The 72,089-nt window shown below is 47.6% G+C and overlaps 1 protein-coding gene and 1 pseudogene across 1 annotated transcript; one reads left to right on the top strand and one right to left on the bottom strand.

Annotated features, from left to right (window-relative positions):
• Window positions 1-14,461: 14,461 nt before the first annotated feature.
• LOC114675847 (uncharacterized) lies at window positions 14,462-45,256 on the bottom strand (annotated as a pseudogene).
• Window positions 45,257-50,696: 5,440 nt separating this feature from the next.
• Window positions 50,697-56,822, top strand: LOC144334841 (SH3 domain and tetratricopeptide repeat-containing protein 1-like). Its single transcript, XM_077966599.1, has 3 exons — window positions 50,697-51,070; window positions 53,866-53,907; window positions 55,678-56,822. The coding sequence occupies exons 1-3, from the start codon at window positions 50,923-50,925 to the stop codon at window positions 56,379-56,381; spliced, it is 894 nt and encodes a 297-aa protein (XP_077822725.1). The 5' UTR covers window positions 50,697-50,922; the 3' UTR covers window positions 56,382-56,822.
• Window positions 56,823-72,089: the final 15,267 nt, after the last annotated feature.

Below are 72,089 nucleotides of genomic sequence, written 5' to 3'. Positions count from 1 at the left end.
ACCCATTCTCGGTTTCTTGGGGAAGTTCAGGCAAGCCTGAGTCGGAGTCTGGGCAGCTCTCTTGGCTCCTGGCCTGAAACTGAGATTGGAGCCGAGGCCCAAGCTGTGTGTGTCGGCTGGTGGGCAGGGCTGTGAGGTCACCGCAGCACGTTTGTCTTGTGCCTGGGGGCTGATGACCCGGATCAGGCCGTGGGGCTTGGAGGCAGCCTGGGGAACTTCTCGACTGCCACCCTGAGGCCTGCTGTGTGTCGGCTTCACCACGACGAGAGGCTCCGGGCCCTGCTGCCTGACTCCAGGCTGAGGGATGTCGGCCACAGCCCCTGTCTGTCGTTCCTTTGGTCGGAGACTTGACGAGGAGCTCGGACTGGCTTTTCTGAGGGGAGACAGTGAAGCCAAGACGGATACCGTGTCAGACATTTTCGTAGCTGAGCCATCAGTGAGGGCAGGGTCCACGCGTGGCCTCTTATTGGTTGTGTGGACCGGCATTGGCCTGCTTGCAACCTGAAAGAAAGGAGACCACACACGTTAGAAGTTCGTCAGCATGGAGCCAATATGGAAATCAACCACATCCAAAGACAAGGTGCACACAGCAGGAAATTCTTAATACGGTATGGACAGGCGGTCCTTGGAAGTAGGGACAGATCCTTAACGTGAGTGCTGATCGGGACAAGACCCATGAAAAATGCACTCTTGAGCTATGATCTAAGAATACCATTTTTCTAAAGACTGTGTCTTGGGCATTCACTGGATCAAAGTGCCTCCACTCAGCCTTCCATGAAGTGGGACGGACTAATGCCCTTCTGAAGGCAGGTTGGTGGCTCAAGGGTTCCCAGGACGCCTTTTCTGAAAACATGCATGTTCCTAGGGTGAGCCTCCTCCATGTTTGGGGCCCCTGAGGGACTAATTTCCTCACGCCGCTAGGAAGATGTTGTTGACAGGCTTGCCATCATTGCACAGAATGAAAGCAACAGGAAATATGGCATCTTCAGATGCCTTCACCTGGAATCAAATGGACCTGGAAGGATCGTGGAGTCCCTGACCCCAAGAAGGCAGGGAAGAAGGGTTCCCCGATCCCCTCACACACACGAGAACCTGAAAGAAAATCAACCAGAGTGACCTAGTGGAGCAAAGAACAGGGACCCATGGTGACACTCACCCTCAGATAAATCCAAGATTCCATGGATTCTTTTCGATTTGGCAGCGGCTTCTCCAAAGGTTTCCCAGAAAAGGTCTGGAAGGGAGCCTTCCTCTGCGGGTCTTGTTGCCTGCAGAAGAGAAAAAGTTCAGGCCATGTATCCGGTTTTCCCCAGGAGACAGGAAGAATTCAGTCTCTGGCCCAGTCCTGTTCTGTGTTTTGTGATAAATAAATGGAACTCTTATGCCCTTTACACCTCTGCACCTTCCCTCATGTGCCAACCTTCCCATCCTCCCAGTGGCCTTCTTGGCTTCCCAAGTAAGGACCAGTATTTGGATTCCGTTGCTTTCCCCCTTGTCATGGGGAACCTGCACGAAGCTTCCCCACCTGACATCGTCCTCCCGCAGCTCGATATCAGGAACAAGTCTGTTAATTATTATTATTATTAAATATAATAGAAATTAATAGGAATCACCAATAATAATCACAATAAAGATAGTAAAAATTAATACTGGTTAAAAATGTTAACGATTAGTATTAATAATTAATAGCAATATCACTGTTAGTAATTAAATAATGATATCAGCAATTAATGTTACTTAAGTCAATACTAAGTGATGTTGGTTATAAAATAATGATTAATTTTATGAACTACTAGCATTGCTAAGTGACATTAATATTAATAATTAATTTTAAGCATGCATAATCATATATTTAAAATAATTAGTAAGGGTATCCTATTAATTATTAGTATCATCAATAATTGTTAAAATCAGTCATTGATGTTTAATAATTAATCATATTATTACTCTTAATACTGCAGTGTGTATACAGCTACCTGTGATGTCTTTCCTAATATCAGAGAGGGAGAGCATGGTTTTAGTTTTAATATCGCAATAAGTGTACACTCACCCTGTGATGCTACACTAATATTCAGTGTAGTAGAGTATGACATGACTCCCAACATAGCAATGAATAGATAGCCACCCAGTGATATAGCTCCTAATATTCACGGAATATGCGTATGATATTACTCCCAGTATCGCAGGGAGGGTACAGCTCTTCTGGGTTATGATTCTTAATATCCGGAGGGGGAGAGGATGATAATAATTCCAGTGTTGCAGGCTGTGTTCATCGGCCCTGTGACATTGTTATTAATATCTTGGAAGGGAGAAGATATTACTCCCAATGTGGCAGGGGGTGTACATCCACCCTGTGATATTCTTCTTTATATTCCAAGGCCGAGAGGTTGATATTACTCCTAGTATCACAGACACTGTATACCCCCATGTTTTTAATCCCTGTGATATTGGGAGTAGTATCATCCTCTCCCTGGTGGAAATTAGGAACAGTATCACCAGGGGCGTGTACACTCCATGTGATATTGAAAGTAATATCATCCTCTCCCATCCTGGATCATAGGAACAACATCACTGGGGGGTGTACACTTTCTGTGATATTGGGAGTAACATCATCATCTGTGCCTTGGATTATTAAGGACAATATCACGGGTGGACATGTGTACATCTTCTGCAATATTGGGAATAATATTATCCTCTCTCCCCCTGCATACTAGGAAAGATATCACAGAGTGGGTGTTCACCTCCTGCGATATGGGCATTAAAACCATCTTCTCCTGTTCTGGATATCAGGAAGAGTATCACACGGAGGTGTACAGTGTCTGCGATACTGGGAGTAATATCAACCTCTCGGCCTTGGAATATTAAGAAGAATATCACAGGGTGGATGTACATCCTCTGCCATATTGGAAGTAATATCAGCCTCTCCTCTCCATGGATATTAGGAACAATATCCCAGGCTGGGTGTACACCTCCTGCTCTACGGGGAGTCATATCATCCTCTCCCTTCCAGGATATAAATAACAATATCACAGGGCGGGTGAACACAGCCTGCGATACTGGAATTATTATCATCCTCTCCCCTTCTGGATACTAGGAACCATATCACAGAAGAGCTGTACCCTCCCTGCGATATTGGGAGTAATATCATAGGCTTCTTCCGTGAATATTAAGAGCAATATCACTGGGTGGCTTTCCATTCATTGCTATGTTGGGAGTCATGTCATACTCTACCCCCTAGATATTAGCATCAGTGGCACAGGGTGAGTGCACACCTACTATGATATTAAAACTAAAATCATGCTCTCCGTCCCTGGATATTAGGAACAACATCACAGGTAGGTGTACACCCCCTGCAGTATTAAGAGTAATAATATGATTAATTATTAAACATCTATGTCGATTTTAATAATTATCAATGACACTATTAATAGGATGCCATTATTAATTATGGATAATTATTTTAAATATATGATTATGGATGCTTGAAAATAATTAGTAATATTAATGTCATTTAACAATATTATTAGTTCTTAATATTAATTATTATTTTATTACCTACATCACTTAGTATTGATTTAAGTGACATTAATTGCTGACATCATTTTATTGTTAATAGTGATATTATGATGGTTATACTAATCGTTAATATTTTTTACCAGTATTAATTTATACTATATTGTGATTATTAATATCGATGATTGCTATTAATTTTTACTATATTTATTAATATTAATAATTAATAGACTTGTTCCTGATATCCAGCTGGGAGAGGATGATATTATTCCCAATATTGAAGAAAGTGTCCACCCATCTATGATGTTATTCCTAATAGCCAGGGGATAGAGGATGACATTATTGAAACTATCACAGTGGGTGTCCATCCCTTCAGTATCTTGTTCCTTATATCCTGAGTGAGAGAGGATGATATGACTCCCAATATCACAAGAAGTGTACAACCGCCTGTAATATAGTTCCTAACATCTAGGTGGGGAGAGGATGATATTACTGACCATATCACAGGAGTGGTGAAACCCCTTCAATATTTTGCCTATGATCGTGAGGGGAGAGGATGATATTACTCCCAATATCGAAGAAGGCGTATGCCCCCCTGTGACACTACGCCCAATATCCACTTTGGGAGATGATGACATTACGCCCAATATCCCAGGGGATGTACACCAACCTTGGGATATTGTTCCTTATATCGAGAGGGGGAGAAGATGCTATTGCTCCCAATAAAGCAGGGGCTGGGGCTGTACACCCCTCCTGTGTTATTGTTCTTAATATCCGGAAGAGAGGATGATACTACACCCAATATTGCAGGGCGTGTACACCCACCCAGTGATGTTGTTCTTAATGTACTCCACATCCCACCACCAGGGATATCATTCCTAATATCCAGGGGAAGAGAGGATAACATTATGCCCAATATCGCAGGGGAGTATACACACCCTCTGTGATGTTGTTTCTAGTATCCAAAGGTAGATACGATGATGTTACTGGCCATATCGCAGGGGGTGTACACCCTTTTGTGATATTGTTTTTGACATTCAGTGGGGGAGGGATAACATTAATCCCAATATCGCAGAAGGCATACAGACCCCTGTTATGTAGTTCCTAACGTACAGGGGAAAGGGAAGAATATTACTCTCAACATTGCAGGACGTATAACCACCCTGCCCCCCGTATATTGTTCCTAATATGCAGCGAGGTGGAGGCTGAGAGTACTACCAATATCCCAGAAGGTGCACACACACCTGTGATATAGTTCCTAATATCTAGCGGGAAAGAGGCTGATTTTACTTTCAATATCGCAGAGGGTGTACACCGCCCCCAGCGCCGGGGTATCATTCCTAATATGCAGATGGGAAGAAGATGATATGGCTGACAATATCGAAGGGGGTGGACACCTCTTGTCTGATATGGTTCCTGATATCCAGGGGGTGAGTTGTTGATATTACTCCCAATAAAGTAGGAACCGTACAGCCACCCTGGGATTTTGTCCTCAATAACAACAGGGGAGAGGTGATATTACTACCAACATTGCAAGGGGTGTACACCCTCCTGTGATATTGTTTCTCATATCCAGGAAAGGAGAAGATGGTATTAGTACCAATATTGAAGGGATGGACACACCCCATGGAATATTGTTCTAAAGTTACAGGTTGAAAGAGGATGAGATTCCATCCAATATAACAAGGAGTGTACACCCCACCTGTGATATGAGTAGTAAAACCTAGAAGAAGAGAGAATGACATTGCTTCCAAAAACACACAGATTGTACACCCACCCTGTGATATTGTTCCTGTCATCTAAAGGAAGAGATGATGATACTACTCCCACTACCGGAGAAGGTACACACCCGCTGTGATATTGTTCCTCATGACTTGTGGGGGAGAGCATGATATTACTTCCAGTATGACAGTGGCTTGACACCCAGTCTGTGATACTGCTCCTAATTTCCAGTAGGTAAAGTATGATGTTCCAGCCAAGAAGTAGTGGCTATACTGCCACCCTGTGATATTTCTCCAAATATTCAGGGAAACACAGGACGACATTATCCCAAATCTCCCAAAAAGTGTACACTCATTGTGTGATATGGTTCCTAATATCCGGAGGTGCAGAGGATGGTATTCGTTCTCCTATCGCAGGCTGTTTACACACAACCTTTGAAATTGTTCGTAATATCCTGACAAAAAGAGACTGCTAAGAATGGACACACACTGCAGGGGGGAGTAATTGGCAATTACGATCCACATCGCAGGGAGTGAGGCACTCCCCACGATATGGGGAGTACTAGCATCCCCCTCTCCCCACTGGCTATTACGATCCACATCGCAGGGCAGTTCAGGACACCAGCCCTGCCCCAAACTTGACCCAGACATTGAGTGCCATATGACCACCTCAGGGTGGGTGGAAGCTCAGCTCTAAGGTATCCTTGCTGCCAAAGACCAACAGTTCCTACTAATTTCAATCTGGCCACAGGGTCTCTGTTGGTGAGACAGGTGACTATGAGGCAGATACCCTGAAATCTAGCACGACAGAGCTCAACGCCCCATGAGAGGCACCATAACACACAGACTTTGCAGACATACTAGTGAAGGCCACAGCAGGCCCTGAGTGAGGAACAAGCTGACCAAGATCCTGGGGTTCTGCCACACAACCCTTAAACCAGGGACTGGAAACTGTTTCCCTAAAGAGCTAGGAGTCAGTATTTTCATCTTTTCCAGCTGACCTTTGCCTCAAGGGTGCAACTCTGCCATGGCTGCACAACAGCAGCCTTCTGCAGGTGGCCTGTGAAGAGATGGGCATGACTGCACCCCCATCAAACTTTACTTATGGACATGGAAACTTCTCAGTGTCATGAAGTGTTATTTTTTATTTGTTCAACCAGTTGGAAATGTAAAATCCATTCTTGATTCACAGGCGACAAGAGCAGGCAGGGACAGGCTGCCCCTTGCCGACCTCTGGAATGAGCTTACAGAAGGAAATGACAGGCTGGGCCAGCGCGGCCTCCTCACAGCAGATTCGCTGCAGGAAGGTCCTTCGTAGCAACCACTTCTCATCCTTCGTCTTGGCTTCAAGTGCAGTTCAGGTGGAGAAAGAGAGAACAGAACCGGCCTCAGCAAGAAGAAGGGAGATGCAGGGTCAAGCAGCCGTGTGGATCCATCACACTCAACATTCACACCAAGTGGAGCACAGGCAGGGCCAGCCCGGTGGGGGGAGAAGTGAAGGCTCTCTGGGGTGGGGGACCTCTGGGTGGGCAAGATTCTCTACCTAAAACTCAAATAGAAGATCTACACAGCAGTAGTTACAGAAAACACACACTAACAAAAAGGCCAAAATAAAAATAGGACACCAAGTTTGGCCAACCGGGTCTCACAAGCCAGTAGGTAAGAAAGCCCAGAAGGGCCCACCAGAGGCGCTGGGGGTGGGTTCCTGCCTGCAGGGGGCCTGGGACACCCCATTCCCACAGATGAGGACCCAAGCTTTGGGGAGGAAGCTGTCAGAGTCACCCAATGAGCTGCTCAGAGCTGGAGCCACAGAGCAGGTGAGGAGCCCTGGCCACGTCCCCATGTGCACTGAGGAGCTGGGGTGGGGGCATACCCCCAGGGGCCGATGCAAACAGTGGACCGCGGGCCCTCCTCCTGCCCAGAGGATGCTCGGCTCCCAAGGGACCACCAAGGCCTGGAACCCAGGGACACACCACCTGACCATCATGCCCAGGCCTCCTGGACCAGGCAATGTCCAGTACAGGCAGGCAGTCTGGACTTGGGGCCAGTACAGGGGTGGATGGTCCTGCTAGGCAGGCAGGCCTCCTTCTCCCTACCAGCTGGGCTTATTGCACTGTAGTTTCGGTTCTGGCAACATATTGTTGCCCACCTTGGCCACACCAGTCCCTGGCTCCCTGGCTAGGCCCAGTGCTGTCCAACCTACCTACACAGGCCCCACACACTCAGGGCCCACCAGGCTCTGTCAGCCAGGAGGACCCATGCTCATCCCCTGAGGTATCCGTGGGAGCCTGCATCCCACAGGGACACACAGCTCAGGGCTAACCTCTATGGGGGCCTCTTGGTTGTGGTGGTAGGTGTTGGGCGTAATTGACCTCCAGCCCTCCCATCCTGTACACTGTGTTTTATGGGGATCATTCAGTCCTGGGAGCTTCCTGGGGACCCCAGAAGGAAGAGAACAGGGTGGCCATGGCAGCCTCAGCTCCAGGCTTTGGGCCAAAAGTTGATAACGACCAATTGAGAGCAACCACTGAATTCGATCCTCTTACACATACCCGAGAAGTTGGCGAAGAACTGAATGTCGACCATTGTATGGTTATCCAGCTTTCGAAGCCATTGGAAAGCTGAAAAATCTTGATAAGTGGGTGCCTCATGAGCTGACCAAATATTTTAAAAATCATCCTTTTGAAGTGTCATCTTCTCTTGTTCTATGAAACAACATTGAACCATTTCTTGATCAGATTGTGACATGCCACGAAAAGTGGATTTCATCCAACAGCCAGCTCACTGGTTGGACTGAGAAGAAGCTCCAAACCACTTCCCAAAGTCAAACTTGTACCAAAAAAAGGTCATGGTCACGGTTTGGTGGTCAGCTGCCAGTCTTCTGATCCACTACACTTTTTGAATCCTGGTGAAATCATTACATCTGAGAAGTATGCCAAGTTAATCGATGCGATGCATGGAAAACTGCAGCACCTGGAGCTGGCACTGGTCAATATGAAGGGACCGGTTCTCCACAACGCGTGACCACCTGTCATACAACCAGGACTTCAAAAGTTGAATAAACTGGGCTGTGAAGTTTTGTCTCATCTGCCATATTCATCTGACCTCTCGCCAACCAACTACCACTTCTTTAAGCATCTTGACAACTTTTTGCAGGGAAAACACTTACACAACCAGCAGGGTGCAGAAAATGCTTTCCAAGAGTTCATCGAACCCTGAAAGCATGGAATAAACAAGTTTATTTCTCTTTGGCAAAAATGTGTTCAATGTAATGGTTTCTTTTTGTTTTTGTTTTTGTTTTTTTTAAAGACCTAGTCTCACTCTGTTGCCCAGGCCAGAGTGCAAAGGTGCAATCTCAGCTCACTGTAACCTCTGCCTCCTGGGTTCAAGAGATTCTCCTGCCTCAGCCTCTTGAGTAGCTGGGATTACAGGCACATGCCACCGCGCCCGGCTACTTTTTGTATTTTTAGTAGAGAGGGGATTTCACCGTGTTGGTCAGGCTGGTCTCAAACTCCTGACCTCCTGATCCGCCCGCCTCAGCCTCCCAAAGTGCTGGGATTACAGGCGTGAGCCACTGTGCCCAGTCCATTGTAATGGGTTCTATTTTGATTAATAAAGATATGTTGCAGTCTAATTATAAAAATTTAAAATTCACGGTCCAAAACCACAATTACTTTGGCACCAATCTAATAATAGAAGAATTAAAAGAGGCCTTTATATTAGAAAGCCCATGGATGATAAAATAATAAAGAATATTACAATCTCCATAACCGCAAAGTTATAACTTAGACCAACTAAATGAATTAAAAGACACAACCTATTGATACTAAAACACAGGAGAAATAGGTCATCTAAATATATTGATATCTATTTTAAAAATGGAATCAGTACCTAATAACCTTACAAAAAACCTATATATTCCAAAAATCTGACATTCTGTCATGTTGTTCTAACTGGTGGGATTCGGGGATTTCCATTTTGATAAGAACATAGGTGAGTCGCACACACTTACTTTTACTGCTCATTGGTCAGGAAACCTATGTCCACTATAGGATACTGCAGAGCGATGCGTTTTGGAGAATTTAGGCAAGATAATATGATTTTCAGATTTAAGGGAAGACAATCTGTTTTATGTACAGTAATTCCTCATAATATCACAGTGGATACCATATTTAAACTTTGGGGTATCCCCAGGTATAATTCTTATTTGAGCCACATGTGAATTTCAGACACGGAGGCTGCCCGACTTTGGTGGCTTTCAACAGATGTGGAAGTTAATTCACAACCTACTTTGTGGAGGCATAAAATTCAATGAGCACTCATTTAGCATTTTATTTGAAATATTATTTTTGTAAACTTTGTATTTCCAATTAGTTGAAATTTTAAACCTGTTTCAGTTCTTATCCACTTTTTTTTTTCCCCCTGAGACGGAGTCTTGCCCTGTCACCCAGGCTGGAGTGCAGTGCATGGTCTTGACTCACTTCAACCTCCACCTCCCAAGTTCCAGCAATTCTCCTGCATCAGCCTCCCAAGTGACTGGGATTACAGGTGCCCACCACCATGCGTGGCTACTTTTTGTATTTTTAATAGAGATGTGGCTTCCCCATGTTGGTCAGGCTGGTCTTGAACCCCTGACCTTGTGATCTGCCCCCCTCAGCCTCCCAGAGTACTCGGATTACAGGCCTGAGCCACCGTGCTTGGCCTCTCCACTCTTTTTAGGCAGAGGGGAGCAAGGTTTGCTTTAAGTTAGGAGGGACTCCTGTGTACCCAATCCATTTGTGTAAATTTCTTCTTTCAGAGTTCTTCAAATCAGCATCACCATTGTTAAAGGCCTCCCACATGGTAATAATTGTGCTACAGGGTTTTTCGAACATGAAGTTTATGTTTGGCTGAATTAACCTCCTTGCTGTGGCACAAGGGGGCCGTAGGTGTTTTCACCAATTATGAAGCGGGTTCACTGTGCAATGGCTACCAACTTTTCTGAGTACAATGAGACCAAACACATTCATACATAAATTCCATAAAGTGAATTTATTACTTACAAATAGCAGACAAAAGACAACAGAAGTCCAGGATTCAATATGAACCGCTACCACAAGATCAGGAAGGCTATCTAGAGCAGATGGATGGAGTTTTGACTGTAAATGCTTCACTTGCACTACAACTGAGGGACCCCAGAAAGCAGCTCATCTTGGGTTTTCTCCTACGATGTGGTTTGCTGGACACAAGCGTTAAAGGCCGTTCTGTTTTGAGCAGGGACTCTAACAGAGTCTGGGCTGTTCTGACCAATGTCACCTGATTATCAGGATATTGCATTCCCAGCATATCATACAGTTATCTTGAGAACTACCAGTAGGAAAGGGAGGAAAATGGCCCTGCACCCTTCAAACTGAAGGATCAGGATATTTGTTGTGACAGAGGCACAGACAGTAGCGACAGAGTGTTCTTTTGAGCCATCTACTAGTTCTCTTGACCAGAGCGTGGCACCTGACTGCTTTTCTCTTTCCTTTCAATGAAAACTGTTTCAGAATATTTTGAATATTTTTAATTTCTACATCTACAGAGTTGAGGCACACGATCGCTGGCAGTGTAGACTCTCTGTATAGTTACAGGAAAGGGTTCAGGAGCCCATCAAGCCACATTGGAGGAGACCACCTAATCCTCCAGAGACTGTCACTCCATCTTCCTGGGGTTAGCTCCACATGCAGTAAGGCCATTATGTCTAAGGCCAGCAAGACTTGCAGTCCGAAGATTCAACTTTTGACATGCTGATAAGCAGCAGTGATAAGAAAAGCCCACACACTGGCTAGGAATTTTTCAATGCAAGCAACTGAGATGCTTCTTCATATGCTTCGATAGTGGCTAATATCAAACTCTTTCTTCCCATTTTCATTACTCATCAGTGACTGAACCATGAGGCACCATGGAGGTACACCTGATCAGGAGGGTGTAGGGGACAGCGGCAAGGGGAGCAGCAGCACAAGAAACAAACAAGGCCACTACTTCTGCCTACATAATAACTATTGATTGGAGTGTACAATAATTAATAATGTTCACATGGCTGCCCTCAGCATACAGAGATGGTGACCAGAGTAGATGCAGGGACTACAGAGATACAGCCGGATTCTTGCTAATTAGGACATAAGTGTCGGCTTATGTGCTGTGCTTCCGTGCATTAATAAGCCAGGGCCTCAAAACCGCCTGCTAAGCACAGGTCAAATGTCATGCTGGGGTGGAATTAAACATTCATGTCTAGGAGATGAGAGCGTTTTAGTGTGGGAGAAGATGACAACACCTGAAGAAAACAAAACACTGTGCAGACCAAAAGGAAGGCCCATCATCAGCTCACGGTTCTGACTCAGGTGACTGCTGATGTGTTACGGAACCATCAGCCGACAGCAGGTAGGTCAAGTTGAGCAGGTGTCCTTCATGAGGGCTGGTCCATTCCATTTGTGTTGTCAATTGTTTCAATACCGTCTCATGCACCCCACTGGTGAGGAAGGAATTCGCACCCTACTTTTACTGGCACCGTTACACACATAACATCTCCTACTAAACAGAAAAACCAGACATCAGTTATTAATTACATATAGGAGAATGGTGTAAGTTCCCACAGACCCAAAAAGGGATTAACTTGGGAGCAGAGAGTGGTATCACATTAAAAAAGTGAGGAATTTCCTTTTTTTTTTTTTTTTTGAGACAGAATCTCGCTCTGTCACCCTTGCTGGAGTGCAGTGGTGTGATCTCGGCTCGCTGCAAGCTCTGTCTCCCGGGTTCATGCCCTTCTCCTGCCTCAGCCTCCCTAGAAGCTGGGACTACAGGCACCCACCACCACGCGCGGCTAATTTTTTGTATTTTTAGTAGCGACAGGGTTTCACCGTGTTAGCCAGGATGGTCTCGATCTCCTGACCTCGTGATTCACCCTCCTTGGTCTCCCTAAGTGCTGGGATTACTGGCGTGAGCCACCGCGCCAGGCCGAGGATGTTCCTTTGTTCCTACAGGAGTATGTGATTGGTTTGTCTGTTGGCTGGTAGGGAACTGAATCATGATACACTGACTGGTAAGACTGTAATATTCTAAAATACAATATATAAACCATCATACCATAATGGTGTAATACGATCTACTACAATACCAAAGGCATCGATGAAAAGCCCAACGCTATCATATGTGACTGAGAGACTGAATGCTTCCTCCCTCAGATTGGTTACAACATATCCTCCTATCACAGTCCTCTCTCCTTCATTCAAAGTGAACGATCCAAATAACAGACAGAAATAATAAAGAATAAAGGGCAACAGATGCAAAGAACTCACGAGATGATACTCTATGGTAAACTTTATGTACTTAAGAATTAATACCAACTCAGTATTAGCAAAAAATAAACATCTTTACATCAAGAGTAGTTTTTCCTTTAACAAGGAAAGGTGGAATGTGTATGATGAACAAGGGATAATCAAAATTTTCCAAATGAGGCTAGTAAGACTATCCCAACAATTGACAATCATTATTCACTGGTCCATTAATCACAGGGCAATACATACAAATGAAACTTACCTGGCCAGGTGTGGTGGCTCATGCTTGTAATCTCAGCATGTTGGGCGGCCGAGGAGGGCAAATCATGAGGTCAGGAGTTCAAGACCAGCCTAGCCAACATGGCGAAACCCTGTCTCCACTAAAAATACAAAGAATTAGCTGGACGTAGTGGTGGGCGCTTGTAGTCCCAGGTACTCAGGAGGCTGAGACAGGAGAATCGCTTAAACCCAGGAGGTGGAGGTTGCAGTGAGCTGAGATCGCACCACTGCACTCCAACCTGGGCAACAGAGTGAGACTCCATCTCAAAAAAAAGATAATAATGAAATAAAAAAATTAAACTTACCTCCATGTTAGAAAAACATCAAAATTCAACCATGAATCCAGCACATTATCAAATGAATAGACAAAAATTCTACCAACAAACTTAATATCATTATCTATGAAACTCAAGTACTACTGCTTAAAGAGCATGTACAGAACTCTCACCTCAAGGTTTCCCTGCAAAACAAGGTGAAATGCATTCTCAAGACTCTTTAAGAATGAGTCACGGAAAAAACAATATACTTGTAACTTGTGTAACATTTCATACATTTTTTCAAGCACTACACGATAACTAATTTGCATTAGGCTTTCCAAATTAGAAAAGCTTCACTTATAGAACTTCTTTCCTGTGGGAGTTTTCACATGACGTTTCAAGTGAATGTGAAAACTGAAAATATTCTTGCAGTTTCTAAACTATTAGAGTTTTAATCCTGTGTACGTTCTTGTATTTACAAGGTCCAGCCAGCTATAGTGTGCATTTTCATTTATCCTTGAGTGGGGATGAGAGAAATGAAACATTCCCAGATTCTGGACATTCATAGGGTTTTCTCAGGAATGAGCTGATGTCTTCAAATGGAACTAACACAACTGAAGGCCTTACCACAAATTTAGATTCAAAAGGCTTTTCTCCACTCTGAGTCCTCCCAAATCTTCAAAAACAGGAAAATCTGAAGGCTTGGCCACATTTCCTACATTCTTAAGGTTTCTCTGCAGTGTTAGCCTTTTCATGTTTATGAGGGAATGGGAAAGAGTAAATGTTTTACCACATTTCTTACATTCATGGGGCTTTATTTATTTGTTTGTTTATTTTGAGATGGATTCTCACTCTGTCGCCAAGCTGGAGTGCAGTGGCACAGTCTCGGCTCACTGAAACCTCCGCCTCCTGAGTTCAAGTGATTCTCCTGCCTCAGCCTCCTGAGAAGCTGGGATTACAAACATATGCTACCACACCCAGCTACTTTTTGTATTTTTAGTAGAGACGAGGTTTCACCATGTTGGCCAGGATGGTTTCGATCTCCTGACCTCGTGATCCGCATGCACAGGGCTTTCCCCAACCCAACGTTGCTTTTTATGTCCTTGAAAAAGAACTAAGACAACTGAAATGTGCCACCATGCCCAGCTAATTATTTTTATTTATTTGTTTTGAGACGGAGTCTCGCTCTGTCGTCCAAGCTGGTGTGCACTGGTGCGATCTCGGCTCACTGCAAGCTCTGCCTCCTGGGTTCGTGCCATTCTCCTGCCTCAGTCTCCCGAGTAACTGGTGTTAGCCACCGTGCCTGGCATTATTTTATTTTTTCTAGAGACAGGGTTTCACCTTGATGCCCAGGTTGTTTCACGCTGTTTTAATCCGGGCTGGTTATGAACTCCTGGGCTCAAGCAATACACATTCCTTGGCCTCCCAAAGTGCTGGGATTATAGGCTGAGTCACTACACCCAGCCTCTATATCATGACTTCTTTCATGGCGAGTAAGATGACTGGAACGAATGTAGGCTTTACCGCATCTCTTACATTCATAGGATTTTTCTCCAGTATGAATTCTTTCGTGGAGGTGAAGGGAACTGAGACGACTGAAGGCTTGGTCACATGGTTTACATTCATAGGCTTTCTCTCCAGTATGAGTACTTCTATGGTTACAAAGGGAACTCAAATGACTAAAGACTTTGCCACATTGTTTACATTCATAGGGTCTCTCTCCAGTATGAATGCTTCCATGGTCAAGAAGGGAAGTGGAACAGCTGAAGGCTTTATCACATTTGCTACATGTATAGGGTCTTTCTCCAGTGTGAGTCCTTTCACGCGTCTTAAAAGAACAAGAAAATCTGAATGTTTTCCACATTCCTTACATTCGTAGGGTTTCTCTCTAGTGTGAGTTCGTTCATGTATTAGACAACAACCGGAAACAGTGAACGCTTTACCACATTGTTTACATTTATAGGGTTTTTCTCCTGTGTGAGTTCTCTGATGTCTTTCAAATGAATTGAGAAAATAAAAAGCTTTCCCACATATCGTACATTTATAACTGGATTTCCACTGTGCATTATCATGTGTCTTCTAACACCTGGAACAGAAACGAAGAGTTTCCCACACTGTTCACATTTATAGTGCTTCTCTCCATATGGTTTGTATCCTGAGTGAGCTAAGATGTGCCTATTAAGGAGAGAATGACGTACAAAGACTTTTCCACAAATACTTCATTCACATTGTTTTAATCCAGCAGAAATGTTCTCATTCAGATCAAGCATTGGAATTTGGCTGACAACAGTCCATACTGACTACCGTCTTTGCTTTCACACAGTCTCTGTATGATATGATTTCTGTAAAAACAAATGTAAAGCACATAATTATTGCTTGGTTTAATAACTTTCTACTTACTAATAGGTCTTGGACTTACACTGCTACCAATACCAAGGAAAATGCTTTTTTTTTTTTTTTTTCCATGACTGAATTATTTGAAAGTAAATGGGTTACTACTGAAAACACAGCTACCACTTGCATGGCTATGACCAAATTAGTAACATTCATGTACACAATTTTGTAGTACTATTTTCAAGTAAACTGTTTTCCAAACACTGACTGCTACACTGAAGTACATTGCATTTCGGGTGAAATTTTTCTAAAAAGAAATAAATTTCAAGTGACTCTCATTTGTTTTGATTGCTTGTTTTTAAGTTCATGACAAGCTAAGATTCCTTCAGAGGACTTTATTTCCTCTTCTCAGTGCAAGTTATCTTATATCTTTCCCAGGTTTTTCGAAGTGGTCTTCAATATTCTGGTCTTTCCATTTGTTTCCTAAAATACAGACCCACAAAATTATCATGAATTATTACAAACTATAGAAACATTACTAGATTTAATGTTCATTGTACACAGTGCCCATGCCTGATTTCTTCACCAAATCATTCCCTTGCCACATTCCAAATCACAAATAGCACTGATGATAGGGAAATACTTCTGTAATTAAGTGAAATGTGTTGTCATTCTCAGCTACAGAAACCGGGTTCCTGCAGGTTTCCTGCATCACTTCTCTGCAGAGAATCTTCTGAGAAGAATCTAGCAAAGCCCATTCCTCCTGGGTACAGTTCACAGCCACATCCTCAAAAGCCATGGAGTCCTAGAACATTCCACACATGGGGATAGAAGGATGGGTGAGACTGACAGCACTGGGAATCTGTACTCAATCCATAAGCTGTTTGCATGATTCTAAAATTTCCAAGCATTTATTTTGTGCCTTGATTGTCAGAACTCTTACTCTGTTCACACATACTCCCTCCCATACAGCAGTACTAATGCTAGAATCTAACTATTCAAAAAGGCAACAGCAAATTAGAAACACCCATCTTATTAGAGAATCCAGGGAGTAAGATGTGCTGCGAGGAGTTACCTTTTAACTTCACTTTGTACATTTCTAGTATCTGTCATAATAAAGTCCTACCTGATGTGCATAAGGGAGTTAATATTATCAGTCCTGAGACTACTTATTCTTAAAAACGTCTGCTCGCAAAGTTCCATCTTTATATTAGTAACTTACATTTTGAAAGGGATTCCACCAACCCTAATAAGAATGACTCACTGCATGTAAATGGCTTATGCAATGTATTTGCCAAAACTTTTTCTGCTGAAGGTCTATTATTTTGTGTCACTGCAGTGGTGCTTAGGGAACCAGACACCAAAACACTGTCTGAACACTAAGTGTTCAATGAGTTTCCCTGGTAGACAATATTTTACACGTGCTGTCACTTGTTAACTGGGGAGTTGAGCCCATTCCATGTAATTGCACCAAGACAGAGTAGGCTCGTTAAATTTAATTGAGTAGTAAATAAAACCAATAATTGATATTTGACAATACTAATAGAACAATTTTTAAAATTTCTATTGCACAATGTCAAGGCAGAAAAGAATAAGAGGAAATACGACACATGTTTTTTAAAATGACATTAATGTCATCACTTCCAGATGCTATTCCTATGAAATCACATAAATTCCCAAATCAGGTTGTTTTTAGGCAAGAAAAACTACTTTTTCACACGTAGTAAAAATGACAAATGTCTAATGATTTTTAGCCATCTAAAAAAAGAGTGATGGCTTGTCTAACATACTTCTAAGATTTTCAAACGAAAATATTCAGGACAGCACAGTATTAGCAGAGAGATGAGCAAGCAGACCAAGGGAAAAGAAAGTCTTAATGACCCAGCATTTATATGGAAAGTCAAGGAATGATAGAGTAGGCACTGTAGAATAGAAAAAGAAATCACATGCACTTTAAAATATGAGGCAAACCAGGCTGGCATCTAATTGGGAAAATGCATTGCATTCTTCTCTATTCCGTGAGCCATAATCAACTTATCATCCATTCAAATATGAAAGATAAAACCAGAACACTTTCAGAAGTTACAGGAAGATTTTTTTTTATGAAGGATTAGGCAGAATTTCTTTTATGTAAGAAAACAGTGATAAAGGAACAGACAAACTCAAACATATTAAAATTTAGGGAATAAAAAGAAAATACAATGGGCAGGGCATGGAGGCTCATGCCTGTAATCCCAGCAGCTTGGGAGGCTGAGGAGGGCGATCACCTGAGGTCAGGAGGTTGAGATCAGCCTGGCCAACATATCAAAACCCCGTCTTTCTGTTGTTTGTTTGTTTGTTTGTTTTTTGAGACGGAGTCTCACATTGTCGCTTGGGCTGGGGTGCAGTGGCAACATCTTGGCTCATTGCAACCTCCACCTCCCGGGTTCAAGCAATTCTCTTGCCTCAGCCTCCCGAGTAGCTGGGATTACAGATGCCTGCCACCAGGCTCAGCTAATTTTTTTGTATATTTTGTAGAGACAGGGTTTCACCATGTTGGTCAGGCTGCTCTGGAACTCCTGACCTCATGATCGGCCCACCTTGGCCTCCCAAAGTGCTGGGATTACAGACCTGAGCCACTGTGTCAGGCCTAAAACCCCCTCTTTACTAAAGATACAAAAATTAGCTGGGTGTGGTAGTGGGTGCCTATAATCCCAGTTACTCGGGAGGCTGACATAGGAGAATCACTTGAACCTGGGAGGCGGCGGTTGCAGTAAGCAGAGATGGCGCCACTGCACTTCAGCCGGGCTACAGAGCAAGACAGTGTCTCCAAAAACAAAACAAAACAAAACAAAACAAAACAAAACCCTCGAATATCCAGATAAGAGGATACAGATGTGTCCACTGTCATTAATTCTTCACCATGCTACAACTGACATTTTGGTGAATCTTTGTAAATCATCAATTTATCTATCACACTTTTATTTCACCAGTAACATTGATAAAGCTAAGTCCTACAATTCCATTTGAAATTACCCTTAAAAAGAACAGACCTTTAAAACTTACTACACTCACTCTGGGGAAGAAATAAATACGAATTTTTAGCAAATAAAATACACCATTTTACCTTGCCTCTTTGGAAATAGTATGTTTATCTTTCAAGCTGTACTGATAAAATGTATCTTACAGTCAATGAAAAACTGAAACACAAATAAGCGGACAAACCTTTTCAAGGTAACAAACTCAGGGAGAGGCAGTGCTGACTCCAACACAGAGCTTTCTAAGTGTCACGGCAGCCATTCTATCCCTCGGGACACCCATCCTGTTCAGTAAAGTGCTCAGTGACCACGTAGGAGGCACTGGCACTGCTCTTTGTCCTCCTGTGCGCCTTCAGTGCATTTTCATGTTCAGGTTATTGCACATCCTCTCTGGGGTGGGTTTTCCTTGTCCTTTGGGACAGTTTTTCTCTCTTCACAAGTCTGAGACAATCTAGAGAGCAGAAATCATTTCTGCCTTTTCCTCTCAATATCAGTATCCCATTGGCAGACCATCAATGTGTCTCCGAGGAATAAAAGCTCCGGCTGGAGGAACAGTTTTAATGACCTAATTTTAATGACATTACGTTGAATTGTCCATTCATTTTAATGTCCTAAAATTTTAATAATCCCAAGGGGTCACCATTTTAGATAAAACTATACCAAGAGATTCCTCCAAGGTCAAGAGCATCCAGCTGCTCCCCTGAGAGACTCTACCCCCTACCTCAGGCTGTCCTTGGCGATGAGATGACCCCGGGGCTGATAGTCACTAGACCCTCCAATAGACATGGCCACTGTGGGTATCCTGGGTCATCCCCAGACAGTTTTAAAATTCCAGGACTAGAGAAAGACAGGAGGGTGGCTGAGGACACAACACCCTGTAAAGTTTTCACGGAGGGACCAAAACCTAAAGACATTTAGGTAATATGTACACTTAGGAAAGATGAAAAGAAGAGAGGCACAAAGATTTATTTTACAGTAGAGTGTCAGATGATTTATTCTCCACTTTCCTCTCATGTAAAATGCTTGTAAACAGAAAAATATTTTGGCCAAGGTGGCCCACGCCTGTATTCCCAGCAATTTAGGAGGCCGAGGCGGGAGATCAATTAAGGTCAGGAGTTCAAAACCAACCTAGCCAACATGGCAAAACCCTGTCTCTACTAAAAATACAAAAATTAGTTGGACGTGGTAGTGGGTGCCTATAAGCCCAGCTACTTGGGAGGCTGAGGCAGGAGAATCGCTTGAACCCGGGAGTCAGAGGTTGCAGTGATCTGAGACTGCACCATTGTACTCCAGCTTGGCGACAGGGCGAGACTCCGTCTCAAAAAAAAATATATATATATATGTATATATATAATATACATTTATAATTATTACATGTAGATAGTATTTGAAGTCATGGGACTGACTGTAGGTAGAAACAAGAGAAGGGAAGGAAGTTTGTATATTTATATATAATTATATAAAATTAATATACATAATTATAATATATAAATATATCGTATAGACTGGGCACAGTGGCTTACACCTGTAGTTCCAGCAATTTTGGAGGCCGAGATGGGCAGATCACCTGAGGTCAGGAGTTTGAGACTAGCCTGAGAACATGGAGAAACCCCATCTCTACTAAAGATACAAAAATTAGCCAGGCGTGGTGGTGCGTGCCTGTAATCCCAGCTACTCAGGAGACTGAGGCAGAAAAATCACTTGAACCCCGGAGGTGGAGGTTACGGTGAGCCCAGATTGCGTCATTGCACTCCAGCCTGGGCGACAAGGGTTAAACTCCGTCTCAAAATAAATAAATAAATAAATAAAGCAAGAAATATGTATTTATGTCTAAATATATAATTACAATACATAAATGTGTATATAAATATACATTTATTATAAATTTATTAATATATGAAATATGTTTATTTCTGAGATAGGGTCTGGCTCTGTCACCCAGGCTGGAGTGCAGTGGCACTATCATAGCTCATTGGAGCCTTGAACAGATGGCTCAAGGGATCCTCCCACGTCAGCCTCCTGAGTGGCTAGGACTGGATGCACAAACCACCATGCGTAGCTAATTTTATAATTTTTTGTGGAGACAGGGTCTTCCTTTTTTGCCTAAGCTGGTCTTGAACTCCTGGTCTCAAGTGATCTTCCTGCCTCAGGCTTCCAATGTGTTAGACGTGGGCCACTGTATCTGGTCTAATGCATTTTTTAATTTGCGAGTTCATATTATTTGATATTTCTAAGTACTGAATGTGTTGAACAATCAACTTGCAGAATTCCTGAACAATGGATGGTCAGCTTTCATGTCCTGGTTCAAATCACCCCAGCACACCACGGCTAGAAACCTTTCAGCCAACTTCCAATTATGTCTCCCGGGGCAAGACAATGTCACTTGGCCGATCCCCACTAAGAGGGACTCTGGAAAGGCAAGAAACTATTCTGTTCTCTATAATGGAACAGACTAGGGAGAAGGCAGCTGGGAGGGCCAGCTGGGTCCTCCAACCAGCAGTGTCCACCATCGACCCACTTCCCTAGAACTACACCGTGCTGGGCATTTGGGACACTGTTATGAGCAAGAGTTTCCATTTTTGTTCTCATGGGACCTTCATGCTAGTGGCAAGAGACAATTTTTTTTTTTTTGAGACAGAGTTTTGTTGTCACTCAGGCTGGAGTGCAATGGTGTCATCTCGGCTCACTGCAACCTCTGCCTCCTGGATTCAAGCAATTCTCCTGCCTCAGCCTTCAGAATAGCTGGGATTACAGGATTGCACCACCACGTCTAGCTAATTTTTGTATTTTTAGTAGAGATGGGGTTTCACCATGTTGGCCAGGCTGGTCTGGAACTCCTGAGCCACTGCACCCAGTCAAGAGGGAGATTTTAAATCAATAAGTAGAATTGTGATGAATGCCAGAAAGAAGAATGTGTGATGGGGAGGGGACCTAAGTTATTGTCTCACATTTTAACACTTTTGTAGGCAGTAACTAAAAACTGAGAAGCTTAAAACAAAACACACCTTTAAGCCAATTTTGGCAAGCTAGTAGTTGAGCACATTTTAGCGCATCCTGTGTTTGGGATCTCACGCCAAGCAGCTGGGAGGCATCCTCATCTGAGGCTCCACCAGGGCAGAATCCATTTCCAGGTCCACTGAGGTTACTGACAGAATTCATTTCCTCAGACCCGCTTGGCAAGGGCCCAGCTTTTTGCTTCCTTGCCTACGGGGGCCCCTCCAAAGGTCCTTTCTCAGCACAGCATCTCCTTCCTGGAGCGCCTGCAGGCGGAACCTTCCTCTCTAGTGTGCGAAGGTGATGCACCGTGACATCGCATTGCTTTTGCCAGGCTCTATGGGTTAGAAGCCAGTCACCGGTTTTGCTCGTACCCAAGGTCAGGAAGACTATGCAAGGGCATAGGTTATTGGGAAGTCAGTCACTTTAGGGTGTGGCTGCCACCACTGAACTTGGTGAGAATTTAAGGGTTGGTAGGAGCTGGCCAGGTACAGGGGTGAGGGTGTGTCAGGCAGGGGTGAGGGCATGGAGGGGGATGCAGAGGTCTGCATCCTGGAATGTCCTTTCACTCCCTGAGGTTTTGTTCTCCTGATCCCTGAGTACATCCCAGAACACGGTGGGGCCCTAGCAGGGGAGAGGTAGGGAAGCATGTGTTGTTCATCTGGGGAGCTTGTTAGGCAAATCAGATTAGGGGCCAGGCTTTCAGAGTGTGGGAGTGATGAGTGTACAGGTGTCTGTGGGAAAAGCGATGGGGATGGGGTCAGCCCCAGCCACCATGAAGACCTTAACTGTGCATCCACCCATCCCAGCAGCCTCCCTAAGTGAGTGCCTTCAGGGTGCAGGTCCTGTTTTGCACATGGAAGTGAATCAGAGTGGGACACTGCCTTGCCTTAGAGAGGTCACACTTCTCCTTCTTCGTTTTTTGTTTTTTTGTTTTTTTGTGGTTTTTTGGTGTGTGTTTTTTTGGGTTTTTTTGTTTTTTGTTTTTTTTAACTTGCAACAGAGTCTCACTCTGTTGCCCAGCCTGGAATGCAGTGGTGTGATGTTGGCTCACTGCAACCACTGCCTCCCAGGTTCAAGCAATTTTCCTGCCTCAGCCTCCTGGGTAGGGTAGCTGGGACGATGGGCACGCATTACCATGCCTGGCTAATTGTTGTATTTTAGTTTCACTGTATTGACCAGGCTGGTCCCAGTCTCCTGGCCTCAACCGATCTGCCCGCCACAACCTCCCAAAGTGCTGTGACTACAGGCGTAAGCCACCACACCGGGCGAGAGGTCACACTTCATGCCAAGTGGGTGGCAGCGACTCAGACAGCACCCCAGCTGGTGCTGGGAGTGAGGGGTGCTCAGTGTCCTAGGAAGGCAGAGGGCTGCATGAGAGGTTCGGGGAGGAAGGACTGGAGGAGGATTTGAGATTTTCACCTGAGCAGCTGGGTGGATGGAGGGGCTGTTTACAGAGAATCACAAGAATGTGGATGAGCAGGTTAGGGCACTAATAAAGCACTCTGTTTTGGCCCGCGGAAAATTGGAGATGCTTCCCTGTGTCCAACTGGGGCTTTGGGAAAGGTCAGGGCTGGGCATCTGACTGGGATGGATGTCTCTGGCTGGCAGCAGAGCATGTGGATGGTTTGTGAAGCCCGGAAGGGCATGAGATTTCCTGTGGCAGTGCCCACTGCAAATGGAAGGGCATTTGGCCTGAGCCCAGACATATACAAGTTGGGCAGAGCAGCTATGGAGGTACAGAAAAACCAAGGGTGTGGGGGCACATGAAGCAGGAATCTCAAATAAGATGAGGAAAGAGGTTTTAAAGACGATCAGGGCTGGGGACAGTGGTGCATGCCTGTAATCCCAACACTTGGGGAGGCTGAGACGAGAGGATAGCTTGAGGCCAGGAGTTTGAGACCACCCTGGGCAACATAGGGAGACCCCATTTCTATAAATAAATACCATTGGTACTTGGCATTTCGGGTGGGGAACAGCAAACACATGAAAGCTCTGAGGCAGGAAAGGGAAGTGATTAGTGCTTGCTCCTGGTTCCTTTATCAGACCTTAAAGAGATGCAGAGACATTTCAGGTACTCCTTGGCCGAGCTCCTTCAGGGAAGGCCTAAGTTCGCTTCTACTTCCCATCTATTAATTTTTTTTTTTGGAGACAGAGTCTCACTCTGTCGCCCAGGCTGGAGCACATGCAGTGGCACGATCTAAGCTCACTGCAACCTCCACCTCCCGGGTTCAAACGATTCTCCTGCCTCAGCTTTCCCAGTAGCGGGACCACAGGTACACGCCACCACGATCGGCTAAGTTTTTGTATTTTTAGCAGAGATGGGGTTTCATCTTGTTGGCCAGGCTGGTTTCGAACTCCTGGCCTCAAGTGATCCACCTGCCTCGGCCCCACAAAGTACTGGGATTACAGGCGCGAGCCACCGCGCCCGGCCCTTCTTCAGTCCTAACGCCCACCATACGTGCTTCCAAATGTTTGCTGAATGACAAGGTGAACGAGTGAATGGGACTACGTGACTTCCGGTAGCAGGCAATCCTATTCCTTGGACCTCAGTTTCCTTTTTTGTAAAGCAAGCCTGTCTCTCGCTCTCTGCCCTAAAAGCCTGAGTTCTGGGCTTGAGATGAGCGCGTCCTGTAGACCAGACTGCAGGTGGACGTTGAGCTGGGTCTTCTAGAAGGCCAGGATCCGGTCAGCTCTTGGGTCCAGTCCTCCCGCGGGACACGGTACGCCCAATCCCAGCGCCGCCCCGCCCAGCCTCCATTTGTTCCCCCAGGCCCCGCCCTCTCCGTGCAGCTCGCTCTCCGTTGGCCGGGGGGCGGGCCCTGGGCGCCCGCCTCCGCTGGGGGCGGGGTGGCGGGCGGCGGGCGGGGCCGTGTGCACCTGCAGGGTGTGTGTCCCGGCCGCAGCCCCGCGCCAGCTGCAGCTCCTTGCTCCGAGCCGGATCCTGAGCGGGGAACACGCGCTGAAGCGGCGGCGGCGGCCCCGCCCCGGGACTCCATTGTTGAGGCTGCCTCCGCTCTGTAGGCTGCTCAGCTGCGCTCCAGTCGGCCCAGGCGCCGCGGCGAGGAGCGGGCCCTGTGAGCGGGCGGCCTGAGGTGAGACTGGGTGACGGGGTCTGCGGACCGGGCGGGGTTCTCTACGCCGGGCGTGGCGGCTCCGAGTTGGATTCCACAGGGTCCGAAGTCGGGATCCGAGGTCCTTGCGCCTGGGCTTTGTCTCGGCCTCGGGTGGCACCGGGGGCTTCGCGCCTGCTGCGATACCGCGTGGGCCTGCGCGGGGGTCCCTGTCGCCCTGCGGGTGGGGGCCGGTCCCCACTGCTCCCCGGCTCCCCGCGTCTGCCGCGGAGGGGACTGCATGGACCCGGGCGCTGGCTTCTGAGCCGAGATGACGTCACTGCACTCCAGCGTGGGCGACCGAGTGAAACCCCGTCTCGAAAAAAAAAACTTGGTAAAGTGTTTTACCCAGCCTAGGTACGTGTGGTAGAGCCGAATGAAAGCTTAGAAAAAGATGACTTGAGAACTAGCCCAGCAGAGGAATCAGGTGGGATGTGTTGTTACTGAGTAAGTGAAATTTGCACCTGCTTTCTCCCAGGCCTCGTTGAGTTGTGTACAACAGAGAGCTCAGGTGTTGGGGGCAGTTGACCGGTTGAAGAATGCATTGCTATTATGGGAGGAACATTGGGCTTTGAAAAAGCAGAACTGGATCCACGTTCTTGCCTGGTAACTCTAACTATCATCTAGTTTGTAAAGGGGAATGCAGTTCACTGAAAAATTCTTATGACAGTGGGGAAAGGATTGGGGCGTCTGCATTGGTTTGTGTAATATAGGTCATATGAATGAGCATTTAGGCTGGAGGCAGGCTTTTCATCTCTCTAACTTTACTTTCACAGGACAATTCCATCATGATATGAAGATTTTTGAGTCAAAACTACATTATTCTGCTATGTGTTTCGGGGCAAATTTATACATACAATTTGCTTAAATATTTCAGATGATACAAGAATATACGTGTGGGGTAAAAAGCTGAAATTTGCATTCCGCCTTCTCTAGAAGTAACCATTGTGAATAGTTAACTCAGTATTCCAGCTATTTTGTATACTATAAATACACTGTGAACATTTGAGTGTATATAGACATGTATGTTACACACAGTTTTAGAGATGGAATATTGCTGTGTTGCCCATGCTAGTCTCAAACTCCTGGGCTCAAGTGACCGTCTCGCCTCAACCTCGCAAAGTTTTGGAATTACAGGCATAAGCCACCGCGCCTGGCCTGCATGAGTATATTTACTAATTGCTAAGTTACTCTGTTCAATACGTGTCTATTGAACTCCCCCATGTACCAAGCATTGTTCTGAATACCTTATATGCACCAATTCACTTAATTTTTAGAGCAGCTCTATTATTGTGGCCCTTTTACAGTGAGAAAACTGAACCACAGAGAGGCTGGGGACGTCGTCTAACATCACACAGCCGGTGCTGTTGGAATTGAGGTTTGAACCCAGACAGCTGGCTTCAGATCTCTTAGCTGTTATCATAGATGGCACACCCAAACCTTAGGGCCGCCTCCCAAGCCTTGCCTCCGATACGGGCTCACCTGAGCTCTGCGAGAGCCGTGTATGTGAGGTTTCTTTCCTCTTTAAGAACACAAGTCTTGGAATTGTCGCAGACCCTGGTAGGACCTCTTGAGGACCAAAAACAGGGATTCTTCAAGCCTGCTCCAAGGGCCAGATCTCTGATTTAGCTACTTGGAAGGTAGACGTGGAAGACAGTAATTTTACCAGAACAAAAAGTCAGGATGGCTGGGCTGACTCGGCCAGATGCAGTGGCTCATGCCTGTAATCCCAGTACTTTGAGAGGCCGAGGCAGGTGGATCACCTGAGGTCGTGAGTTCGACAGCAGCCTGACCAACAAGTTGAAACTCCGTCTCTACTAAAAATACAACAATTAGCTGGGCGTGGTGGCAGGTGCCTGTAATCCCAGGTACTTGGGAGGCTGAGGCAGGAGAATTGCTTGAACACGGTTGGTAGAGGTGGCAGTGAGCTAAGATTACGCCACTGCACTCCAGCTTGGGTGACAGAGTGAGACTCCGTCTCAAAAAAAGAAAAAAAAAAAGAAGAAGAACAATGGCTAGGCTGACTCATAGGGAAGAGGCCCCACAGCAGCCGTAGGACCTTGGCCACTTGGGTGGAAAAGAAGGAAGGAAGAGCTTCACCCATGGCGGTGACCTGGACTGCAGAAACCACACTAAACAGTGCACATCCTGGAGCCTGGCCACCCCATTTGCTTCTCTTCTCCTTGGGTAGAGGGCGTGGGGAGCTTTCTAGCCCGGAGGCTGAGCAGCGCAGCTTCTAACCAGGGTAGGCGTTTGTCTGTCCCTGGGAATACAGACAGCATTCTCATAAGCAGCCCAAATCCTCCTGAACAGCTTTTTGTAGGGCGGGGCGGGGCAGAGGGTCATTTTGACTCGTAGGTACCTTTTCCACTTTCACTGCTGATAACTGTGTTACAGATTAAAGTTTTGTTTTTGATACTGAAGAGGGCTTAAGAGAGTGAGCTATTATGGCATATCTAAGTCTGCTAAAATAGAACCACGGGGTAGTGTAGGAAAATCTCTTCTAAATTATGGATCATATATGGTGAACGTTAGAAGTCATGTGTACCTAAGTTGAAAAATCAAACCATGTCTTGTATTTGGGTGACCCCGGTAAGTCTGGATGTCACTGCACCTTGTGTGAACACAGGATGCTGAGGTGTAGGGATCAACAGGCTTTTTCTGGACATCTTGCGCTTCTCTCTTGGAGTAAAGTGGGGCGACAGTAGGAGTGCTCAGCTGTTGGGCCCCTAAATTTGTCAGCTGTTTTTCCTGTGGGATTCCATTTAATGCAATCTTGGAGGTAAAATTATTTTATTGAAGATGAAGATAGAGGCTTAAAGAAGTTAAGAAAATTGTTCAAGGTCACGTCAATTTTTTATTTTTATTTTTATTTTTATTTTTTTGAGACTCAGTTTTGCTCTTGCCCAGGCTGGAGTGCAATGGCGTGATCTCGGTTCACCACAACCTCTACTTCCCAGGTTCAAGTGGTTCTCCTGCCTCAGTCTCCCGAGTAGCTGGGATGACAGGCATGCACCACCATGCCAGGCTGATTTTGTATTTTTAGTAGGGATGGAGTTTTTCCATGTTGGTTAGGCTGGTCTTGAACTCCCAACCTCGGTTGAACCACCCGACTCAGCCTCCCCAAGTGCTGGGATTACAGGTGTGAGCCACCATGCCTGGCCGAGGCCATGTAATTTCTTAAGTGGAAAGATGAAGTACTTGATGAACCCAGAAGTTTGACGTCAAGGCCCTTGATCTTTCCATAACACGTGGTTCCTTCCCTGGTTGGTGGGAGTGACTGAAGAACTTAAGGAAGCTGTGTTTTGTGGAAAGAGGACCTGAGGGGTGTATGGTCTTTCCAGGCTTGGAATCTGCCATGCTGGGCTTCTGAATTGTATAGCGTGGCCATATAGAGAGAAGCCCCTCATTTAAGACTTGTTTTTTGGGGGAAGTAATGGAAGGCTGCCCACATGAGACAGGCAGAGGCGACTTTCTCAGAACTGCTGTGGCAAGGGAGTTGGCACCATCACTTGCGTGTGGCACAGACTGATATGCAAGTGAATGGCGGATGAGGAGTGGGGAAGCTTCAGGATGGAAAAGAACGGCTCCCAGTGGAGGCTGTTGTGAGGGCTGGAGGCGGCTGTGCAGAAGCGGAGTGTCCTTGGTTGATTAGGGGTATATTTGGCTTTCTCTGAATGATCCTAACTGGAAACAGGGGCCAAAGTTAGGGTGGCTGTTAGTTTTGAGTCAAGTCCTGGCCACCTAGGACAGAGTCGTTTCTTAGTTTCTGGGTTGTGGATAGAGAGCAGTCTGGCTTCCTGTCTGAAGTGCTAGCCTGGCTGGCCTCCTGGCTGTTTACTGTAGATAGGGGATTGGTTTCCTGGGTGGGCAGCTACAGGTTGTGGTCTGAGTTCTGTCTTTCTACATATGATCAGGCATGATCTGTTTGTATATTCAGTCCCTTATTTTTCTTGTCAGTAAAAATATCAAAGGACAAATTGGATACATTGGGATGTCTGTGTCCCCTGGAGGAAGTTTTCACGTTCACATTTAATCAGAATGAATATAAACAATTGGGCCATTTATCTTGAAGGTCTAAAATAGGAAGTCTTCAACAATACTACCTCGGCGCCCTTGCCTGTCTGTCCATCGATAGGGAATGTGTTTTCATCCACCGCCGGCTCATCGTCCACCAGTTTGTGGTTGATCCACTTCTCTATACGTCTTGTCTTGTGTGCATCTCATTGTTTGCTAGTGTTAGCTTTCCCCTTCGTCAGTGTGGTTTATTTGTGTAGTATCTGTTGGTAGGAAGTTATTTGTGGAATTTGTGAATGGAAGGGACCTTGGAGGTCTGCTAGGTCAGCCCAGTGATTTTCAAGATAAATGGAAATACAGGGAAATGTTCCAGCTTTTTTGGTGACAAAACCAGGAATAGAAAGCAGTGTTCCTTGTACCACAATGTCATTGAAAGACAGCTCAATGTGCGCCTAAAATGCAGAGTAACTAACTTTCATTTATCTCTGCTTCTGACTCTTGTTATAAGACATTTTAAATTGACCTTAATGTGTTAGCAGAAATATGAAAAGTCCCGACTTGTTTACATATAAGGTACTTTGTCGCCTACTCATTTGGTTGTTTTTTTCAACAGGATTGAAAAGACATTGTTATAAACTGAATGTTTATGTCTCCCCCAGATTCTTGTACTGGAGCCCTAACTGCCAGTGTGATGGTATTAGGGGGTAGGACCTTTGGGAGGTGATTAGGGTTAGATGAGGTCATGAGCATGGGCCCTGGTCTGACAGGATTAGTGCCCTTAGAAGAAGAGAAACCAGGCCAGGTGTGGTGGCTCACACCTGTAATCCCAGCACTTTGGGAAGCTGAAGTGGGCAGATCATGAGGTCAGGAGATTGAGACCATCCTGAAACCGTGTTTCTACTAAAAATGCAAAAATTAGTTGGGTGTGGTGGCACGTGCCTGTAATCCCAGCTACTCGGGAGGCTGAGGCAGAGAGTTGCTTGAACCAGAGGGTCGGAGGTTGCAGTGAGCTGAGATTGTGCCACAGCACTCTAGCCTGGTGACAGAGCAAGACTTTGTCTCAAAAAAAAAAAAAAAAAAAAAAAAAAAGGAGAAAGCAGAGAGCTCCCACTGCGCTGGTGTGAGGAAACAAGAAGAAAGGTGGCTGTCTGCAAGCCAGGAAGAGGTCCCTGTCCTGGAACTGAGTTGGCCGACACTTTGATCTTGGACTTCCAGCCTCCAGAGCTGTGAGAAATAAACTAATGTTTAAACCACATAGCCTATGGTGTTTTTTATGGTATTTGCCTACGGTATTATGGCCATCTGATTTGACTGATACAGAGATGGTTCCAGAATACTGTATCCTGTATCTAAGTTGGTGATGCCATGAAAATAAACGTGGTAGTTCATTCCTTTATATAAAGATAGCGCCGTGAGCCCAGGGCCCTTGCTTGTGTCTTAGTTGTGTCGTTTTCTTATAATAGCTTCCTAATTTCTCTTCTCCCTCTCTAATTTATATTATATATCTGGATTAAATCATATAGGGTATGATTTTATACTTTATGTCTATACAAACTTGTAGTGATTTTATTTCATTTTATTTGATTTTTGAGACATGCCCTTGCTCTGTTGCTCAGGCTGGAATGCAGGCGTGCCCTGACAGCTCACTGTAACCCTAAATTCCTGGGCTCAAGTGATCCTCCCGCCTCAGCCTCCTGAGTAGCTGGGACTACAGGTGTGCTATCCTGCCTAGCTAATTTTTAAATTTTTTGTAAGGATAGAGTCTTGCCGTGTTGTCCAGAGTGGTTTCAAACTCCTGGCCTGAAGCAGTCCTCTCGCCTCAGCCTCTCAAAGCACCGGATTACAGGCTTGAGCTGCCACACCCGGCCAAGTGATTTTTCATTGTTAAGATCAAGGACAGGTTCCCTGGCTTGGCATTCAAGGCTCATGATCAGGTCGTGATATGCAAGTTTGGGTTTCAGTGTTTCCATTCCCGCCATGAGCCTTGCGCTCCAGCTTGTTTCCTAGGCCCTGTTGTGAAGCGCAGCCTGAGAGCTGCACTTAGAATTTGTAGCTTCTCATCTCTTCATCGTCTTCGCCTATGTTCTTATCTCCATCTGGGCCATCGTCTTCGCCTATGTTCTTATCTCCATCTGGGACATCGTCTCCACACTTCTGCCTCTTTATATCTTCTCCATCCTTCAAGACTTGAAATACTCGCTTCCTTTACATGATCCCCGCTGTGACATCCAAGCTAGAATTAATCCTTCTTCCTTTGAACTCTGATAGTGCTTAATGTTTTTCATCCTTTAATTATACAGCAGTCCTGTGTGTTAGATATTATTATTCTCCCAGTTTTTCATAGTTACTTTGAAAATATTTGCTATAGTCATATATTTTGAATACGTAATATGAGCGACATTCAAAAGGTCCTGGAGAGTGAAAGGCAGTCCTACTCCCATCACTGCTCTGTGACCACTCTTGCCAGTTTTTGTTTGTTTGTTTTTCCAAGGCAGAGGCTTGCTCTGTCACCAGGCTGGCGTGATCTCAGCTCTCTACAACCTCCGCCTCCCAGCTTCAAGCGATTCTCCTGCGTCAACCTCCTGAGTAGCTGGGACTACAGGTGTGCTCCACCACGCCCACATAATGTTTGTATTTTGAGTAGAGACGGTGTTTCACCATGTTGACCAGGATGGTCTGGATATCTTGGCCTAGTGATCCACCTGCCTCAGCCTCTCAAAGTGCTGGGATTACACGAGTGAGCCACTGTGCCCAGCCTATGTGTCTTGTTTTTAAAAACACAGATGTTGGCATAAGATAAACACGGTTGTCCACCGGTAAGTATTTAGGTTGTTCCCAACCGTTTGGATTAATCAATGCTGAGTTGTACATAATTCTTGCATATTTGCGTGAATATGTTCATAGGATGCATTGCTAGAAATGGAATTGTGGGATCCAGTGTTCTGCGAATTTTAAATGTTGATGGGTGTTGCTGGATTCCCTTCTGTTAGGGCCATACCGTTGTCTCACTGTCAATGTGTAAGGGCGCCTATTTCTATTTCCTTGCCAACAGTTTCTTCTCAGCTGTTTTCTTTGACATCACACACACACAAATAGCCCCCTTGTTCCATAAAACATGGACATTTTACATTTCTACTTAAAGTGTGCGCACACTGACTGAAGCCCTGTGTTGCAGTGATGTGTGCTGCTAGGATTGTGGCTCTGTTTCGAATTTGCTAGCCAGGCTATAGCTTTCCAGGCAGGTATTTTTTGTTCATGTTGTTGCTGCCATTGGGCTGTGTGAATTTCCCTCCACTGCCCAGCCAGATTTCCTTTCCAGTGGATGGGCTTAGTGTCTCATCCAGCAGCCCTGTTTCCTGGTGACCTGGGCCGAGTGTCTCTTACAGCAGCCCTGTTTCCTGGTGACCTGGGCCGAGTGTCTCATCGGGTAGCCCTGTTTCCTAATGACCTGGACCGAGTGTCTCATCCGGCAGCCCTATTTCCTGGTGATCTGGACCGAGTGTCTCATCCGACAGCCCGTTTCCTGGTGGTCTGCGCCGAGTGTCTCATCCGGCAGCTCTGTTTCCTGGTGATCTGGGCTGAATGCCTCCATGAGAAGTTACACCCATCTTCTCCAGTAGTGCATCTTTTCACAGCAAGCAAAACATTTTTACCGCGTTTCTAGTGGGACAGGCACTAGCTCTTTTCTGGGCATCAGGAGACCTGGCTTTGTTCTGGTTCAAGCCACAGCTGGTGAGTTACCAAAGACAAGTCGCATCTGGTCCCTGGTCCTTTGTTTTATAAGTGGAATCACAGTCCGAGTGGACATCACTGCCCTGGTCTCTATGCAGTGCTGAGTGTTGTGGGGATGATGGCTGAGTGTCAGGGTGCATTTCCACCACTAGGGGATTACAGTCCAGCAAAGACACAGGAGAAAAACTAACAGCCCCGGGCAGGTACACAGAACCAGAGGAGTTTGGAAGGGTGGTTCCAAGCTCCTTGGTGTGATTGATGTGATCACAATAAACATTTTATCTCTAAGTCTTGGGCCAGTGGACCAAGAGAAGAGAGAGCTGGTGTTGAGTTGTAGTGAGAGGTGCGTGTTTCGTGTGCCTGCTGAGCCTGGCTTGGACTCAATTCCATTAAGTCCCATTCCATTTTACCTTCTGTTTCCACCTTTTTCATGCTCCTGCTTGTTTCTCCAGAAAAAATTGTAATAAATTCCTTTCAAAAACTTTACAAAAGCCATAGATGCTTATTGAAAATAGTTCAAATGATATGGAAGGCAGAAAGATAGTGTTTTTCTGTTGTGTGTTTGGATGAATGTGTCTTTGGGGTAGTCACTATTAACACTGGGTGTATTTCCTTCCAGATCTTTTCCAGTGTACCTACAAATATATATGTACACTTTGTAAAAAACAAAATAGTACCTGATAAACACTGAGTCCCCCTACTCCCACTGCGCAGTCTACATGGACATCCTTTCATGGTGATACGATGAGACCTGATCGACTCCTTTTGTTCGCTGGAGTGGCGGGTAATAATAGCTACAGATAACTCACCTTCAGTGGGCATTTACCATGTGACAGCGTCTGTGCTCCAGGCAGGCTACATGAAGTGGGTCTTAAGGCTTTTTACAACAATGCTATGGGTGAACACAGTAATTGTTAACATGTTGCAAATGATAGAATTGCAGTAGAGAGAAGCAAAGCTGCTTGCTCAAACTCATGACAGAATTCCCGAGAGAGAGAGAGAGAGAGAGAGAGAACACTTTTAAAACAATTGTTATAGTCAGATGATTTATGATCATTTGAAGAAATAGTGCATTCAGTGAATACATTTCAGGGTCTGGTAGAGTCTGGGAGCTGTTCCTGAAAATGCACTGGGCTAGAGATAAGGGAGAGGTCCATTGGCCCTGGGCCCCTAGTGCAAGGAGGGAGGTCCCGGGGAAAGGGGGCATGGAGAGGAGGTCTCTGAACAAACCTTGCAACATCCATTTCTGCTGAGTCTGGTCCGAGGTCTGGTTCTTGACATGTACACTTTTCAGAGATACTTGGTTTTGATTTTTATCATGGTTCACCTGAGCAGCAATGGTTTCAAACTGCCTGGAGATGTGGTCTGGCAGGCCAGTGCTATGCCCATCCTTCCCGCTCATGCAGGAGGGGAGTCATCCTGGGACTAGAGGGCTTCGCCTGTAATCAGCTATCTCATAATAAGTGGATTTGATGCTGGTTTCGCTAAGTCAGGAAACTTCTCATTTGGAAGGAAAACTGATATTTGTTTTTGGGTTTTGCTGAGGAGCCACAGGGTTTAGAGCAGGGACTGGAAGTTTGTTGACACACACGTGAGCGCACTCAAACAACTTCCATGAAACGTGGAAATAAACACAGTGTTTCAGAGAGGTCCCTGGCTTTGGGATATAAATATTTCTGTAACAGAATGGCACTGGATGTCTGCTGTATTTTTTTCTCTGCTATTTTGGCAAGATTTATTTGGGTGTGTGTCTCCTGTACAGCAGGTATGACATCAGTTTTTGCCACCAAGTATTTACAGCCCTTGGTGCCTCCTATGTGGGTCACTTTTATGCTGTGGTTTCTTTGGGGAAATTGCAGGTCTCCTACCCAAAGCACATTGCCCATTTCAAGGTGCTCCTGGTTTCTGAACACCTGTGGCAGTGCCTTCCATGTGGGTGAAGCCAGCCGAGAAAGTACCCCTCCCCAGGGGGTGGGGACTGGTGATTGCCTGAGTGAGGAAGCCAGGTATGAGCCCTGGACTAAAACTTGTGACCGACTGCTTTTCCTTCCCCTCCTCTCCCTCCTATTTTTCCACCACCTCAGCTTTTTAAAAATTTCTTATTAAAAATTAAGCAATTATTTCTGTTTCCTTTATTCTCTATTCCTTGCTAATCGTATGCAGAGTGAGCCTGGGACAGTGGAAAGGAAAGTTGTAGTTAGCTTCAGATGATCCTACCAGTCCCGCATTGAGGGGCTTCCGCCAGGCGGCATTGTCATGTGGCGTTGTGGAGGTTCTCCTTTCAGTCCTCAGCGTTAACCAGCAGAGGCAGGTGGTACTTATTCTTGGTTAATGTTGAGAAAATTGAGCTCAAAGTGGCTAAGGGAACTTCCCAAAGTCACATAAGAAGTAGCAGAGTAGAACCAAACACAGATTGTCTCTGAATCAGGCAGGTTGTTAGATTACAAAATGGGCTCTTAGTTTTTGGAGGTCAAATAGCTGAACAGACACAGATATTTCTTTTTTCTTCTTCCTTTTTTTTTTTTTTTTTTTTTTGAGCTAGGGTTTTGCTATGCTGCCCAGGCTGGTCAAGGCTCAAGCTGTCCTCCTGCCTTAGCGTTCTAAGTGCTGGGCTTACAGGTTTGTGTCACCACACCCAATCGAACAGACATTTCTTTAAAGAAGACATACAAATGGCCAAAAAATATGTGAAAAAAATGCTCAGCATCACTTATAATCAGAGAAATGCAAATCAAAACCGCAGTGAGGTATCATCTCACCTGTTAGGATGAGTATTATCAAAAAGACAAAAAGTAACAAGTGCTGGCGAGGATATGGAGACAAAGGAGCTCTTACACACTGTAGGGGGGTGTACACTAGAGCAGCTGGCTGGGCGTGGGGCACACGCTGACATCCCAGCACTTTGGGAGGCCGAGGCGGGCAGATCACCTGATATCAGGAGTTGGAAACCAGCCTGACCAACATGGTGAAACCCCGTCTCTACTAAAAACACAAAAATTAGCTGGGAGCGGTGGATCATACCTGTAATCCCAGCACTGTTGGGCGGCTGAGGTGGGCGGGTCACTTGAGCCCAGGAGTTCAAGACCAGCCTGGCCAACGTGGTGAAACCCCATCTCTACTAAAAAATACAAAAATTCGCCAGGTGTAGTGGCGGGTGCCCGTAATCCCAGCTACTCAGGAGGCTGAGGCGTGAGAACCACTGGAACCCGGGAGGCGGCTGCTACAGCAAGCAAGCCGAGATTGCACCACTGTATTCCAGCCTGGGCCACAGTGAGACTCTGTCTCGAAGAGAAAAAAGAAAAAGAGTAAGAGTAAGTTAGGGCACCCACTATGGCAAACAGTATGGAGGTTCCTCAGAAAACTGCAAATGAAATTACAGTGTGATCCAGCAGTCCCACTACAGTGTAGATACCCAAAGAAAAGGAAATCAGTGTCAGAGGGGCATCCGCACCTCTATGTTTCCTCCAGCACTGTTCACCATAGCCAAGATATGGAATCAGCCTCGGTGTCCAACAGCAGATGATGGATAGAGAAAATGTGGTGTTTATACACAATGGAGTACTATTCAGCCATAACACAGGATGAAGTCCTGTTATTCTCAGCAACATGGATGGAACTGGAAGATATTATGAAATAAGCCAGGGACAGGAAGTTACACAGCACATGTTCTCTTATGTGGAAGGCAAAAAAGAGTGGATCTCATTGAAGTTGAAAGTAGACAGAGGATCCTAGAGGGTGAGAAGGGTGGGGGAAGAGGGAGATAGAAATTTGTTAAAGGATACAAAATTATAGCTGGATAGGAATAAGTTCTAGTGTTCTATAACATAGGATGACTATAGTCAACAAGAACATGTAGTTTCAGGCTGGGCGCGGTGGCTCATGCCTGTAATCCTAGCACTTTGGGAGGCTGAGGTGGGTGGATCACCTGAGGTCAGGAGTTTGAGACCAGTCTGGCCAACGTGGTGAAACCCCGTCTCTACTAAAAATACAAAAATTAGCCGGCATAGTGGTGGGTGCCTGTAATCCCAGCTACCAGGGAGGCCGAGGCAGGAGAATAGCTTGAACCTGGGAAGGAGATTGCAGTGAGCTGAGATCACACCACTGCCCTCTAGCCTGGGCAACAGAGCAAGACTTTGTCTCAAAAAAAAAAAAAAAGAATATATAGTTCCAGATAATTGGAGGAAGGGTATTGAAAGTTACCAACACAAAGAAATGATAAATGTTTGAGATGGTGGATATGCTAATTATGCTGATCACATACATAACATGTATTATAACATCACTCTGTGTACTCCATACATATGTACAGTACACAATTATGTGTCAATTAAAAAAAAGCTGAACTTAGATTGGAATGGCTATGAAGTAGCTAGCTTTTTCATATTTTTGATATAGACCCTAGGCATTTATTTTAAGTAAACTACCCTTGGCTTCAGGAAATGTTTAGTATTTGAGTTTTAACCTTGCATTTTATAATATAGAGAAGTAAAACTGTAGGTTTACTTTCGATACGGTCATAGGGGTTTGCAGTGATGACTTTTTTATGTAATAAGGGGGAAATATACCTTAATTAATAGGCATACATGCTCATTTTTCTTACTCTTACACATTTTTAGTTGTTGTCCAGGCATTGTGATACTTATGTAAACAGTATGCAATATCTTAGGTAGGAATCAGAATTTTAAGGTAAGAATACTTAGAGTTATATATTTTCAAACTTTCAAACTGGACATTTTACATGTCCATTATATAACAGTAATTAAATTTGAAAAAGACAATACCTGTCTTTAATATGGGTGATGCTCTAGGATTTTTTTTTTTTTTTTTTGGAGACAGCGTCTGACTTTCTCCCAGGCTGGAGTGTAGTGGTCCGATCATGGCTCACTGCAGCCTCAGCCTCATAGGCTCGAGAGATCCTTCCACGTAGCTGGGACCACAGGTGTACAATACCATGCCCAGCTAATGTTTAAAATTTTTGCAGAGACAGGGCCTCCCTCTGTTTCTCAGGCTGGTCTGGAATTCATGGGTTCAAGTGATTCTTCTGCTTCATCCTCCCAAAGTGCTGTGATTACAGGCATGTGCCACTGCCTGGCCCCATATAAGTGGGATGATGACTTGAGCCTAGGAGTTCCAGACCAGCCTGGGTAACATGGCTCAAGACCCTGTCTCTACAAAAACTAAAAAAATGAACTGGTTACGGTGGCACCTGCCTGTGGTGCCAGCTACTCCAGGAGACTGAGGCAGGAGGATAACTTCAGCCCAGGAGTCGAGGCTGCAGTGAGCTCTGATCTTGTCATTGCATTCCAGCCTGGGTGACAGAGTGAGACCTTGTCTCTTAAAAAAAGTTACTGACTACCTGATTATTCATACGAAAAAAACCCTGAACTCTGCTCTAAACCTCATACCTCGTACAAAAATTAACTCAAAATAGATCATGGATTAAAACGTGAAATACAAAATAAAGATGAAAGGAGGAGCTAGAGACTGGGAGAAACTATTTGCAAACCACATGTCTGATAAAGGACTCATATCTATAATATATAAAGAACTATCAAAATTCAGCAGTGAAACCAAATCATCTAGTTTGAAAATGAATAGGAGACCTGAAGAGACATTTCAGATAACATATAAGCACATGAAAAGATGTGCAACATCATGAGCCATCAGAAAAATGCACACTAGAGCCACGTCACTATACACCTATCAGAATGTCTAAAATAAAAAGTAGTAACAAGACCAATGCTGGTGAGGATGCAGGGAAACCGGATCACTCACACTTGGCTGGTGGGAATGGAAGATGGTAGGGCCATTCTGGAAAACAGCTTGACAGTTTCTTAAAAAGCTAAATGTGCAATTGCCGTAGGAGGCAGCATTCACATTCATGGGCTGTTATCCCAGAGAAATGAGGACTTATGTTCACACAAAAGCCTATATGTATCTGTTCATCGCAGCATTATTTATAAAGGCTAGGAACTGGAAACAGCCCAGAGACTGCTCAGCAGGTGAATGGTTAAACAAACTGGTGCACCCAGGCCCCAGATACCACTCTGCAGTAGTTAATGACATCCTTGTTCATCAGTCTTTCAAACTAGAAACCACCATCATGCTTAATCCCCTTTTTTCCATCCTGGGTCTGAATGGACTTCATTTTGCATTTCTTTCCAATGCATTTTCCCTCTGTCCTTTCTGGTTGCACCTCATGCCTCATTTGAACGGTTGTAAGAGCCACCGAATTGTTTCTCTGTCTCATCATGGAATCCTTTCTACACTTCATGGCCCACATTGCCATTGGAAAAATCTTTCCAAAACATGAACAAACTAACTTAAAAGAAATATCCCAGGTAGCCTTCCAAATAAGTATAAGCTTTCTGTTAGAAGTTTGACTTCTTGTCTATAGGGAACCCCAGGACTGTAGAGAGACGGATTTGCTGTCTGCATTTTCAGATCAGGCAGAAATCCCTGGAGGGGCCCATGTGGAATAGTGGCACAAATACCGGTTCTAGAATCAGAAGCCCTCATATCCTGGTTCTAACACTAGCTGGATGTTGTTGGGAAAATTTTGGTTTCAAACCTCAGTATGAGGAAGCATACCCAAGGGATCACACAAGGCTGCTGGGAGAAGCGGATGAGGGGCATGGTGACCATGCTGTGTAATCCGTGAAGCACGTCGTATGTGTGAGAAGTGGAGCTGTGTGGATAACGGTTCTGGAATCATTGTATGAAAACGATGGAAAGCACATTCGTAGTTCTGCCTGATGATAGCACTGGGCACCTGTGTTGTACGTGACTGCAACATGGGTGAGGCCCGGGTCAGTACAGCTCACAGTTTGGTTTTCATGCAGTTAGAAAGGCCCGAGAGGACCCTTCCCCCTCCAGCTGTAGGAAGGAGGCGGCTGTCTCCTGCCTCTATTTGGTGGGATTGTCTGTGGCTCCTTGGGGACAGGAATGCAGGGAGTGGGGGAAGAAAGCCGGCCTGACTGCTAACTAGTCAGCCTTCCCCCAGGAAGGAGTGGAGGGGTCATTTCGTGGTAACTTGCCAAGTCTTTTTTAACCCATCTGCTCTTAGAAATGATCAGCATGACAAGTAAAAGACCCATTAGAGACAGATGGGCTGTGTGTCCCGTGCCTTTGTGGCTTTGTGGCCTCAGAGCTGCCAGAACTCGATAGCTTTCTGGGGAATGCTGGGTCAGCCAAGGGGCTGAAAATAGTGAGAGGAAGAAAATTCCCCCTCGCTGCTCTGGTCTGGGAGTGATTACTGAGGAGAGCGGCATGGAGGGCCCAGCCGTGGGGTCCCTCTCAAGCACGCCCTCACCGCAGTGGGAATGCGGATCTCAACTTCCCTAGGCCTCCGTGATTTTCGTCTGTCACATACTCACGTCCAGCAGGGATGTCTATGGTGATGAGATGAGGGAGCATCCTAGCACATGTGGCACTTAGTAGGCTTGCGGTAAGTGGACTCTGGCGCCAGTGGGACAGGAGACTGGGCGCTGCGTGTGGACGCACTCACGTGCTGGTGTCTATGGGTGGACAGAGGAGAGAGGGACGCTCTGCCGTTCTCCTTTGGTCTGTCACCCCTCCTTTTGTGAACAGAATCCGTGAGTGTATTCTGTTGCCGCAGTCAACTTAGTAGGCTGATTGCTCAATTTTCTGCTTCCACTTTTGATTTCTTAAGAATGTGAAAAGGAATATTTCCGTTACTTTTCTGGTGGATGGCATACATTCCTTGATATCACCTTAATGCTTTTTAATTTCGATGTATTTTGGATGCTGGAGCTTGCCTGACATCTGTTTTTATGCCTCACCCTCTCACGTAACTGTTGGCCACACCAGGACCAGAGACAAGTGACCAGACCGATTGATAGCAGGGCTAGGACTGGAATTCTGCAGCCTTTTGATGCCCAGCAGGCTCTGTTTTCTGTATTGCACTGCTCTTCCCTGTTTCAACCCTTGTTAGGACAGTGGATGTGAAATGTAGCTGGGCGCTTTTGGGGGTGTGATAGAAGTATGGCAGATGCCTCAGACTGGCATTTTTCTCTGACTCTGAATTCTCATGGCTCAGAGTCAGTCTCTAGGCTACTGACCGGGAAGATACAGGAAGCTGCTCTGTATGGCAAACTATGCCAGGGCATTTTTTTCACCCGGCAATTTGTTTGGTTTGGACTGGAATATATCTCTGATGTTGGTTTCCTTGCCAATATTATTAGGGAGTGGAGCCTGACTTGAACTTAGCCCGATTCATAGTGCTTAGAATCTCAGTGAGTGTGTGTTGAACTGAGTGGAAGTGTGAGAGCATCTTGGACAGTGGTTTGCAAACCTAGCTGCTCCTGGGGGCTGTGAAAAAAGCATGCTTGCTTACTCCAGACCAGTTGAAATAGAATCTGTAGGAATGGAGCCTGGGCAGCTCTAGTGCTGTTAAAGACCCCCAGATGGTTCTGATATACCGTAAAGGTTGAGATGCACTGATCCACAGTGAATTGGAGTCCTGGATCATAGACATGCCTTATGCTTTCACCAGCTTAGAATGGGTCTTGTGCTTTAGAACTGTGAAAAAAAAGCGTTACCCAAACAAATGTGGAAACAGCCTAAATGCCACCTCCTGTTACTACCTGCCATCAAGTATATTTAGCAGTTATTCACTCTTTCCTGATCTCTACCGATTCCACCTTTTCTTCATGGAACAATAATTTGACAGTTGGTTATGCAGAACCAGAGTAAGTCTAGTTTGACTGGCGGGAAACGATTTTGGGTATGAAGTACCCTTTAGGCATTTATTGAACTCTTGTTTGTACCACCGCTGTGCTGGACAGTTTATAAATATTACTTCTTTAAACAAGGCCTATGGAGCCAGGCTGCCTGGGTTTTGCTAAGTAGTTGTGTCATTTGGGGCAAGTTTTTAAGCTTATATAAAACTAACTTTCATCTATGAAATGGGATGACAAAAGGTCATTATCATCTCACAGGATCGTGCAAATGTGTGTGTAAAGTGCTTAGTTTCGTGCCTAACACATAATAACTAGTTAATAAAGTTATTATACCATCGTCGTCATATTTAAATGTAAATATTAAGAGCTAATAAATTGGTAAAAGGTACTATACCTTTACCCCTTGACTACTTTAGTTTTAAGTGGTTGGGTTAATTTATCCCTTAAATATTGGCCTCTTGAATATCTTGAATTTCAATTGAACGTAGCCAGAGGATTTCATAATTGGACGATTGCCTCTGGAAGTTGGAGCTTTGTTTGTTCGTTTGGTTTCACTTCCTACACTAAGCATGTGGCTGTGCACACCTTTATGGTGACTTCTGGTACTGGGGAATCAAAGCTTCATTCGCTTCTTTGGAGGAGATGATCTTACGCTATACGAAGCACTCAGACTTTGTTAACTGTGTACCATCCAGACAAGACCAGGTGCTTCCCATGGCAGCCTGTTCTTTTCTTAGCTCTCTCATCAATCTAGCCTGTTCCTTCTATTCCTCTTTATACTAGAACTTGTCTTTGAACAAGGAATGTTGTTTTGTCACTGCTAGGTCCCCAGCAATTAGTAATGCCTAGCACATACTAGGTGCTTCCTGAATGTTAATAGGTGATAATCTAGCAGAACACAAGATAAATCCGCAGGTTGAGATTTAAGCTGTGTGGTATGAACGCTGCATTGGCAAACTTATTAAATCAATTTTGTTAATACAAGTTTAACATATCTTAGTAACTGACTTAGTTCAGGAATCATTTACTGAGTGTCTTCTAAGCCAGACATTGGGGACAGAAAGGTAATAATATATGATCCCTGCCTCATGCACAGGAAGTCTAGTGTGATGGAGGGCACGTGCCAATGGCTGCCATGGAATATGGTGAGCATTAAGATAAAGGGGCACCCTGCATGCCCTTGGAGCACAGAGCACGGTTTGTGTTCTGGGAACATGGGCTTCATGTGAAAACACAATTTAAATTTTCTTTCTTTTTTTTTTTTTTTTTTTTTGAGACAGAGTCTTGCTCTGTGGTACAGGCTGGAGTACAGTGGTGTGATCTCGGCTCACTGCAACGTGCTTCCCCCAGGTTCAAGCGATTCTCGTGCCTCAGCCTCCCGAGTAGCTGGGATAACAGGTGTGCGCCACCACGCCTGGCTAATTTTTGCATTTATAGTAGAAATGGAGTTTCACCATGCTGACCGGGCTGGTCTTGGACTCCTGACATCAGGTGATCCTCCCACCTCGGCCTTCCAAAGTTCTGGAATTATAGGCATGTATGTATTCATCCTTTTAAATATCTGCGGGTAGAACTTCACTTTAAATGGGTACTAATTAAACTATTGAATGACTTTAGTATGGATTGAATGACTTTGCTTGGGCCTCGTTTTTAATTTCCTTCATTAGAGGAAAAAAAAAAATGCACGTTGAATATCCCTCATCCAAACTGCTTGGAACCAGAAGTGTCTCAGATTTCTTTACATTTTTGGATTTTTGAATATTTGTATTATACTTGCTGGTTGAGCATCCTGAATTCAAAAATCCAGTCTGAGCTGTTCCAATGAACATTTCGTTGAGCGTCACGTCGGCACTCAAAAGTTGTGGATTTTGGAGTTTCTGGTTAGGGAGACTCATCCTGTATGGGTGCTGGGTTGTTGCAGGAGTTCCGGACCAGAGGTTGGGTGACTAGGCTTTGGTTTTCGCTTTGTTACTAAACAGGCTGTTTTCTTCCATAAGCTCAGCTTTAGATCCCCCGGTTGTCAAAGAAAGGAATGGGCCATCTGATGTTTAAGGCCTCTGTTAGTTCTGACTTGGAGACACCTGGCTTCAGTTCATCTTCCTTAGGAGTGGACAAAGAATATGGGAATTTTGAAATTGTTAGTCAACATCTACAGGGTCGTTGCAGCCTGGTTTTGGGTAAAGGTCATCTTTAGTGAGCCCAGGGAGAAACAGTGGTTTAGCTGTCAGCTGAGAGGGGTAAGCGGTCCTATTAATTTTCCTCTGTGTTCGTGAAAGCATTGTTAAGGGTCACAGCGTTAGTGGAGCAGGCTGGAAAGAGGAGGGGAACTCACTGTTACAGGTTATATTGAATGTCTTTTCAGTCACTAAATGCTTTTTATGATATGCTTTTCAGGATTTCAGTGTGGTATGATTTCTCTGTGTTAAGCACAGGAAATTTAACATCAGCAAAAAAGAATGCTCTTTTTTTTTTTCTTTGAGATGGACTTTCGCTCTTGTCACCCAGGCTGGAGTCCAGTGGCGTGATCTCAGCTCACTGCAACCTCGACCTCCTGAGTTCAAGGGATTTTCCTGACTCAGCCTCCTGTGTAGCTGGAATTACAGGTGCCCGCCAGCATGCCCGGCTAATTTTTGTAGTTTTAGTACAGATGGGGCTTTGTCATATTGGCCAGGCTGTTCTTGAACTTCTGACCTCAGGTGATCTTCCTGCCTCGGCTTCCCAAATTGCTGGGATTACAGGCATGCGCCGCCATGCCTGGCCTTGAATGTTCTTTCTATGGGAATCTACAAAAGCCAGCTTTTGAGTCTAGTGGCAGAAAACCTCTTCTTCATTGTTGAGCTGTGCTGTGAGCTTGGAGGGCTTCAAGTCCAGCTGAAAAAGCTGTAGTATTTTATGTCAGTTGGCTGTCTTGGAGAACTTAATGAGCACTGGGCTGGAGTGATACTGTCAGAGTTCATGAGCTGTTTGAGACTCTCAAAGCCTAGATACTGGGGTTGCCCAAATACATTGGCTGGACTCACTATTTGTCTCGGGAGTCGGGGGATGGAAAATGCTGTGGTCTTAACTCTTCTCTTAATTTGACAGTGCTGTTATTAATGGTAAGAATGATTTCATACGGTTGCATTTTGCTTTGTAATTCACAGAGAATTTTAAAATCCGTTATCTGATTTTATTCCCTCAGCAGTTCTGTGAAAAAGGTAGAGCACTTTCATATCTTCTGTTTTCCTGTGATTCTCTTGTGGCTCACAGAAGCTAAGAGCCTTCACCAAGGTCATCGGGTGAATGAGTCGCAGAGCTGGGAGTAGAGGCTCAGGCTTCTAGTGACCCTGTTTCTTCCTTGATAGCACGCTCTGGTGGCGCTATGTTCAGGTAACTGCGCATGCTCGGTTTGGTTTTTGTAAATCCCTGCCCCATTTCGGGGGAGGTTCTTGGGAGGCTTCTATTCGTTTTGGAGCATTTAAGTATCTTGTCCTCTCTCCCTCTTCCCAGATGCATGGCCATTTCTGCAGGCCCCCAGGCTGGCCCTTGTGCATGGGGGCGTCTCCTGCCTCCACGTTGCTTGCACGCCCCCTTCTGAAGGTGCTCTTCCCCGCATGGAGCCCCCTCGTGCTGCCTCTACACTGCAGGCTGTTCGGTAAATGTTCCTAAGTTAGCATCGTTGTTTTCTAGAAATGGGACGGGGTATGGATGCCAAGTTCTTTTCTGTGTGAAGTCTTCGATTGTATCATCTTGCCTTCCCCGTGTGTGCTCCTTGAGGTTGTCGCTGTGCTGCGGTCATCTGTGTTCCCTAGGGTGCCTCCCTTGGAGTCCGGGCCGTAGCAGACATGCAGTCAGTGTTCATGGCCTAAATGAGAGAAAGGCCAACAGAGTCATTAAATCTGGAAAATGACAAGTGAGGGAAAGGAATTTTTATTGAAGGCATGTGAAAAAGAATCTTTTTAGAAAAGTTGACCTGTTTCTCAACTGGAGTTGAATTTCAGCTCAGAAAAACAGCTGTGTGCCCAGAGGGCTTTGGGATTTCAGTTTGTGACAGATGAATTGAATTTGTTGTTGTATGAATGTGCTATCCTTTTGTGGTTTTATTAGGCCTTTCTCCCAAATGGAATCGATTTTTCTATAAAACTCACACTTCCTTTTTGAGAAGTGTAACACTAATTGTATGGGATTGTCTCCCAAAAAATTACCAGCCAGGAACCAAACACGCTGCCTGAGACTCACGGCCCCTGGTTTCTGCCTGTGCAGCTGCAGGGCAGAGAGGCACGCTCGAGCCGAAATCAAGACGCATGTCTGCATCTTCTCTTTCTTGACTGCTGTTTCGTCTCTGAGCTGGCCTGCCTTCAACGTCTAGGAGCTTGGTGGGTGTAGACACATTACGGTATGGAGGAGGGATATGGCGTTGCCACAGCCAGGAGACTCGCTGAAGTCTCTGTTCTCTTCCTGCTCACTGCTCTGACTTTGTATAAGTCACATTTGTAGGGCTGTGCACAGTGGCTTACACCTGTAATCCCAGCACTTTGGGAGGCCGACCTGGGAGAATCTCTTGAGCCCAGAGTTTGGAACCAGTCTGGGCCACATGGTGAAAGCCCATCCCTACAAAAAATGAAAATTAAAAAATTAGCCAGGTGTGGTGGCTCATGCCTGTAATCCCAGCTACTGGAGAGGCTGAGGTGCGAGAATCACTTGAGCCTGGGAAGTCGAGGCTGCAGTGAACCATCATCACGCCACTGCACTCCAGCCTGGTCAGAGCAAGACCTTGTCTCAAAAAAAAACAAAAACAAACAACAACCATGTGTAATAGTGGGAGTAGTTAACTTTTGAAAGTTTAGAGAAGAGTTCCTAAATACCTGTGACCATGGACAACTTACTTAGCCTTTCTCTGCCTTAGTTTCCTCATCTATGAAAAATGAGAGAATATGGCACTGATCTTAAAGGATTTCAACGAGATCCAAATGAGATCAAACTCAGAGACTGGCACCTCGTGAGTGCACACTCAATGTTACTATTTCAACATTTTAGAGGAAAAAGAATGCTAATGGGTCATTATGGCTAAACATAGTCTATCACTGACGTTACTCATGGTATTGGAAGGAACTTGAATTCCTTATTGATAGTGTGATGGAGAAAGTATTTTGGGCATTGGCAGTATTTACTCAAAGAACAAAGGACGTGTCTGTCCTAGTCTTGATCTGCATTTTTGTGTGTCTGTGCTCTTTATAGACAATTAAGACATGGAAGCCTGTTTATGGCAAGCTGGCAAATTCAGCAAAACATGGAAAAACCTGTTAGCACAGTTTGCACGTGTGCGGGCACAGAGCAGCCAAATGAACACACACGTTTTCCTGTATTTTAAAACTCTCTGGAAAAAAGAAAAAAGACATTAAACCATTGCCCAGATGGCTTCTAGAGCTAGAACTTTTTCCTTGAAGTACATGAGTATGGCTGTCAGACATCTGAAACCCGAAGCCATCTTAAAACATCATTTGGATGCTACCCCCTGCCTGCCCTTTTTTTCCATTTGTAAGAGACAAGGATCCAGGAAGGAAAGTATCAGCTTACAAAGGCTTTTGTTACAATTAATCGTTCATGTTCTTTCTTTTGGTATCTTATTCTCTGTTTACATTTTATTTTTATTTATTTATTTATTTTTTTTGAGACAGATCCTTCCTCTGTCACCCAGGCTGGAGTGCAGTGGCGTGATCTCGGCTCACTCCAAACTCTGCCTCCCAGGTTCAAGTGATTCTTGTGCCCTAGCTTCCTGAGTAACTGGGATTACAGGCGTGTGCCACCACGTCCAGCTAATTTTTATGTTTTTAGTAGAGACAGGGTTTCTCCGTGTTGGTCAGGCTGATCTTGAACTCCTGAACTCAGGTGATCTGCCTGTCTCAGTCTCCCAAAGAGCTGAGAATACAGGTGTTAGCCACCGCGCCTGGCCGCTGTTTCCATTTTGTAACGCTAGCATCACCCCAGTGTAGGGTGGCTAGGGGTATTCTTCTTTCCTGTTTCCTGGTGTATTTTCCTCTACAGTATTAATCTTTAACATACTTTTTGGTAGTCTGTCTCTACCTAGAAAAATATGTGTTCCCTGTTATATCACCAGTGCCTGGCACATAGATAGTCAATATTTGTTGAATGAATGAATGAACGGGCTGAAAGAACCTTATTCTTCTTTCTTCTGTCCCTTCACACCAAATGCTTTTGGAAAATGCTATGTGAACAGGGATCATAAGCAGGAGAGGTTACACACATGGCTGTGGGATAGCCCATGATCCTCAGATACTTGTCTGGAAAGAGGTGGAGTACTTGAGTAGAAATGATACAAGATAATTTCTTCAGAAAATCAGCCAAGTGTCATAGCTTTTCACAGTGATGTTCGCGTATGTGTGTATGAAGAGCTGTCGTGGCCTAGAATCACGGGCCTTTAGATCCCTTGTACGGATATAAAAATAAAGGCCAAGGCCCAGGAGTGCTGCAGGCCACCGAGATAGAGTCCCTGTCTGCCCTTCTCAGTGTCCGGTCACTTCTCACTGCACTCCCCTCTTTACTGCTAAAGCCACTTTCCCTGACTCTGAATGTGTAACCACGAGGGAGAAAATGTCCTCCAGGCTCACAGTATGTGGAGAAAAAGCCCAGCAGCTGAAAATAATGTTCACAAAGTTTGTACTTAGAAAAAGTGGCCATTTCTATCATGTCTTTAAATTTCCCTGTTTCTCATACATTTTATAAACAAGACATTAGAAGGAGATTTCGGGAACAGCAACTTTAGAACAAGGGGGAAATAATCAAACCTAGAGCATTTCAGTTTCTGTTTTCTTCTCAGTTTAGGGCTGAGGCACTTTAGCTTCCTGTCTAAGGGACTACTCAAATCTGATTAGAAGCTATTGTGGGCTGGTAATTATCCATAATTTTAGGAAGACAGATGCAGCACCAACTCTGTTCTCCAATAACAGGCTTTATTAATTTTAAATTTGCATGGCAGGAGAATCAGATGGCGAGGTGGGATAAGTGTTCAGATGCTTGGTCATACTTCCACGTATCACATGGGGATTTGGGACCGGGGAAGCCCGCTGAGAACTGATGATTGTCTGTCCCCTAACCAACTGGGTTCTTTTTCATCCTGAGCTCAGAAAGATTGCTCCTACTGCAGCCAGGGAAGACGGGTTGTTGACTGGTTAGAAATCATGGCAGGTTATTTTCTCCACCCGCAGTTCGCAGTTGGAAAGCAGAGCTATCAAAAAATTATCTTCTCTATTGTATTTCAAATCTGGGTGTTTAAAAAATTATATAAGCAAATTAAGCATTTATTGGATAGTAGCTGTGTGTGTTCTTGATGCGAATGAGAGGTGCATTCCCTTGTAAAATCCCTGGGACTTTATAGGAGGATGTGAGCCTTAGAACAGAAGTTGGTTTTCTAGATGATGATGTAGACATGATGCTGAGCACTAGACAAAGATGTTGATTGAAGTGATTTAAAAAAATTTTGTCTGAGTTCAGATTTTACACCAATATTTAGAAAATCTGCAAAAGGACTTGGAGGAATGTTCTCAGGCATCCAGTTCAGCCCCCTGCGCACATTGTCATAAAATCCGAGTGTGTGTACAGGGAGATGCATTCCTTTCTGTTCTCATCACAGGTCCTTCCCTGGCTCTGCACCTGCCTGTCATGCACGTCCGTGTGAGGAGACCACCAAACAGGCTTTGTGTGAACAATAAAGTTTTTTAATCACCTGGGTGCAGGCGGGCTGAGTCCGAGAGAGTCAGGGAAGGGAGATAAGGGTGGGGCCGTGTGATAGGATTTGGGAAGGTAAACGAAAATTACAGTCAAAGGAGGGTTGTTCTTTGGTGGGCAGGAGTGGGGGTCACAAGGTGCTCAGCGGGGGAGCTTTTTGAGCCAGGATGAGCCAGGAAAAGGAATTTCACAAGATAATATCATCGCTTAAGGCAAGAACCGGTCATTTTCACTTCTTTTGTGGTAGAATGTCATCAGTTAAGGTGGGACAGGGCATTTGCACTTCTTTTGTGATTCTTCAGTTACTTCAGGTCATCTGGGTGTATACATGCAAGTCACAGGGGATGCGATGGCTTGGCTTGGGCTCAGAAGCATGACATTGTCCTCTTCCCGACCTTCCCTACCTTTTCCCTCCTGTGCGGTTCTCTCACAAAGTGAATGGCCTCAGCCACAGCTTCTCTGCAGCTGCATCAGACTGTGGCGACAGGCATGGTGGCTCCTGCAGGGCCTGCTCTCCCCACGGAGCCCAGTCTTGCTTGCCGCTGCAACCTGGTCACCATTTTGCACCGAAAGTATGTAATTCTACAGAATGAGAGCCAACATGCTGGGAATGGAGGCGTCTTTATCACGGTGCTCTGCATATTTTAATCTTGGGTGGAAAGTATGGAAAAGTATGTGACACCTGTGGTTTGATGCCAGAAGGACGTTGTGAACTTGAGGTGGACTGAGGATGTTCAGGTGCAACAGGCATCCCGGCTTCATTAAATGAGACTTCTCCATCTCCCTGCCAGGCACGCACAGGTGTATGGCCACATCTTATGTGTTATCCTTATCTAGAGTGCGCCTTGTCGTCATGCTTAAAGTTCCATGATGATATTCTGCCTCATAGAGTAGGTCCCAAACCACATTCAACACAGAAATGTACTCTTGCTATTCTACATAGAAAGTGCTTTCATATACCAAGTGGGAGAGCAGTCCTAAAATCTGGGCTGGAATCGCAGAAGGAAGGCATTGGAAAGCAACAGATTCCCTAGTCCAAAGCTGATTGTTGATGAACCTAGAAACAGGACCAAGAGAAGTGAATTTGCCTAAGGCCCTAACAGTGTCTCACGGTAGCATTTGAACCTAACAGTTTCTTGACCTATTTCTTTAAATGATTAGTCATGCTTCCTCTGATTCCTATATAAACGTATTCCTCATTCATTCTTCTGTTTCAGTGAATTATTGCAGTGCTACCACGTAACAGTATTTGAGTCAAAATGTGGCAGTGTTTATCCTTTTCCAAGGTTTTTAGTTGCACAGTTTGTCAAAGTTGTGCTTACAGTTTCTTGTTGGTTGCAAGGTGTCCTTTCAGAAGCCAATTGTGTGGTGTATTTACGTTGATTGTTGGAGGTAGTTTGGTTAGAACCTACTTCGAGTGTCTGGTGTGGGCCTGGGGGACAGTGACAACTGCCCGCTTCATGGGCAGAGATGAAGTAATTGCTTCCTGGGAACTACCATCCTCCTGGCCACACTCTCCAGCCCATTTCATTTGTGTTGGTTTCCTTGGCATCTGCATGGTTCTGGCTTCATGTGAGTCTCATTTATTTTAGCATATGACTTCAGGCTGTGGGGAAGAATGGCCATTTTAGCACAGAGATGCACACAAAGGAACAACTGGCTAAATGTGTGTGAAGACATTCTTGGGGGGGGGGGTTTATTTCTTTTATTCTGTAACAGGCAGTCTGGGAAGCATTCTGGACATGTGGCCTGCGCTGTCACAGTTCCTCCCTGCAGGATCGCAGATGTTTGGAGATTGTAGTGATAACTGTTATCATTGAGAATGTCATTCTCACAGGCTCTAATAAGTCAGGATTTATTCAGTGTTAATTTGTTAAAGACAACTGTGTTTCTAGCCAAATCCATGGGAGACGTTTCTCCTGGCAGTGTTGCTGGGGGTATTCCCGTGGCTTAGTCTTAGGGGAGCACACACCTTTGAATACTGCTGAAGCTGTGAGTACCCAAAGCGCACCGGAGTACTTTTGCCATACGGGGTGTTAGTCACTGATACACGTCTCAGTCAGACCTGATGGATTCTTGACCCCTTCCTTTTTTAATTTTTTAATTTTTATTTATTTATTATTTTTTTTAAGAGCACAACCCCTCAGGTGGCCACCATGAATCTCTGGTGTTTTCAGTTGGCTGCAGCCTATTTGTCATCTGTGGTTCAAACATACTCGAAGCCTGATGATGCTTGCCTCGGTTGTTCTTCTGCTGTGTGACCTCCGCGCCCGCAGGGTTCAAGACTGTCAGAGCTGGGAGCCACCTTCACAACTACCAGGGTTTCCGGAACCTCCTTTATCTACTCCTGGGGATGGAAGAGATGTCATCAGAGGTGAAGGCCTATTAGGTTTACATGCCATTGATAATGAATGAGGTTTTCTTTTATATAAGGGGAGCTTCTTATAACGTGCTTTACTAGGGTAAAGAAGCTTTTGAGGTTTGTTTTCTCTGGAAAGATAATTTGTGATCCTGCAGTTGTTTTCAACAAAAATATAATTTGCATACAAGTGCATGTTGTATTACTGAGCACTGGCTGACAAATGGTTCTTAACTCGTCATTCACTCCGCCACTGTTTCTTGAATGGCATATGTGTGCCAGCTGTAGTAGGAACTTGCTAGGCTCTAGGACTAACCCTTATGAAATAGGGGTCCTGGGGGAAGCAAATGCATATAACTATAAACATTTGAGGGGATATCAGAGGGGGTGCCTATAGGTGCAAAACTTCGTTCATTCATTGCCCCATCTAGGAGGTTTTGTGTCTTAGCAGCGTGTTCCATAGCAACACATCCCTCTATCAAAATATTCATCATATTATTTTGAAATTCTCTGCTTAGGTATGTGTTTTTCCGACTAAGTTTAGAACTGGTTAAGGACAGGCTATGGCGTATGTATTATATATATCTATACACACACACATATTTATATATATACACATTACCATTTTAAATATACAATATATATTTATATATGTACACACATATATATTTCTCCCTCTCTATATATACATACACACCATACACATATATATACACACACACACACACACACTTCTACTGCCAAGCACAGAAAGTCAAAACTCGGCAAGGGTTCTTTTAGTGTTCATGAAAAAATAGGTGTGTTAGTTGAGAGCGTCCTTAAGTTGCCAGGGGAAAGACAGGATGGATTCGCAAAGGGAGATAGTGTGTTTTTTTTTTCTTTGTTTAACTCTTGAATTCCAAATAATTCTGACTTATGGAAAAGTTGCAAAAATAGTACACAGAATTCCCATATACTCTTCCCTCAGATTCCCCAAACATTTCACCCCATTTGTACTTTCTCTCTCTGTGGATATAATTTTTTTTTTTCTGAAATGTTTGAGAGTGGAAGGTAGAATGCAGAGCAGGGTGAAAGGCGGAAGGAGAGAGGTGGGTTAGGAGGCTCTTTTTTTTTTTTTAACCTTCTAAGATGGAGTTTCGCTCTTGTCATCCAAGCTGGAGTGCAATGGCACAATCTCGGCTCACTCTAACCTCTGCCTTCTGAGTTCAAGTGATTCTCCTGCTTCAGCCTCCCGAATAGCTGGGATTACAGGCGCCCACCACCATGCTCGGCTAATTTTTTATATTTTTAGTAGAGGGGTTTCACCATGTTGGTCAGGCTGGTCTTGAGCTCCTGACCTCTGATGATCCACCTGCCTTGGCCTACCAAAGTGCTGGGATTATAGGCATGAGCCACTGTTCCTGGCGATTGGGAGGCTTTTGCAGTAACCCAGAGCGCTATGATGAGGGCTGGACCTGGTTGGAAATGATGAGGAAGGTGGGAAGTGGTTAGGTCTGGCATATATTTTGAAAGGAGAGTTTAAATGGGTTGGATGACAAGAGAGAGAAAAGGAAGTTTTAAGGATGATGTCAAGGATTTTGGCCTGAGTAACTGGAAGACTAGAGATGCTGTTATTGGGATCGGGAAGACTATGGGAGGAGTGGGTTATAGCAGGGGGAATCAAAAGTGTGTTTTTGGCATGCTAAATTTGAGGTCCAAAAAGGGATGTGAAGAAGTGTTGGCTGGGCACCGTGGCTCACGCCTGTAATTACAGCACTTTGGGAGGCTGAGGCGGGCAGATCACCTGAGGTCAAGAGTTCGAGACTAGCCTGATAATTATTAAAATCGATGATTGATGTTTACTAATTAATCATATTATTGCTTCTAATACTGCAGGGGGTGAACACCTACCTGTGATGTTATTCCTAATATCTAGGGACAGAGAGCATGATTTTAGTTTTAATACCACAGTAGGTGTACACTCACCCTGTGACACTGATCCTAGTATTGAGAGGGGTAGAATATGACATGACTCCCAACATAACAATGAATGGACAGCCACCCGGTGATATTGCTCCTAATATTCACAGAAGAAGCATATGATATTACTCCCAATATCCCAGGGAGGGTACAGCTCTTCTGTGATATGGTTCCTAGTATCTGGAGGGGGAGAGGATGATAATAATTCCAGTATCGCAGGCTGTCTTCACCCACCCTGTGATATTGTTATTAATATCCTGGAAGGGAGAGGATGATATGACTCCCCATAGAGCAGGAGGCGTACACCCAGCCTGGGATATTGTTCCTAATATTCATGGAGAGGAGAGGCTGATATTACTCCCAATATGGCAGGGGGTGTACATCCACCCTGTGATATTCTTCTTAATATTCCAAGGCTGAGAGGTTGATATTACTCCTAGTATTGCAGACACCGTACACCGCCGTGTGATACTCTTCCTGATGAAGGGGAGAAGATGGTATTAATCCCCATATCGCAGGAGGTGAACACGTACTCTGTGATATCTTTCCTAGTATGCAGGGAGAGAGAGGATAATATTATTCCCAATATTGCAGAAGATGTACACGCCCCCCCCATGATATTGTCCTTAATATTCCAAGGCACGGAAGACGATGTTACTCCCAATATCGCAGAAAGTGTACACCACACAGTGATGTTGTTCCCATGATCCAGGAGGGAAGAGGATGATATGACTTTCAACCCTTGCACCCTGCAATGCTCTCACCCTGCAACACCGACACCAGCTCAACCTGACATGGGCCCAGAGGTGGTGGCTGGGGGTGTTCATTGCTTCTCTTTTCTCCCTTGGTAGGCTCAGTAGAGGAAACTGAGACCGAGCAGCCGCAGGAACAAGGTAGGTTTTGCCCGTGGTTCAGGCTTCCTCTGGTTATGAGCTGGGCCTTGGAGTAACGCCGGGGGAGGGGACAGAGGTGAGTACAGTGGGCATTGGATGCGGCTGTCACACCTCTGTGGTGTGGGCCGGGGACTTGAGGGACATCGCTTGAGGTGGGCCTGACCCTCCCGTCTACTCTGGCACTGGAGGCTGTGGGGTCCCACACTTCTTCCAATGAACATGCTGACCCCCGCCTGGTCCCCGACCGAGGTGGGGCATCCTTTCCACTGCTGGGGCCCACATGTAGCTGTGGGTTCCTTTTTCATGACCTGGAGAAGCTGCAGTTCACCCTGTGCTCTGCCTCAGAGATGGGAGGCCACACAGCCCTCAGCGGGGAGCAGAATTCAGAGTCTTAGGTTGCAGGGGCCTCAACTGAGGTCCCTGAAGGGTCTGCTCCTTCCTGAGGGGCTGATTCAGGGAGGCCCTCCCGTCTCCCCTCTGCGGCTCTGTCGCTTCCCCTCACACAGGGTCCTCATGTGGACAGCCTGGTGATGTGGATGCACCAAGGGCCCTTGGAAGTTCCCTGGGAATGGGATCCATCCCAGTACATTTGGGATGCAGGCACAAGGTCCCAGAGGAGGCCCGGGAAGCCACTGGGGAAGGGAAGACTGTTGTAGGTTTGCCTTGGGGAGGGGGTGGTTCCACCCTCTGCCACAGTCTCTGGAGCAAAGGCACGTGGCTCTCCAGCTGCCCCGGAGGCCAGGGTAGTGGCTGGGAGGGGCTGTGTGCCTCTGCCGGGTGGGGGAGATTTCTTAGCTAATCTAGTGTAGTCAAGTCACATTTGCCTCTAAATCATATTTATTTATTTTTTTAATTCCAAGGCTTTACAGATGAATAAGGAGACAGTTTGTATTGAAAATAGTTTTACATGTGAGCTTGAAACAGAGAGTCTGTTTAAATCTAGTTTTTCCCTTCCCAGTAATGCCTCCTTTCATCCCAGGTTTTCCAAGAGGAAATGCGCTTGTTTGCTCACCTCTGGGAGGGGGCTTTGGCTAGGAAGCCACCAAAACCAGCAGACACCAGTGGGCTGCTTGAGCAGTCTGGCCTTTGTTAACCCTTTAGGAACCGTGGGCTTCAGGTTTTCAGACCATCCAAGGTGAAGGTGGCCACAGGGGCCTGGAAGCTTTCCCATCCTTCCTGCAGGGATGGTCCGTTTCCCTGCACGGAGCTGGGTACATGGGTACAACACCCCTGTCCTGTGCCGTCAGTGGCTTTACCAATTTTGCATAGCAGCTTTTGAGCTGATCAATAGCTCTGATTGGCTGTTGAGGATTTCATGGATTCCTATACCCCACCGGGGGGCCCAATATGCTGACAAAAGTTAAATTTGTAGTTGTAGTGCTGCATATACATGGGTCCAGTTAGAAGGCTTTGATTCTATCTAAAGGGAAAGGCATCTCTGAGGGATCACTGAGCTGACATAGTCTCCTAAAACCATGCTATCAGGTGGGCGACAAAGCAGGACAGGAGGGTGATTTTGTAGGAGAGTCAATTTTGTAGGAGAGTGATTTTGTAGGTGATTTTGTAGCAGGGCCACGGGCCTGCGTGTTCTCTGTGTCCCCGGAGATCGTACGTGCTCCAGACCCTGGGTTTGCATTGCGCATAATTCTCAAGGGCTCATGGCAAGCTGCGCCAGGGACACAGAGGACGGGGATGCGGGGATCCTGCCCCAAGTGGACCAAGGACTCACTGTTGGACTCTAATCTGTCTACGTGTTTTTGTGATTTGCAGAAATACCTCCACCTTGCCTGGGCCTGGAGCCACAGGAGACCCTGCCGAAGGTGAAGAATGTTCTGGAACAATGCAAGACCTGCCCAGGCTGCCCCCAGGAGCCAGCGTCCTGGGGTCTCTGTGTAGCATCCAGCAATGTGAGCTTGCAGGACCCCAAGGAGCCCTCCTTCTGCTTGGAAGCTGAGGACAACTGGGAGGATCCAGAGGTCATGAGCTCACTGCTGCTGTTCCTGAACACCTCTGGATTCAAGGCCAGCTTCTGTGGCCTGTACAACCTGGCGCTGCCATGGCTGAGCAGCATGTTCAGCAGCTTTAGCGACGAGGAGGAGCTGACTGGGCGCCTGGCACAGGCCCGAGGGGCGGCCAAGAAAGGTGGCCTCCTCATGGCCCTGGCCAGGCTCTGCTTCCTTCTGGGGCGGCTGTGCAGCAGGAGGCTCAAGCTGTCCCAGGCCCGGGTGTACTTGGAGGAAACACTGGGGGCCCTGGAGGGCAGCTTCGGGGACCTGTTCCTGGTGGTGGCTGTGTACGCCAACCTGGCCTGCATTTACTGGAAGCAGAACCGGGAGAAGTGTACACAGGTGGTTCCCAGAGTCATGGCCCTGCTCCTGGGGACGCCTGGCAACATCTGTAGCACCGAGGCGGACGGGGAGGTCCTGCAGCTGGTGCTGCAGTGGGCGGTGGGTGGCCAGAGCCAGCAGGCCTAGGCCCGGGCCTGCTTCCTGCTGGCCAGGCACCACGTGCACCTCAAACAGCCTGAGGAGGCCCTGCCCTTCCTAGAGCAGCTGTTGTTTTTGCACAGGGACTCGTGAGCCCCAGAAGCTGCGTGGCTCTCAGACTGCTGCCTACTACTGGCTGACATCTACAGCCGCGAGTGCCTGCCCCACCTGGTGCTGAACTGTGTCAAGGTGGCCTCATTGAGGACACAGGACTCGCTGGCTGGTTCACTGAGGAACGTGAACCTGGTGCTCCAGAACGCCCTTACAGCCACCATGGCTACCATGGCCCAGCCATCACCTTCATGACGCAGGCGGTGGAAGCCAGTGCTGTTGCCGGAGTACGTGCCATCGTGGACTTCCTGGTGGCCCTGGCCTGGCTGCATGTGCTTCATAGGCAGAGCCTGGTGGCCCTGAACATCCTGCAGTCTGTCCAGGATGCAGTGGTGGTCAGCGAGGACCGACCAGGAGGGTGTGATTGCCAACATTGGTGGCCGTGGCTCTGAAGAGGACGGGCCAGACGAGGCAGGCAGCCGAGGGCTACTACCATGCCCTACGCGGGTGGCTTGGGACCTGGGCCAGCGGAGGAACCAGGCAGTGGCGCTGGCCAACTTTGGGACCTTGTGCCTGCACGCGGGTGCCAGCAGGCTGGCCCAGCACTACCTCCTGGAGGCTGTACGTCTGTTCTCGAGGCTTCCCTGTGGGGAGTGTGGCCGGGACTTCACCCACATACTCCTGGGCTACCTCTTCACCCGCCAGGGCCCGGCCCAGCAGTGCAAGGGCTACTACGAGTGGGCCCTTCTGGTGGCCGTGGAGATGGACCACGTGGAGAGTGAGTGCCCCAGTTCCTCCTGTGAGCCTTCTGGGGCCACTTGGGTCAGGGCACACCTGGGGTTTGTGATTCGGAAACAAGTGGTGGTTTTTCCACCATCGAAAGCGCTGAGTCATGGCCAGCAGCAGATGTTGGCAAACGCCCTGGGGACAGGCCGTTCCCATGCAGGGCCAGCCCCTCTGTGCCCTACTGAGGCAGCCAGCTCTTCCTGGTTTGCCCAGGGACCATCCTGCCTTGAGCACGGAAAGTCCTGTGCGCTGGGAATCCCTAGACATAACCCTGGGATCAAGGCATGTTGTGCTGAGCTGGGACTTGGGGCCCCTCCATGAGCCAGGCCCTGAATGCCAGTTCTTGTGCCTGTGTTTGCTTGGTATCTCGGCAGCCCTGTGCACCGGTCATCCCACTTCACAGAGGACACAGGGGCGGGTGATTGGCCAAAGCCACAGAGCAGTTCACGCAAGAGCAGCTAGTGCTAAGTGTGCCAGGCCCCACCCACAAATGGGGCTTGTGGGGTCCTCGGGAGGGAGGTGCTGAGCGTGGGAATGTGAGCTTCAGGCCAGAGAAGCCACAAAAGGGTGAGTGGCGTGATGGCGGGGCAGAACTTGGCCCCGGGTTAGGGAAGCCTCTTTAGTCTGGGACCAGAGCGTTGAGAGGATTTAGTCAAGTAATAGGTGTGGATGAGGGGCTGGTGGTGTAGCCTGTGTGAAGGCCCAGGGGTGAGCGAGTGGGGGTGAGTCAGCGAGGATGGGTGGGGTGTGAGTGGTGGTGAGTGAGCGGGAGTGTGAGCGGGGATGAGTGGGGTGTGAGTGGGGGTGAGTGAGCGGGGGTGAGTGAGCGGGGGTGAGTGAGTGGGAGTGAGTGAGCGGGAGTGTGAGCAGTGGTGAGTGAACAGGGTTATGCAAGGAGGTGCAGATTTGGGAGGGGGTGGGTTGGGTGCTGGATGGTGAGAAGCTCTTCTGGAGAGCTAAGCAGGGCCTGGGGCCTCAGGCTGTGGCTTGGCCTTTTCCCCAAGAGCACTGGGGAGCCATGGAGTGCTATCGAACAGTCAGTGCAGACCGAGCAGTGAACGGACAGTAGGTGGGCAGGGCTGTCCGAAATCTAGGCCGCAGAGAATAGATGAGGAAGTTGAGTGCAGGGAAATGGCTGAGACAAGGGATACTGCTGAGTCCCCTCTGCCTTGCAGCGCTTTGTCATGGCATAGTGACACCACTCAGAGGTGCCTCCTGTGGCCTGGACCAGAGCTCCAGGGGCTGTGCCCAAATCTGAATCTGCTCATTTCCCAGCACAGGCCTGGCACCCACTCCTGGCCCTAGGAGTGATGAGATTTTGGAAAGGACCGTGTGAAGGGGCCCCGGTCCCACACATCTGCCCAAGGAGGGTTGGGGGGTTCAGACCCAGGCTTCTTCCCCAGGGACATTCTCTGACTGGAAGGAGACCCTCCAGGAACCCAGCGCCCCAGCCCCCACTGCAGCCTCCGGTGGCTCCTGGCACAATAGCCTGTGGCACCTCCTCCTACGAGGCCCTCCCCTGGGTGCTGGGGGATTCAGACTTGGAAATGCAGGCCAGGGAACGGGGATCATGCTTCCCTGTCTCCCCACCCTGAGCTGAACGGTCCGGGAGACCGAGGGCGGGGCTGATACCCCACATGCTTCCTTGGGGTCATTTTTGAGTCACTTTCGGTAGTTTGTGTCCTTCTAGGAGTTTGGCTGTTGTGTCTAGATGGTCTGGCTTCTTGGTGTACAATTGTTCGTAGTGTTTTCATGGAATCCTTTTATTTCTGTCAGGTCGGCAATCATGTTTCCTCTTTCATTTCTGATTTTAGAAACTTGGGTTTGTAATTGTTTATTTATTTTTATTAGAGATGGAGTCTCATCATGTTCTCCCAGGGGGGTCTTGAATGCTGGCCTCAGCCATCCTTCCCCCTCGGCCTCACAAAGTGCTGGGATGACAGGCGTGAGCCATGGTGCTCAGTCTCTGATTTTCGTCATTTGTGCCCCATCTTTGTTTTCTTGGTCAGTCTGGTGAAAGATTTGTCACTTTTGTTATTATTTTCAAAAAACCCACTTTTGGTTCTGTTGATTATCTCTTTTGTCTTTCTATTCTCTGTATTTTTACTTCCCATTTCCACTCTCATGTTTATAATTTTCTTCCTTTTATTCATTTTGGGTTTAGTTCATTTTCTAGTTTCTCAAGGTGGAAAGTTAGGCTTTTGATTTGAGATTTTTCTTCTTTCTTTCAATGTAGACATTTACAGTTATAAATTTCCCTTTCAGCACTGCCTTAGCTACATCTTGGTGTTTTTGATACACTGTGCTATTTTTTTTTTTTTAAGTTTTGCTCTATTGCCCAGGCTGGGGTGCAGTGGTGCAATCTTGGCTCACTGCAACTTCTACCCAGGTTCAAGTCATTCTCATGCCTCAGCCTCCTGAGTAGCTGGAATTACAGATGTGCACCACCACACCCGGCTAATTTTTGTATTTTTTTTTTTATAGAGACAGGGTTTCTCCGTGTTTCCCAGGCTGATCTCAAACTCCTGGACTCAAGCGATCCTCCCGCCTCGGCCTCCCACAGTGCTGGGATGAGAGGCGTGAGCCACCGTGCTGGCCCGGGCTGTGCATTTGTTTGTATTCTTTTCAAATTAATTTTCAGTTTCCCTGATGGTCTCTTCTTTGACTCACTGGTTGTTTAGGAGTGTGTAGTTTTCACATATTTTGGAATTTCCCACGTTTCCTTCACTGTCGATTTCCAGTTTCGTGCCAGTACAGCTGAAGAACACCTCTGCTTTGGTCTCAGTCCTTCTCCCTTCACTGAGGCTCATTTTGTGGCCTGGCACATGGTCTGTCATGGGGAATGTCCCATGGGCGCTCAAGAGGACTGTGTATTCAGCTGTTGTTGGGGGACGTGTGTGACAGATGTCCATTCGGCGTACCTGGTTTCCAGTGTTAATCTTCGGAATGTTTCTGACACTAGAAAATCAGAAGCTTTCCACCGTTCCCAGCGCCCTGGCTTTGGGAGAGGCCAGCGAGCTTGTGGGTTTGGAGCCTGGTTGCATGAGAGAAGCATGTGTGGAAATGCCAGGGGCCGGCTTTGAACCCCATTCCCCCAACATGATGCCATGTGTGGCAGACATGACGCTTGGCTTTGCTCTCTCAGGGTTCCATCTGCGACAGGGGCTACTTGTGCCCCTGGCCTCATCATCTCAGGCTGAAGGCGGCCCTGGTCCTGGCCAGAGGGGCTTTGTGAAGCAGAAATAGATGGCCTGGTGCAGGGGCCGAGCCTGGCCAGGACCTCGGCCCTGGGAGTTGTAAAGAAGGCCGGCCTGTACCATGAGCATCTGCACCAAGCTGTGCCCATGTCACGGTGTGCTCGGCGTCTGCCCTTGCACAGGTGCATGGCCTGTCTGAGCTCAGGCTCCCCGCCTACGGGGCCCAGGTTCACAGAGGTGTGAAAGAGGCAAGCACGGCGCAGGGGCCTCCGAGCACAGCCAGACTCGCTTCGATGCTGGGAGGCTGACGTCTTCCATTTTGTCTTCTGCCCAGGCCAGCTGCCGGCCATCCAGCGGCTGTGCTACTTCTACAGTGTCGTCATGCCAAGCGAGACCCAGCGTGTCATCTACCACGAGTTCCAGCTCTCCCTTGCCCGCAAGGTGGCCGACAAGGTGCTGGAGGGGGCAGCTCCTGGAGACCACCAGTCAGCTCTACCTGTCCCTGGGCACCGAGCGGTGAGGGCTGGCTTTGCAGTGGTGGGGGTGTGGAGGGGGGCAAGAAGGTTGGGGGGACAGGGCAGGGAGGGGGGCACAGGGAAGCTGGCCCAGGGGCCTCCTCAGCCCCTTTCCTTTGGATCATTTGGTTCCTTGGCATCAGATGCTTTGAGCTGGTGGGTCTGGGGTCGTCCCAGGGCTGCTGCTGGCTCGTGAGTCCCAGCTTGAGCCTCCCTTGTTGGGTCAAAGGTCATCTCAACCCCAGCAGAGGCAGTACGTGCACTCTGGGCTGTTCTTCCTACTATGGTGGCTTTTGTCATCTGACCTGTGCCTGCCCTGAGTCTTCACTCCTAGCCTTCCTCTGTCCCCTTAAATGTGACCACAGCAGCCATCTGTGGCTTCTCTCCCACAGAAGACAGAGCCAATTGTGTCACCTGCTTCCCTGGGGCAGGGTTTCAAGGTCTCACGTCTCATATGTGGCCCACTCGGCTTCCCCCGAGCATGCTGACCTGGTGGGGTAACCATGGCCCTGGCCACCCCACCCACAGGGCCTGGTGACATTTCTGCAGTCACAGCCCCTCAAGTGTCAGACTTACTGAGAGAGCAGGGAAGGAGCCAGATTCCATGGGGACCCGGGAGACTGGCTCCAGTCTTGGCCTCAGGTTCACAGAAGGAAAATGGGCCAGTGTGCTAGAGCCATGCTTCTCAAAGTGTAGTCCCCGGACAAGTAGAGCAGCATCCATGTCACCTAGGAGCTTGTGGCAAGTGGGAGTTCTAGGGCCTGCCCCAGGCCTGTGGAGCCAGAAGCTCTGGGGGCAGGGCCAGCAAGCTATAAGGACAGGCCTCCGGGTGACTGTGATGCCTGCACACCTTGAGAACCATCGGCCTAGATAGCCTCTGAACACTAACGGCTCCTGGTGCGTCTGGAGAAGACACCGGCCATGTCTGGGAGGCAGGGGAGATGGACTAGCACATTCCTCCTGCCACAGGGCAGCATGATGCTCGATTCCCTCAGAAGGATGTCCTTCATCTTTTCCATGCCGTGTGTGTTCACCCTGGCTCTCCCAGCAGCCTGGGAAGGGCAGAACACTGCACACACAAGAGGGCCATTCCCAGTCCCCACATTCCAGATTCATCTGTCACCAGACCCACGAGAGGAGGCAGACTGGTTCCAGGAGGATGAGAGCCCTTGTTCTGACACCTGTGTCTGATTCCAGTGATTCCAGGGCCTACAAATCCGCTCTGGACTACACCAAACGAAGTCTGGGAATTTTCATTGACCTCCAGAAGAAAGAGAAGGAGGCACATGCCTGGCTGCAAGCAGGGAAGATCTATTACATCCTGCGGCAGAGCGAGCTGGTGGACCTGTACATCCAGGTGAGTGGCAAGGGATGCAGGACGACCCCTGTGCTGTTCACTCTCTGTCCATCCACCCATCCATTCATCCTTCCATCATCTATTTACCTGTTCATCCTTCCATCCATCCATCTATCATCCATCCATCTGTCCTTTCATCCATCCATCATTCATCCATCCTTTTATCATCCATCTATTCACCCGTCTATCCATCCATTCACCTGTCCATCCACCCATCCATTCATCCTTCCGTCATCTATTTACCTGTTCATCCTTCCATCCATCCATCCACCATCCATCCATCCATCATCCATCCATCTGTCCTTTCATCCATCTATCGTTCATCCATCCTTTTATCATCCATTCACCCGTCTATCCATCCATTCACCTCTCCATCCACCCATCCATTCATGCTTCCGTCATCTATCTATTTACCTGTTCATCCTTCCATCCATCCATTCTTCCATCATCTTCCCATACACCTGTGGGTGCTTCCATTCACCCATCCATCATCCATCCATCCATCATCCATCCTTCCGTCCATCCATCCATCATCTATCCATCCATCCCTTCGTCCATCCATCCCTCCATCATCCATCCATCTGTCCATCCATCCATCCATCATCCATCCACCTGTTCATCCTTCCATCCATCCATCCATCCATTCTTCCATCATCTTCCCATACACCTGTGGGTCCATCCATCCATCCATCCATCCATCCATCCATCCATCCTTCCATCATCCATCCATCTGTTCGTCTTTCCACCCATCCATCATCCATCCATCCATCATCCATCATCCATCCATCTTTTTATCCATCCATTCACCTGTTCGTCCATCCATTCATCCATCCATCCTTCCATCCTTCCATCTATCCTTCCATCCTTCCATCCATCCATCCTTTCATCCATCTTTCCATCCATCTTTCCATTATCCATCCATTCAGCTGTTCATACTTCTATCCATCCAACCATCTTCCATCCATCCATGATCCATCCATTCACCTGTCCATCTATTCATTCATCATTCATCTTTTTATCATCCATCCATTCACCCGTCCATCCATCCATTCATTCACCGGTTCATTCATCCATTCACCTGTTCATCCATGCCTCCATCCATCCTTCCATCATCCATCCATTCACCTCTTCATTCTTCCATCCATCCATCCTTTCATCATCCATCCACTCGCCTGCTCATCCTTCCATCCATCCATCCATCATCCATCCATCCTTCCATTATCTATCCATTCACCTGTTCATCCATCCCTACATCCATCCTTCCCTCATCCATCCATTTACCTGTTCATTCTTCCATCATCCATCCTTCCACCATCCATCCTTCCACCATCCATCCTTCCACCATCTATCCACTTGCCTGCTCATCCTTCCATCCATCCATCCATCATCCATCCATCCTTCTATCATCCATCCATTCACCTGTTCATCCTTCCATTCACCTGTTCATCCTTCCATTCATCCATCCATCATCCATTCATCCATCCATCATTCATCCATTCTTTTATTGTTCATCCATTCAGCCTCCATCCATCCACCTGTTCGTCCGTCCATCCTTTCATCCATCCATCCTTCCATCATCCATCAATTCACCTGTTCGTCCTTCCATCCATCCATCATTCATCCATCCATCATTCATCCATCCATTTATCCATTCATCCATATATCCATCAATCTATCATCCATCCATCCTTCCCTCATCCATCTACTCACCTCCTGTTCATCCTTCCATCCATCCATCATTCATCTATAAATCATTCATCCATCCATCCATTTATCCATCCATCCATCCATCCATCCTTCCATCATCCATCCATCCTTTCTTCCATCATCCATGCATTCATCTGTTCATCCTTCCATCAATCCATCCATCCATTTATTTATCCATCCATTCATCCATCCATCCATTTATCCATCCATCCACCCATCATCCATCATCCAACTGTCCATTCATCCATCCATCATTCATCCATCCTTTTATCATACATCCATTCACCCGTGTATCCATCCATTCACTTTTTCATCCATCCATCCATCCATCCATCCTTCCATCATCCATCCATCCATTCTTCCATCATCCATGCATTCATCTGTTCATCCTTCCATTTATCCATCCATCCATTTATCCATCCATCCATCATCCATCATCCAACTGTCCATTCATCCATCCATCATTCATCCATCCTTTTATCATCCATGCATTCACCCATGTATCCATCCATTCACTTTTTCATCCATCCATCCATCCATCCTTCCATCATCCATCCATCCATCCATTCTTCCATCATCCATGCATTCATCTGTTCATCCTTCCATCAATCCATCCATCCATTTATCCATCTATCCATTTATCCATCCATCCATTTATCCATCCATTAATCCATCATCCATCATCCATTCAAGTGTCCATTCTTCCATCCATCACTCATCCATCCTTTTATCATCCATCCATTCACCCGTGTATCCATCCATTCACTTTTTCATCTGTACATCCATCTATCCATTCATCCTTCCATCATCCATCCATCCATCCTTCCATCATCCATCCATCCTTCCATCATCCATCCATCCTTCCATCCATCCATCCATCCATTCATCCATCCATCCATCCATCCATCCATCCATCCATCCATCCATCCATCCATCCATTATCCATGCATCCATCATCCATACTTCCATCATCCATCCACTTGCCTCCTGTTCATCCTTCCATCCATCCATCTATCCATTCATCCATATATCCATTCAGCCATCATCCATCGCTCCTTCCATCATCCATCCACTCACCTCCTGTTCATCCTTCGATCCATCCGTCGTTCATCCATCTATCCATTCATCCATCCATCATTCATCCATCCTTTTATCATCCACCCATTCACCCGTCTATCCATCCATTCATCTGTTCATCCATCCATCCGTCCATTCATCCTTCCATCATCCGTCCATTCACCTGTTCATCCTTCCATCCATCAATCATCTATCCATCTATCCATCATCCATCCATTTATCCATCCATACATCCAACATCCATCCATTCATCCATCATCCATCCATTTATCCATCCATCCATCATCCATCCATACTTCCATCATCCATCCATTCACCTGTTTATCCTTCCATCCATCCATCATCCATCCATTCATCCACCCATCCATTCATCTACCCATCCATCATCCATCCACCCATCCATTCATCCATCCATCCATCATCCATCCATCCATCATCCATCCTTTCACCCATCCATCCATTCACCTGTTCGTCCTTCCATCCATCCATCCTTCATCCATCTACCCACCAATCTACCTATTAATCCATCCCTCCATTCATCTATCTGTCCATTTGTTTATCCATACATTCGTCTATCCACCATCTATCCATCCACATGTACATACATCATCTACCCTCCACCCATCCATACATTATCTACCAACGCATACATACATACAGACATACACACATCATTCCACCCACCCATCCATCCATCCATCCATCCATCCATCCATCCATCCATCCATCCATCCAAGCATTCATCTATCCACATACCCTTCCATCCATCCATGTGTCTACATCTCCTCATCCATTCATCCATCCATCCACTCATTCCTAAGCCACTGCTGAGCACCTGTTGTGTGCCTTTTCCCTCCCTCCAACTGGTTCCCTCACATCCTCCGCCGGTGGCCAGCATCTTCTCCCTGAGGGCAGAGGCGCGGCCCCTCACAGTGCACAGCACCTGCTGGTATACAGCACATGCTCAAATAATGTGACCACTCAATTAACACACAGAAGAACTTGCTCCAAGTGACATGTGACACATCTCCTTATAAAATGAATCTATCATAGTGGCTGTTTTCAGAGGCTTCTCCAAACACAGTGTGATCTGGAACAAATTGTGAAGCCCACGAGACTGATGAAGCTTTCATTATTGAGCACCTGCTGTATACCTCCTTGAGCTGAGGAGAGGGATGAAGAGCTCATGGCCAAGAGGGGACCAGGCCCACCCACAAACACTGCTGATGTGGCAGGGATGTGGCAACGCAGAAAGGAGCCAGGGGCTGGGCTCCCAGCAATCTGGGGGCCACGGAGACTGGTTTGAGTGCAGGGGGAGTGGGCTAGGGCTAGCCCTGTTGGTAGGATTCACAGGTGTCGGGCTCCTGGGCTGCAGCTGCTCAGTCACCTCCTGGCACTCAGGAGCATCAGTTCATTGTCCTCATGCCAGTGGTGGGGGCAGCCCTAATGCACAGGGTCTGAAAAATGCTCAAGTGTACCTGTACTGTGAGAGGAAGGAGCCTGGCAAAGGTGCGCGTAGCCACCTCGCTAGGTGTGGGTCTTGAGGGAACTTCTGTCTCCTCTCAGGTGGCACAGAATGTGGCCCTGTACACAGGCGACCCCAACCTGGGGCTGGAGCTGTTTGAGGCAGCTGGAGACATCTTCTTCAATGGGGCCTGGGAGCGGGAGGAAGGCATGTCCTTCTACCAGGTGAGCTGGCCTGTGGGCTGATGTGGGTGGGCCTCAGTGGGGCACCTGGAGGGCTGAGGCACAGGTGTGGCAGGGTAGAGGCCTCCCAAATGAGGGCAGGGCCACCCATGCACATGATTAATTTCCAAGTGGTCTCACCGGGAATGATATTGACCATGCCCCTGCCTGGGACAAACGCTCGGGGCCTGGACGTGACAATGGCTCTACCCTTGTACCTGATGACCTGAAGCAACCACGAGTGGGAAGTCCTGTCCCCATCTTCCAGATGAGGAAACTGAGGCTCAGAGAGGCACAGGGACATGCCAAAGACACACAGCATATCAGTGGGGGACCCAGGTCTGCATGCACCCCAAAGTGGGACGGCTTCTCCCTTCCTCTGAGCTCACCGTGTGGCTCAGCCCTGGGCACAGATCAATGCGGTGTTTCTAGAGCAGAGAGGAGTGCTGGCTCCCCCCAGTCAGACCTCCGGTGCCCAGGTGGGAGAGGCTGGTCTGAGGCTATCCGGTGTAGCTGGATGGGCCTCAGGTGACTCTTCAGCCCCCAACTTGGATGTCTGAACTGTGTGTTATCCCAGAGCACAGAGCTGTGTCGAGGTGCAGCGGTAGCTGGGGTGTGGGAAGCTCCAAGCACATGTTTGAGCTCTGAGGAGGGCGCTGGGCAAGGTGGGTGCTGCGGGAAACCTGACCCCACCTGCCTGTGTGGTAGGACCGGGCCCTGCCCCTGGCAGTGACTACGGGCAACCGCAAGGTGGAGCTGCAGCTACAGCTGTGCAACAAGCTGGTGTCACTGCTGGCCACACTGGAGGAGCCCCAGGAGGACTTGGAGTTTCCCTACATGGCCCTAGCACTCAGCATCACTGTGGGTGCGTCCCCTGAGCCCCCGCCCTGCCAGGACCCACACTTTGCCAGAGCCCAGCCTCCAGGTCTGCAGGCCAGGAGCTGAAACAGCTACTGGATTTTCCTGGTCTCCTGTCCAGGCAGGCAGCTCTGCCCAACTGGCTTCCCCGTCCGGCTGTGGGGCACAGCCCGAGGTCTCTCAGGCAGTGCAGAGCTCCCTGTCTGACTGAGCTCTGCTTCCTCTGCCTGTTCCCGCTGCTGACCACAAGGGCCGCCCAGTGTGCCCTCTGCCTTCCAGACATCCCAGGCATCTCGTTGGTCCCTGTATGTGTCAGGCTGAGTGGCACATTCCCTTTCTCTTGTGCCCTTCCCACCCTCATCAACCACACGGCTCTCTGGCTGATAAAATCCCAGTTCCCCTTCCAGCAGTCTGCCCCTTAAGGCCGTGCATCCCCTGGTGCTGTGCCAGAGTCGTCTGTCCCCCTGCAGAGACAGGGAACCCTAGGCAGGCCACATGCCCCAGCGCCTTGTGCCCCGTGGCCCAGTACACAGTAGGTGTGCAGCTGACTCCCCAAGGTAGGGGGCTCTGATCATGACACACCCAGGAGGAGTCGGATGTCACGTCTGTGGGTTGCCTGGAGCCGGGGAGCCCGGGAGCACCTGCACTGCATGGCTTTTGGGCTCCCCTGGTTAAAACCAGTGAGCAAAGGCAGGTGGCTATGTGTAGGCACAGAACTGGGCCATCCAAGTCCGACTTTGCCAAAGCCTCTCAGTAGACAGGGGCAGGCCTTATTAGTTCTGCTTTGCAGATGGAAAAGTGAGTCTGGGAACCTGGAAGGGAATGGCCAGAGCTGCCCAGGTGACCACAGGTGCCTGGAGACAAGCCACGTGTGCTGCCTGGGGGTCTGTATACCTGCTCCTGAGGGGCATGTTCCCTCCCTGCCCCAGAGAGCCACATCCTCACACCTGCCCCTTTGGCCTGCACCCCAGGGGACCGGCCGAACGAGCGTGTGGCCTACCACCGGCTGGCCGCCCTGCACCACCGGCTGGGCCATGGCAAGCTGGGGGAGCACTTCTACCTCAAGGCCGTTTAGCTCTGCAACTCGCCGCTGGAGTTCGACGAGGACACCCTCTACTACGTGAAGGTGTACCTGGTGCTCGGTGACATCATCTTCTACGACCTGAAGGTGGGTGGGGAGGGGCAGGGCTCGGGGTGTTCCTGGCCCCCTTGGAGTGGGATCTCCATCCGGACCCCAGAGGCCTGGGTTCCAGCCTTTCTTAGGAATGGCCCAGTGGCCTCCCTGGAGCTCTACACCCAGCTGGAGGAGCCGGCAAGGTTAGCAGGTAAAACCCAGCTCCCCAGATGGCCAGGCCCCACCCTCAAGAACTCAGTCTCAGCCAGGGAGGCTGACACATCAGTGGGCAATGGTGGCCTCTGGGTAAAGAAGGGGGATTGTAGTCAGGGGGCCCTCCTGGAGGAGGTGACACCAAAGCTGACTCTTGACAGTCAAGTGTCAAGGTGCATTTAACAAAGAAAACAGGGTCGGGAGAGTGACATTTCAGAGGACGCCATCATCCTCACGTTGAATCCACGTTGCAAGATCCAACCCAAATCTTGGCGCCTCCTCTAGGAAGCCTGCCCAGGGTGCCAGCCTGCACTGAGCAACTCCTTCCTGGAGTCCCGAGACACCTTGAATCTTCCCATCACTCAGGAAGGGTGGGGTGGGACCAGTGTCTTACCATTGAGTTCACAGACAGGGAAACCCCAGCTCAGGGCAGGTGCAGTGGGGCGGGGCCCCAGCCAGCCAGGCTGAGGCCTTGTTAGGTCGGGTGTGTCTCGAGGGGAGGTGCTGTGCTCCCTCTGCCCCCAGCCCTGCAGGGGTGGAGAGCTGGGATTGGCAGACTGAGACCTGTGGTGTCTCCACCCATCTGCCCAGCGGGCACCGCCCCTCCTTAGCATCACACCAGCCTCGTGTCAGTGCTCCTTACGGGCTGAGGGGCCAGGGCACTCCAGTCCAGGGGCCGAGATCTTGGGGGCCTTAGAACAACATGAGGAGCTGGGGCGGACCTAAGACCCTGCCCCGTATACCCCACCGCAGGCCTGGGGCTGCCCGCGAGGCCCCCGCCCAGTACTGGCGACACCTGGTGGTCAGACGTGGTTTCTGTGGCCTCCCAAGTCCCAGCCAGATAGGGAGGTGCCAAGTATCAGGCCCAGGGGGACGCTGTTCACGGCTCAGGGGCACGCCTGGGACCCAGGGGGACGGGCGTCCCAGAAGAGGCCTTTATCTCTCTTGGTCAAGCCTGCCGCCCACTCCGCCTGTCCAGGAGAAAGGAAAGCGCCAAGTAGCACATTCCTCCTTCCCATGCACAGCCCTCCTTCCCATGCACAGTCCTCCTTCCCGTGCACAGCCCTGCTTCCCATGCACAGCCCTCCTACCCATGCACAGTCCTCCTTCCCATGCATAGTCCTCCTTCCCATGCACAGTCCTCCTTCCCATGCACAGCCCTGCTTCCCATGCACAGCCCTCCTTCCCATGCACAGTCCTCCTTCCCATGCACAGTCCTCCTTCCCATGCACAGCCCTGCTTCCCATGCACAGCCCTCCTTCCCATGCACAGTCCCCCTTCCCATGCACAGCCCTGCTTCCCATGCACAGTCCTCCTTTCCATGCACAGTCCTCCTTCCCATGCACAGCCCTCCTTCCCATGCACAGCCCTCTGGGCCTCATCGTGACTATGCTGTCAGCACAGGCCAGCTTCCCACAGGGAGGCCCCCTTGGAGTTCCCCAAGGGCGGTGTCTTTCCAAGGCTACACCCTCCTCCATGTATAGGAGGCTCTGGACCCAGGGCCCAGAGGAGTGGGAGAAGAAGCCAGGCTGTATGGGACCTGGAAGGCTGGCAGAGAAGCAGGAGTAAATGGGCATCTATGCCAATTGCCTCTAAAATGGGGTCCCTTTTACTCTACACATGAGAGTGAGCCCTGGAATAGGGTGGATTAGGTGTTTACTGGCTCAGGCTGTCACTCACTACAGGCACATGGAAACGCACACGCAAATGCACACAGGCACAGGCGCGCACACACAGACGTGCACACAGAGGCATGCACACAGGCACACACACAGGGACATGCACGCACAGGAACACAAACACGCACATTCACATGCACAGGTACACGCAGAGACATATGCATTGGCTGGCTCCTTCCTGTTTAGTTGGGAAGCCCCCACCCCTTCAGGAAGCCTTTGCCTTCCACCTCTGGCTGAGTCTGTGGCCTCCTGGGCTTCCCTCTGCCACAGCCCGGGCCACCCTGTGTGGTCAGTGTTCACTCCCGGGTCCCTCAGACTGGAAGCAAGGACGTTAGGCTCAACCATGCACCCAGCACAGAGTCCAGTGTTCGGCTGGGCCAGGGGGCATTGGATGAGCAGTGGCGGTGACTCGGGGCCTTCTCACGTCCCTGCTCCGTGTGTGGGGCGGGGCAGTGAGGGAATGGACTGCTGCATCTTGGACTCTGTCATTGGCCCTGGGAGCCATCTTGAGATGGTAAAGAGGGACAGGCCAGGCATGGGTCTTAGAGAGGTCCCTTGGGTGACCCCCATGTGGAGGAGGTGCCTGGGGAGAAGCCGGGTGGGGGATGGGAGGGTGAAGGAGGAGGTCTGGGAGGCGGCATCCCAACCCAGGGATGGTGAGTTTGAGCCAAAGACTCATTGAAAATGGGAGTGGATGTCTGGGGAGTCACACTCCGTCAATATTTCAGGGAACATTGCCAGAGAGGACACCTGTGACATGGTTTTGTACCTGGCCTGGCCCGTGGAGGGCCTGGAAATGGTCAGCATGGACAGGGGCCAGAGGGGAGCCTGGGTCACTCAACGCAGTGCCCCTGCTGTGACTTGGAGCCACGGGTCCTGCATGGAACTCTCAGAGCAGGCAGGATCTGCCCTGACCTCAGCCCATGGGGAAAGCAGCCACTGCCTGCAGAGAGGGTGGCACTGGGGCAGGAGGCTTGGGGTGAGTGGGGCGTAGGGACAGTCAGGAAGGCTTCCAGGGGTGTCAGGGTCGTCCCCACCTCCTGCAGCTGAGACCACAGCAGTGTCACAGGCTTCGGGGCTCATGGGGTGAGCCAGCATCGGATGGACATGTGGAATGACCTGGAGACAGGAACGGTCTCTGGGTAGACGGGCTCCGAGTCCCCCTTTTGCTGACCATGACCTGTCCCCTTCAGGACCCGTTTGATGCAGCCGGGTACTACCAGCTGGCACTGGCAGCTGCCGTGGACCTGGGCAACAAGAAGGCACAGCTGAAGATCTACACGCGGCCAGCCACCATCTCCCACAACTTCCTCCTGGACTGCGAGAAGTGGCTCTTCTTCTACCAGAAGGCCAGGACCTTCGCCACAGAGCTCAGCGTCCACAGGGTCAACCTACCTCCTCTGCCACTCTGCGGGTGGGCCCCCTGGTTGGCCTCCAGCCACCCTCGCTGAGGACA

Source organism: Macaca mulatta, chromosome 15, assembly GCF_049350105.2.
Source record: "Macaca mulatta isolate MMU2019108-1 chromosome 15, T2T-MMU8v2.0, whole genome shotgun sequence".
NCBI lineage: Eukaryota > Metazoa > Chordata > Mammalia > Primates > Cercopithecidae > Macaca > Macaca mulatta.
Note: the sequence above shows the minus strand (reverse complement) of the source record. Positions and strands in the feature narration are given on the sequence as shown.

Excerpts from the sequence above, each read along its gene's own strand:
- LOC144334841 (XM_077966599.1), top strand. The coding sequence starts at position 50,923 with ATGATGCTTGCCTCGGTTGTTCTTCTGCTGTGTGACCTCCGCGCCCGC. Across the intron at positions 51,071-53,865 it reads TGGAAGAGATGTCATCAGAG|GCTCAGTAGAGGAAACTGAG; the intron begins GTGAAGGCCTAT and ends CTCCCTTGGTAG. Across the intron at positions 53,908-55,677 it reads CGAGCAGCCGCAGGAACAAG|AAATACCTCCACCTTGCCTG; the intron begins GTAGGTTTTGCC and ends TGTGATTTGCAG.